The sequence below is a fragment of the Coffea arabica genome, chromosome 1c (genome assembly GCF_036785885.1).
Source record: "Coffea arabica cultivar ET-39 chromosome 1c, Coffea Arabica ET-39 HiFi, whole genome shotgun sequence".
In the NCBI taxonomy this organism is placed as follows: Eukaryota; Viridiplantae; Streptophyta; class Magnoliopsida; order Gentianales; family Rubiaceae; genus Coffea; species Coffea arabica.
Genome location: NC_092310.1, coordinates 2,092,138 through 2,157,110, shown reverse-complemented (window position 1 = coordinate 2,157,110; position 64,973 = coordinate 2,092,138). Strand labels below are relative to the sequence as shown.

At 34.5% G+C, this 64,973-nt stretch overlaps 3 protein-coding genes across 22 annotated transcripts; 1 reads left to right on the top strand and 2 right to left on the bottom strand.

Annotated features, from left to right (window-relative positions):
• Positions 1 to 10,185: 10,185 nt before the first annotated feature.
• LOC113692880 (WEB family protein At3g02930, chloroplastic-like) lies at positions 10,186 to 13,999 on the bottom strand. 2 transcript variants are annotated; one of them, XM_027211513.2, is made up of 3 exons: positions 13,571 to 13,999; positions 12,743 to 12,959; positions 10,186 to 12,667 (listed from the first exon to the last, which is right to left on the bottom strand). In XM_027211513.2, the coding sequence occupies exons 1-3, from the start codon at positions 13,585 to 13,587 to the stop codon at positions 10,334 to 10,336; spliced, it is 2,568 nt and encodes an 855-aa protein (XP_027067314.2). In that variant the 5' UTR covers positions 13,588 to 13,999; the 3' UTR covers positions 10,186 to 10,333. The 2 variants fall into 2 exon arrangements, with proteins under 2 accessions (XP_027067314.2, XP_071937068.1); XM_072080967.1 differs by having other exon boundaries at positions 10,186 to 12,664; positions 13,571 to 13,983.
• A 1,997-nt stretch (positions 14,000 to 15,996) lies between these two features.
• On the bottom strand, positions 15,997 to 20,776 carry LOC113692807 (GTP-binding protein BRASSINAZOLE INSENSITIVE PALE GREEN 2, chloroplastic-like). The gene is made up of 3 exons (XM_027211408.2): positions 19,311 to 20,776; positions 18,042 to 18,209; positions 15,997 to 17,028 (listed from the first exon to the last, which is right to left on the bottom strand). The coding sequence occupies exons 1-3, from the start codon at positions 20,532 to 20,534 to the stop codon at positions 16,642 to 16,644; spliced, it is 1,779 nt and encodes a 592-aa protein (XP_027067209.2). The 5' UTR covers positions 20,535 to 20,776; the 3' UTR covers positions 15,997 to 16,641.
• Positions 20,777 to 33,929: 13,153 nt separating this feature from the next.
• Positions 33,930 to 43,085, top strand: LOC113691753 (putative disease resistance protein RGA4). Of its 19 annotated transcripts, none has more exons than XM_072079298.1 (12): positions 33,931 to 37,150; positions 37,496 to 37,526; positions 37,853 to 37,928; positions 38,141 to 38,258; positions 38,379 to 38,568; positions 39,239 to 39,423; positions 39,866 to 39,961; positions 40,088 to 40,164; positions 41,005 to 41,137; positions 42,080 to 42,147; positions 42,271 to 42,487; positions 42,606 to 43,085. In XM_072079298.1, exon 1 carries the CDS (start codon positions 34,035 to 34,037, stop codon positions 37,116 to 37,118), a length of 3,084 nt encoding a protein of 1,027 aa, XP_071935399.1. In that variant the 5' UTR covers positions 33,931 to 34,034; the 3' UTR covers positions 37,119 to 37,150; positions 37,496 to 37,526; positions 37,853 to 37,928; positions 38,141 to 38,258; positions 38,379 to 38,568; positions 39,239 to 39,423; positions 39,866 to 39,961; positions 40,088 to 40,164; positions 41,005 to 41,137; positions 42,080 to 42,147; positions 42,271 to 42,487; positions 42,606 to 43,085. The 19 variants fall into 19 exon arrangements, with proteins under 19 accessions (XP_071935536.1, XP_071935399.1, XP_071935348.1 ...); XM_072079247.1 differs by having other exon boundaries at positions 38,017 to 38,258; XM_072079333.1 differs by lacking the exon at positions 37,853 to 37,928.
• Positions 43,086 to 64,973: the final 21,888 nt, after the last annotated feature.

The window sequence follows — 64,973 nt, the reverse complement described above, 5'->3', positions numbered from 1 at the left end:
TTTGAATAATTTATCAACTTCGACATAAATGCTAGCAACAAGATTAGGACAACTTCTTTGAACGAAAATATATAATTTCCAATTCCGTGTACTAAAAATTTACCCCACAAGAACATTAAAATCTTGTTTAAATACTTTTTTTTTTTTGGGTATTGGTAGGTATGTTTTCTCTTGTAAACAAGCCATTTTAGAAGGTCACTAAAATTGTAAGTTGGCAACCAATTTTATTTTCAAATACCACATCAAACGGCCACATAGAATTGAAAAATAGACATGAAAAATAAAAAAAATGAAAAAAACAATCCCACATCCTCCCATGTAAGATTGTAGACCTGATCTACAAATAAATTATTTCACAATTAAGTGAAGTTAATAAATTTAGAATTCATCTACTTGTACGATAGTCTACTATTAGACCTGATCCTGATCAAATCTTCGACGTAGGTCTTTTTTTTTTTAATAAGTGAGAAGGTTTGAATTTGGAATCTCTGATTTACCGTTTCTCTGCTGAACCATTCAACCGATCCTTCGCTCCCTGCTTATATATAGTTGTAAAGCATTAAGTTGTAATTTGTAATATAATAATGTAATTTATTTCGACAACATTGACCAACAACTCTTTTTCAATCTATACATTGAATCTCAGTTCCATGTGCTCTTCCAGGATTCTGCCCACCTTTACACAATTATTTTACTTCCATGTCTATCAAGAAATAGTCTATGAGGATAATCCACCAGTCCCTTAAACTAGTATTATTTATATATGGTTGACCCATATCTAAGACAAAGATTTCTTTGATTTTTCCCCCTATTTTATTGTATATATATATATTTTTCTATTTGGATCCCAAAGAGACATGAACAGAGTAACTTGAGAAGTGAACATTGATTAAAAAATATCCTGTTTCTTGATGCATGGATGACAAAACCTTTCTAACAAACACTGAGGTGTTTTACTAAACCAGACAAAGTGATCACCTAAAGTTGGTTGAACTGTACGTGACATGTAATTTTAATTCGAGCCTATGATCCCGGAGCATATCTTGACCCGTTGTTTTGGCGAGCGGTGAATGGTAACTGGAGTCGAATTCATTGGAACTTTTTTATACCCAAAATTAAATGAATAAATGAAGTTAGATATAGTCACAGATTCCATGATTAATGATGTAACCCATGTTGCTTAGTAGTGTTTGGGGCGACGGCCTCTACAAATTATGAACAAGTCAAAATTGAGAGGAAAAATAAAAAAGAAATTCAATTTATGAACAGCTACTATATCAGCTCACAACCTCAGAAATTTACGAGGAGCTGATTGTACAGGAAAAATCCAAATATATATTTCCACCAGAGATCAATACAGAAACGAGAAAATCAAATTATGGTTTTATTGTTTGACAATCGATTTTGCAAAATAGAAAGATAATGAAGAACTATGAATAGGAATATCTAATCAGAGTTTATATAAAGTTAGAGTTATTTTTTTTGGCAGGAATATAATTTTTTTTTTCACTTTATGTCATATCAAAAGATTCCGTTTACAATTTTTTGTTCAAAGTATTCAACCCTTTTTTTCTGTCCATTATTTTGAATGCAATAACCTCCTTTAAAAAAAATTAATTCTTTTTTAACAACACTCACATTTTTTTCGTCGTAGTATATATTAATTTAATTTGACTGTTGTGAATAATTATGAGTCTGACCATCAGTTCTACATAATACAAAATAAACTCACCAAGATTTAATTCATTATCTTGTGTTACTACTTGATTACTGAAAAAAAAATAAAAACGAAATCATATAGTAAGTATATGAATATTAATGTTGTTCATATTTTCCCTTTACATTTTTATCTTTTATCTAGTATGAAGTGGGCGCAAAAACCATGGACTTGGTTTCCATTTCAGCTAATTCAAAATTTTTTTTCTGTTGTTTTAAAAAGCCAATTCACGTTATCAATATATAACCAAAATGAAATTCTTCCTAATTTTATGACAAAACTCAAAGTTATTTCAAAATCTCTACCATTTGCATTTATATAAGTGCGTGATTATATTTCTTTTTTCCTTATTTCATATGGGTAAAAGTTATGCACTTACTCAACGCTTGTCAATGCAACTCTTTACGTTATCATGTCTTTGTACATCTATGCACATACACAAGTTTTTTGATTACAAGATAATTAGTCAAATGGTATTTGGCATTAGGGAAAAAAAAAATCCTCTTAGAAGCTTTTTTTTTTTTTTTTTTTTTTGGTACAAATTTGTAGAACTATAAATTGAAATCAATACTTTGAGAACAATGTTAAGATTTCATATAGAGGCATTGTTTCACAGTTTTTCTTCCAAAAGTTGACAAAATTATTCTTCATCTAAACTATGATTTATTATTCAGGATTGACTGCTTAGGATATGAGGAGGGATGGGAGGGTAAAAAAAGAAAAAAAGCCTCAAGGTTGTAACAAAACAAGTACAAATAAAATGTGTCCTTGCTGGTTGGGAAATTATCAATATATGTTGGATATGTCCATTCGATTTTAGATTTAAGAGGAGCTGTAGGTGTTAATTCTTTTTTTCCAAAACAAAGTTTAATGGCAAAACTGTCTAACTGGCAATAAATGTGATGTATACATTTTAAATGACAAAATATGTGTACATTAGGTGTACTAAGAAAAAAATTCATGTATGATTTCAATCCAACGTTGGATATAACGTATGTGCTTTCAATATATCCTTAATCAATTTTCGTAAACCAGTTTTTGACACACAAGCTAAACGTAGATTTTGCAGTTTCTGTTAAAATGTTAAACTCTTTGCTCTTTATGCTTTGTTCAATTATAGGCTCTGCATCAATATCAAAGGTGGATGGAGCTAAAGAATGTGTGTTTATTAATCTAATTGCAAAACCTTGCCAAAATGATGCATGCAAACGCAAGAGGTTTGAGAGGGAAATATCAACTTTCTACTCATGGACTATGCTCCAAAGCCAATACGTGCCTTTTTTCGATTTTTTATAAGGAAAAGTTTGGGTGAATTCGACTCCGGTCACCATCAGGAGTTAGCGCATGCTTTTAGGATCACAAGTTGTTTATAGGAATTCTTACAAATCTTCTATCAATACAATTTTCACATCGACAGTAGGATTCGAATACACAACTTTTTATAAGAAACCACTTCATCATTACCAATTAAGTCAACTTGTGTTAACGTGCCTTTGCTTTTATTGTTGCACCATCGATTGCTCGTAGTAAGAGTACAATTACAGTATAAAAAATGTTGAGTTGATAAAAAATGTTCAGCAATCCCTTTAATCATCTTCAATTTTGTGTTCTATCTAACACGGTTGAGTTGATGAGGCAAATGGACAAAATGTTGTTTTTGGGCTTCTACTTTAGTTGATGCATTTCATAGGATCTATTATGGCAATTGGGAAAGCAACATATGAGCATTTTAAGATGATGGTATTTGATCCTTTGGGTGACTTTCTTTTGGCCAATTTCACTTTCAATAGTTCTGTTCACTGCTTGATTATTAGAGCTTACTTTCTTTATGCACTATTGGTAATTGAAAATTCTGTAACAGATCTGTGCTATCTACCATGGGAGTGACAATTATGTGTCCTAACTATGGGATCAATATGATGCCAAGTTCACTACCCAGAAGGGCCTAAGTCATATTGTTTCAAATAACACCTCAAACATCCACAAAAAAATTGGAGAAAATAGGCATGAAAAGACACCAAAAATAAAAAAAGAGGCCTTCCTCTCGTGTAAGGTTTTCTTCTGATATGGACATGATTTACAAGTAGAACATACTACAATCAAGTGAAATTAATTATGTATAGGATTAATTTATATGTAAGATAATCTATCAGTGGACCATATTAGTAAATACTATATATATTTTCAGCCTATATATATATATATTTCCAGTAAGTGAGAAGATTTGAGTTCAAGATTTCTTAATTATAACCCCTCCCATCTTACCACCCATCCCTCCCCCCACCCCACCCTACAAAAAATTGTAATATTTTCTTTTTACTATCTTTTTTTTTTAATTTAAGTGCAAGTAGGAATGTTCGAATTCGGAATTTTTTCCCTTCCTCCCTCCAATCTATGGCTCCCCACTATACATTGTATTCGTAGTTTTATGTCCTCTTCCAAGAGTTCACTCACCTTTACAGCCAATTATTAATTTCACTTTCATTTCCATCAATAAATAGTTCGGAAGAAAATTCAGCTCGTCCATCACGCAAACACTGAAAAAGTTGACCTCAAAATAATTTCAAAATTAATAGTTTCAAGAACAATTCAAAGTCTTCTCTAAATTTTTCTATTTTAATGTTCATGGATACAGGTACTACTTGAATCCCAAAGAGGCATGGACAGACTAAGAGCAACCATTCCAGAACTCTCAGAAGTGTATGCTTTATGCATTTCTGATTGTTTATAATTGATCAAATTTTATTGTCTATTATTCATGATTCTTCAGAGCTAAGAGCCTCCCCAAATGAACTGTTCAAATACAGATATGAAATTGTGATCTCCACTAGTCTACTAATTAGAAAAGTAGGACCAGGGTTTTGGTGGTGACACCAAAGATGCCTCTAGAGCAAATAATTGCTTTAGATTAAGTAAGACTTCTTTTGAACCAATAATAGTAATAATTATAACAAAATTGAGTAATAATAGTAATAATTAAGTAGAACATTCCTATCAAATACAGCTAATCCAGCTAATATTTTATCAAGAAAAAAGGAACATAGCTTCTAGGTACACTAACTGGTAGAAATATGCAAATCCACATCAAAATATGATACTGAGATTGATATTTGAGCCCAAAAATTAATCAATTTTAAAGACAATTCTCAAATTAGCTTGAGAATTGAACATGTGATATAACATTAACATGTCCAGTGTGTTGATTCCTGGATATCTCGCTAACAAACACCGAAGTATTCTAAATTAAGACAAAGTTGCATAATTAAGTGTTTACTAGCAAATGATACTCCCTCCGTCCCACTTTGATAGTCCTGTTTTCATTTTTCGTCTGTCCCAAATTGTAGTCCACTTTCCAATTGAAGAATATAGTTGTATTTTAATTTTCCTAAAATACCCTTATTCAATGTAAGTTGTTGTTACTATAAACCTACCCCATTTAATGAGAGTTGATTCTTTTTTTACCATCAATTCAAGTTCCCATAAAGTTGTACTCTAATTAATGTGAGGGTATTTTAGGAAAATAGCTACCTAAATTGATTGTTCCAACAAAGTTAACTACTTTTTCTTAAACTGTGTGAAAAAAAAAAACAGGACTATCAAAATGGGACGGAGAGGGAGTATATATTACTAAATCTGAATATAGGCCTAGATTCCACAACTAATGACAAAGCAATGCTCCCGGTAGCATGTGGTGCGACAGCCTTTACAAAATTTCAGAAGCCAAAATTGAGAACATAAAGAAATAGAAATTAAATAAATTACAAAAATTAAACCTCTTAATCTTTGGTGGGGTGGAAAAAATTCTCACTCAACGGAGAAAATATTGAAGCATTTTTGGGAAGCAATGTTCGTCACACAACAAAGTGATTTAAAAAAAAATAAAATTAAAAGACGTGTTTATGATCTAACAAACAAAATCTTTGTAGCCATACGCACAGATATCAGCTTACAGCCATTAAGATTTACGAGGAGAAAATTGTATAGGAGAAATTCAATATTTCGACCAGCGGTCAATATTGAAAAGGAAAAATCAAACGATGGTTTTATTATATGACAATTAAATTTACAAAATAGAAAGATAATAAACAGTATGATTAGGAATAACTAATCATACTATTCATAAAGTTAGAGTATCTTTTTTGTGGCATACAAGATCTTTTTCAGTTTATGTCATGGCAAAGGTAGTTGTTAATGGCACTTCCACCATCTCTTTTCCTGTATAATTTTTACATAAAAGATGGTAAGTACATGAGTTTGATTGTTGTTCATATTATCCCTTTAAATTGTTAGCTAGTATGAACTATGAGCTAAACATGACCTGGCTGTCATTTTAGCTAATTTTTCTTTTTCAAAACAAGCCAATTCAAATTGGTAATAACTACAAGGATATTCTTCCTTTTATGACAGAACTCAGAGTTATCTCAAAACCTTTAGATTTGCACCTATTTACATGCAAGATTTAACATATGTTAACCATAACCTTGCTACTTAAAAATTTCAGAAACTAGGGAAAAGAAAAGATGAGGAATTACACCATTGCTGCTACCACAGTTCTTCTACTCCTTGTCTCACTTGGTAAAATTTCAATTCTCTGAGCATCCTGTCTTGCATTTTTTACCCCCCCCCCCCCATTGTGGGTCATTCTTTGTGATTAGACAAGGGTAAATTTATTCCCTTATTGTACTTGCCATTCCAAACAAAGGGTCTTGAGTTTTGTCCTTGTCAATAAATTCTTTATCATTTCTATGTACATCAATGCACATACATAGCTTTTCTATTAGGATGTTAATTAGGCCTTGTTTGGTAGACAAGTTTTTTGCCAAATTTGTCTGTTACAAGTTTTTTTAAAAACTTTAGTTACAGTAACTTCAAAAAACTTTTCAAAGTTTTTAAACTATACACTTCAAAATATTCAAAAAAAAAAAAAACACACTTCAAAAATTTTTTAAAAAACTTCTACAGTAAGTTACAGTAAAGTTTTAGACAAACAACCAAAAAATTCATTTGCCCAAAGGGGCCATAATTATGTTTGGCATTAAATGGGAAAAAAATATTTTAGAAGGTTTTTGATTTTCTTGTACATCCTTGCATGGCAAATATACATTTATTTATTTTCTATATATATGTATATATATGTATATTGAGATGTTAACTCTTTACTCTTTTTGCTGAATCCAAATATAGGCTTTGGATCAATATCAAAGGTGGATGGAACTGAAGAATGTGCGGTTGCCATTCCCCTTGGAAAAACTTGCCAAAATGATACTTGCAATGGAGAATGTGTGAGACAACATGGAGGGAAATTTCACAACATTGCTCGTGGATTTTGCTCAAATGCAAATGCGTGCCTTTGCTTCTATTGTTGCAAACAAGATTGCTCTTAACGATGAAGGACTAAGGAGTAAGGATACAACTAAAGCATAAAAAGAATAAGGTCCAAATAAATTTATCATAGAGCCCTTTCTTTATCTTCAATTTTCTTTTCTGTGTAAGATGGTTGAGTTGATCGAGCAAATGGAGCAGATGTTGTTTTTGGACATTTTTACGTTGGGTAAATCCATATAGGAGGGAGCTATTATAACAATTGTGAAAGCAATAAATAATAATGGTACTCATCCGTTTGACAACTTTCTTTTGGGTAATTTTACTTTCAATTCTCCTGTTCACTGCTTATTTGCAGAAAATTTGCTTACTTTTTGGATGGACATTGATAATTGAATATTTTGTTCTACGTTTTTTTTTCTTTAGTGCAAGTGAAAGATCTCGAATTCGAAACCTCTCTCTTACGCTCCCTTTTTTCCTACCATCCAATCCATCCCCCAGGATTATACGCTCTCTTTTCTCGTACCACTTAATCCATACCTCGAGGTTATATGGTATCTATACCTAATGAAAATAAAAATGGAATGAAATTATTTATACACTATGAAATGATGAAAATTATGTTATAAACCCATTGTCAGTCGGTTAAACTTTCGGTCTGATCAGACATCCTAACAGCATAAATAAACTACCCAAAAGAGCTCAAGTCATCTTTTAATTGAACTTGATTTCTTTGATTCTTAGCAACCATCTTTGCCATTTTTGGCTTGATACTGCAATTTTGTGATAAAAAAAAAAAAAAGATTTCCACATGAAAATAGAATGGAACCATACACACACACTAAGGAGTGAGGTGTTTGTTTCCATCTAAAAGGAAGCATCTCCATTTGTTTCCATCTAAAAAGAAGCATCTCCATTTTCCTTCAGAATTCAAGACTCCATATGTATGAAGAACTTGTCCCGCTGACTGCTATCCTGACAAGCCTCAACTTGACAAGCCTATGCAAGCGTAAACTGAATAGATAAGAGCATGAATGCAAGATGGGACTCTACCTTTTCTCAGAGAGGTGATTAATTTCTCTGCACATATTTTAGTAAAAGGCAAATGTAAAAGAGACTGCACATCTCTATGTAGCTCTCCCATTGTGGTCAGATATTTTCCAAAAAGAGTCCAAAGTGTCGGAATATACACTATCAGATACTAAGAGTATGCGCATATGCTTGTGCATGTTACGGAAGGTCTATTTATAACTTCATCGCTCAAAAATGTTATAATTACAACAGTTTCAGACTGGTTCATAAATGAGCTTGGCCTTGACTTTTTTAAGCCTTCACTTTTCCAGGTTTTGCATAACAGCATATGAAGGATAGCAGTCCAACAACGACAACTAGATTACCAGAGGACAGAAGACTAGCATACATAATTTTAGGTGCAAAATCCAACTGGTTAAACTAAAACTTGTATTTTAGAAGAAATTAACATAATGATCCATTTGAGAAAAATTCTGGTTTCGACTTAGTCATTCATGTGAACTAAATACCTGCTCCTCTTGTCAGTCTAAGCAAAATCTCATCACTTGTTAAATCCATGCTTGCAAATTCTCATCATTTGTCTTCAAAACTAATCAGCCCTTCTCCTACAAAATAAAAATGAAAATCTGAAGCATCAAACCACCATTTTAACTACAATGATATAGTCCAACCATCTGATACAAATATGAGTCAGGAAAACTTGTCTGCAGTCATGTCCTTCAACTTCACATTATGCCTCAATTGTAACATCTACAAAAAAATAGATTGCATTGGCAAATTCTGATAACAATTTCCAGATTTTTGAACATATGAGGCACAGCCGCACAAGAAGCTTGATTGAAAAAACACCTTCCTAAATACTGGAATCTTATGCTCATCAATCATGCGAGTTTTTATCAACAGGAGACTTGTCATTGGGGATTTAGGCGTGTGCATTATTTAAAACTCCAGCTTTTTAGGGTCAGAATCTCTCACGCGATAGGTACAGCCAGGCAAATGAGGAAGCATAGTTAAGTAGCATCATCTTAATTTCCACGTCCGATTTTGAAGATCATCAGAAAAGTGAAACTCAAACAAGTCCAAAATTGACTTGCGTGAGAAGAAAAAGGTAAAGATAACTACACTTTGAATACCTATTCCTATGCATGAACAATCTCTTTTCCTGAGCTTCTACAGTACATCTGAAGCAATTTTCACTATAGCAGCATTTATCATGATACAGAACTCCTATGGACAGCAAAATTCAGGTCATCATGTTAGCAGATTTATTGTTAACTAGTTTCTGCAGATAGGACCAAATCTGAGAACCCAAAACTAGAGTTCAACATGATTTCAAAAGTAAGGCTTCAGTGTGGAAATACCATCCAAATGCAAGATAGAAAAGGTTTTAGATACTACCTTCTCTATAAACAGAGAAATATTTCTCAAATAAATCTATCAGATTAGGGGACATAAAATACATATGATGAAGCACGGAATACGTACTCGAGAAATTTAGTTTCTTCCATCATTCTCAAAATACGAAACTCTTGTTTGTTTTGCTTAATATTTATTCAACTTAACTGGTAGTTTCATGATGAAAGACAACATGAACACTTGTAAACCAGCAAATGCACCACAAATTCATTACAAATCAATAAAAGGACTAATTTACAACAGACCATGTAAAGTGAAAACAAGGTTATCATAAAGTAGCAATATATTACCTGCAGTTTGAGCAGCAAAAAGTTTGCATAGGCAGAGATTCCCATTGTTTGCTCTTGTTTGACTTGTCCTTCAAGACCTTCCTCATCGAGGCAGTCACAAGCCAGTGTAGTGTAAAACTCCTTGAAGGTGGCCAATGCCTTTCATAGCATTCTGTTTCTCATACTGCTATGGATCTTCAAATTCTGAGAACAAAAATAAGAAAGGTGGCAGAATAAAGCCCTAGTAGCAAGGAACACCATGTATACCCATCTTCAATTTTTGTTAGTATGCTAGTTTCCCTTTGTTCCAGCATGTATCATGTTATGTTTGAGCATTGTAGAAGAAATAGAAGCTTCTATAATACAGCATTCCCAAAATTGCTTACAGTTTCATCTAAGAATCAATTAAAGACGAAAAAAAAAGAATAATTGGTTGGAAATGAAATGTAATTAACAAAATCTCGACAGTAAAAACTTGTTACAAAACCAATCAGTATGCATACATGAGAATAATCACACGCACAAAGTGACATAACCATGTTCATGTTTACAAAGATGTTACATGGGCATAGGTATACTATTTCTGGTTGCTAGTGCCCTTCTTCTTGAGTAGGCTGCCAAACTTGCGGAGCAGAGCTTTCTTCTTCTTCTGACCTTGCTGCTTAGTTGGTGAACTTCCACTGTCATCAAAGTTTTCTTTTGAAGGAAGCCCATTAGCCTGGTCATTGCCCTCACTACCATCAGCCTTAGATTCCAAGTCCTCCTCAATAGATTCCTGCTCAGCATCCCCCTCTGGAGAGAAGTCTTTTTCCCCAACCTTGTAGCTTTCCCACATTTTTGAATCAGCTTCTACAGAGTCATCGTCTTCCTTATCTTTATTCTCATTTTCTTTTGGTCTTCCATTTAATACATCTTTCTCAGCACCAGTCTGTAGAGCATCATCATGTGAGAGTTTTTCTAGTTCTGGAAGGTGTTCCTCAAGATGATGCTCAGATTGCTGAGTGGAGAGCTCCATCTTTGGCTTCTCTTGGCTTCCACCTCCATTTTGTTCAGAAAATTCCACCACCTTTGGGAGCATATCATAATCTTTTTCACTGTCTGTAAGCTCACCATTTTCTTCAGCTTGCTTTTTGGCCAAAGCTTCTTCAAGCAATTTAGACAACTCTGCGACCTTCATTTGACAGGCAGCTTCACTATTTCGGAGCTCCTCATTCTCCTGAAGAATATTCTGAAATTCGTTCTCTTTGTCCAATAAACTTTCTTTCAAGCTCATGCTTTCTGCCTTAGCTTCTCCAAGAACTTCCTTTAAATAAGAGACCTCAGACTCTGCTTCCCTAAGCAGAGTCTTCAAACGAATTTCTTCTTCCTTGTTTGCACCAGCTTCATCCTCTGCCGCTTTATGCAAAGTAACCAATCTGCTTATCTCTTTTTCCCTTGAAGAGTTAACTTCTTCAATTTTCTTGAGAGAGGTCATCAGTTGAAGTTCCTTCTGCGCCCACTCACTCTTCAAGTTTTGCTGCTTCTGCTTAGATTGTTCATTCAAATTGGTTAGAACGTCGATTTCTTGTTTTGCATCATCAAGCAAGGTCTTATACTTCTCATTTGTTTCTTTCAGAGCAAGCTTCAGATCTTCTATTTGCGTTTCATAATTTTCATGCTCACCTTGGACAGAGAGCAACTTTTCTTTGGCTTCTCTTGCTTCTGAAGAAACTTCATGCAAGGCTGATGCCAAGCTTTCCATTGCCTTTTTACTTTTCTCTTCTTCATCCCTAGAATTTTCCAACTCATTTATGAGCTTGTTTTTCTCTTCCAATAGGGTTTGCACGCTGGAAGCAGCAAGTTTCTCATTGTTTAAGGCCTGAGTTTTCTCCTCCTTCACGGCTTCAAGCTCAGCTGTAAGAGATTCAACCTTGTTTTCCAGATTAGAAGCTTCTTCCTTGGCCATCTGAAGATGACGTTCTGATTCCTCATAATCTGCTTTCTGCCTTCTATTTGAGATTTCTATCAATCCGACCTTTTCTTTAAGAGATGCAATCTCAGATTCTGCATCATGCAACAAATCATTACTCCCTTCAAGTTGTTTCATTACTGATTCGAGAGATTCTGATGCTGATCTTTCCAACCGCTTTGTTTCCTCTGTTTGAAGCTCTAATTCTTCAACCTTTTTTTTCCATTCATCCATTAAACAGTGCGCATAAGACTCTGCCATTTTTGCAGCCTCCAGCTCAACATTAAGTTGCTCAAGACTAGCCTCCTTTTCCGCCAATATCTCCTCGTAGCTTTTTGCATTCTTGAGTTCTTGCCTCAAAGTCTCTATCTCTAGTTTCAACTCTGCCACTAATTTGGCATTCTCATCAGCCTCTATTTCCATCCTTGAATCAAGCAAAGATTTCAATCGGACAACTTCACCGGACAGAATTTCAACCTTTCCAGCATGAATCTCAGCAATCTTAGTTGCATCATCAGCATGGCTGAGTGCCTGGTTTTTTGCATCAGAAGTCATGGCAAGCTCTTGCTTTACCCTCTGAAGCTCCTGAGTAGCGGAAAGTAGGGCGGACACATCCAATGCATGTTGATTCCTCACAGCTTCAAGCTCTTTCTGCCATTCCTCTTCCTTCTTCTGAGCTGCCTCAATGCCAGCCTGTTCCATCTCAACTGCTCGAAATTTCTCAATCTCAGAATCTTCTTCAGCTCGCCTTTGAGCCACCAAAGCCTCACTGAGCTTCTCATTTGCTTCGTCAGCCAAACTCTTGGCTTCCTTTAATTCTTCAAGAGCCTGCGATTTCTCTTTCTCTAATGAGACTAGCTTTTCCTTGGCCTTCTTGAGATCTTCCTGGACAATATTTAGTTCAGCCTGTAGTTCTGACGGCTTCAATATACGAGTTGGAGTTGGAGATGCAGTCGGTTTCTTCTGCAGAATGATAACCGTATCACTTATAGAACAGGAGCTTGGCTACGCAACAGGAAGGAGTTCATGAAAACTTACATCAGGAGGGGTACCAAGCTTCGTGGGCTTGCGCTCGACTGTAGGCTTGGAAGCAACAGATCTTGGTGAAAGATCAACTGAAATGCGTGTACTTTGCAGGCGGGAAGGTGAATCAGTAGCAGATTTAGTCACTCCCCCCCTGCTGCTGAGTTTACTAACCTTTGGGGTTGCAGGTGATACTTTGCTATTCGGAGTTGTTTCAGAAAAACCACTAGATCTGTTTGGAGTTCACAAAATGGCACCATTACATGACTGGTTGAATATCATATTCAGCAGATTATGATCCAATTCATGACTTATCATTCAATACAAAGAGATAAACAAAATGTAATCTTTACAACTTTAAAGCAAAGAATGAAGATCTATTGACACATTCCATCCCGATGGACCAAGAAAAGGAAACAGAGAAAACAAACAAGCAAAGATGACAATAATCCCCAGCGAAATTTATTTAGTTTAAGCAAGAAGTTCAGATCCCAGATCCATATCAGCAAATTAGGACTCTAGCAAGCAACCTAAATTCAAAAATACACAAGTGCACAAACCAAGGGATTAACCGAACAGACCACAATTCCGTAATAACGTGCTTCGCAGCAGGGACAAGCAGCAAAAGCAAACAACCAAGACAGAGAAAATGGAAAGAATTACAGAACCCCAACAGAAATAAAGACAGCAAGGGGGAAAAAAAATCCCATATCAGAGACTAATGCGGCACTGCAGAGCAGCTGATGCAAAACAGCCCAAAAACAAGAAAAAATGAGGGTAAAAACAGAGCTAAAGAAACAAAGAAAGAATGTCCCACATCAGATCTGCAAGAAAGAAACTTACTTGGATTTAGTAGACATGATGCTGGTTTCCCTACTAGAAGGAAGAAAGATCAGAGTCCTTCAGATTCTAGGCTTGTCTGAAGCAGAAATAGCAGTTGTGTTACCGTATTTCTTTGTCTGGAGAGAGAGAGAAAGAGAGCATAAACTGGCGACGGTGTTCTGCGAGTGCAGAAGTGTTGGGGTGGCTCGGTTGATAATTGAAGATGGGGAATTTACAGACAAGAGGAAGAAGGAATCATTGATCTATCTGTATCCTGAAACAAAAGGGATTTTGGTGTTTATTTGGTTCCTCAGAGATTCAGTCCAGACTCCAGAGTGGCCACACCACCAACAAGAAGTACACCACTACTCCTGCTATACTGTCTACTGTCTATTGTCACTTTTTCAGCCGAATTTTCCATGTTCTTCTCCTTTTTGACCAGTGTAAATTTGAATGTTCTGTCAAATGGTCTTAAATATGATTTATAGCATTAGTATGTTTGTGCCTAAAAGTTACTAAATGAATCTGAGATGGTGCTGAATTATGGATAAAGTGCAATTTTGACCCTTAATCATAATCACATCTATTATGTTATCTTAGTAACTTTTTTTCTAAGGATTATCTTTGTTTTTTTTTTTTTTCTTGCAAGGAATATTCTGACTTACGTCAGACTAATTCTCTACAGTGGTGTAGAAGCTTTTTAAACAATGTATTGCACAATAGTCAATATGGTTCGAATTGGTGACCTTACGTAAAGACCAAGGAAGATACCATTCGAGCTGCCCGTTGGGACATTATCTGAGTAATTTTATTATATTATTCAATTAAATAGTTTTGTTGTGTCAAAATTATAATACAACATGATGAATATATTAGTAGGCGATAAGTACAAATATTTTTTTTGCCCCTTACATTAAGTGATTGCAGATTCTAGTCAAAATCACAATACATTTCTTCTCATCAATCCATTGTTAAGACGTTATGTTCTGTTCAATATGGTAATCTATCCAAATGCTTAATGTAATAAATGGTCCAAATACAAAAAAACATTTGGGAGATTTGGGAAAATTCTATATATCGGCAACTGGACATGTTAAGATATGTATAGATATTGTGACTCATCTGATGAGAAACATTCTCCATCAAGTAAGGTACATGGATGGGTACATGCTAAAATCTCACAAAACTGAATAGCCCTGAGGTGGTAAGTTGATCATATATAAGAGGGGAAGCATCTATAATTGAGGGAGTAAAGTGCACTTAACCTTCAAATAAAATGATTAGCAGTGAAAATGGAAGGTAGATCTGGGTGTTTTAAAGCTTGAAGAAATGCATCCTCTAACTACCTATCCCCAGCCCACATGGAATATCAACCAAATGACATATATATAATAAATATGGGTTGGTAGCTCACCATCATAATTTAAAAGAAAAATACAGTTTTGATATCCAAAATTTGAAAGATGAGCAGTTTTTGTTTCCAAACTTTGAACGAAAACAAATTTGGTATCTAGACTTTCAACTTTTGAACACATTTAGTAATGGTGATAGTTTTTTTTCCAAATTAGTACTAGAAAGAGTATTGTGATAGTTATATATCCGTAATTATTATATAAAAAATGTCAAAAAAAATGTAAAATATCCTTTTAATAAAATTATTAGTCCTTAAACTTAGTGTTAGAAAGATATTTTAATTTGATAAAATTATTAGTTCTTAAACTTAGTACTTAGTGCCAAAAGAATATTTTACATGACACTTAGTGTCAAAAGGATATTTTATTTTATTTTTTACATTTTTTATACAATAGTTGTTAGACATGCGACTATCTCGTGACTTTTTTGGTAGTAATTTGGAAAAAATCCATCAGGGTACTAAATGCGCTCAATAGTTGAAAAATTAGGTACTAGATTTATCATTGTCCAGAATTTGAGGATTAAAACCGTTCATATGTTAAAGTTTAGGTACCAAAACTACATTTTTCTCTTTTTTGTTAATAAATTGGTAATAATAGGTCAGGTGAATGGAAATTATTATCATGGGCCATCTGTAATACACATAGCGGCTATTCATACATGCGTCTCTCTAGTCCTTGTTTTGCTAGTTTTGAACATTTTACTTGGTCGCTGGCAAAGTCAGATTTTAGATAAACTGTGCTTGGCAAGATGGCGTATCATCAAGAAGAAGCTTCCTTTTAGTAACAAGAAAACTATTAAACGTAGACTTATGCTTGAAAAATAGAAGAAAAGTATACCTAATGTTTAGATTTGCAGGGTTGAAGATGTCTCAGTTCTCTATAGAAGTGGTAAATATTCACACGCACACAAATGCAGGTGCAACCATAGGATTGTATATGATCGACAGCCTGTAAAACAATCATGCACAATAAATAACCACCACCAGAAAGTAAAGGAAATCCCTTGAATGAGCAAATTGGATTCACTATCCATCTCAGAAATAGTTTCTATATTAAAAAGGATATATGAAAATAAAGCCATTACTCATCAACGAAAACGATGTAAAAAATTCACTTCCAAGAACCTGTTTGAAAAGGCATGTATAACTAAAGCAGGCCATGATGGACATGATAGACTGTCTTTTTCAGCTAAATATACAACTTCTTGGAGAGAGGCCTATAAATCAGCTAACCAATTTTACCACAAACAATGACAACAGATGCCTTTGATTACCATCAACAACTGAAAAGAGCAACATGATCAAACCATGATGCACAAGCAGAACTTCAATGTGTCTCTGCTCAGTTTCCACACTGGCAAACATGTTGATCTTGCATGAGGTTCAATTGGAGACCTGGCCGATGCAGTAACATCTCTTGAACTGCATGCAGCTAACTTAATAGAATGTATGAAGATTGATGCTATCTTTGGCAGGGTGGGTAGTAGAGAAGCTTTGACTTCTACTCCCATTGAAACTTGATAATCTTCAGAAACTCCCGCAGGGCTTTGGATTAAGCCTCGTTTTCAGTCCTGCTCTACAGCATTCTTTCTTGGTGGTATCGACCAATTGTTCTACTCGTTCATTGTTTAAGTAACCAAAAATTTTCATATTTCTGCAGTAGCTTATGTTGGCAGTCTCAGCAAGAACTGGCAGCTGCGTCAACAGTTAATGCTGGAGAAGCATCAGCAGCTACAGCTATGGAGTCACTTGCTTTTCTTTTCTTTTCATCCTTGCGCTTTTTATTGGATGCTCGGTCTGCTGTGGAGACAATTTTTGAGACTGTGAAGCCCGCAACTTCAAAATTGTGTGATCTCTGAGGAAGCAAAGCATTGCGGGAAACAATGTCAACTCCATCATATGTCCAAATAGCCAACAAAGCCTCTCCTCTAAGTCCAATGGCAAACCAACCAAGACCTGCAGCAGCAATATCAACACAACTTGTATCCCAACAGTTTCCACTCACTTGAAATTCCTTTCTCACCCATTTCCCAAGCTTCTCAACTTGTTCTTCTCCAATAGGAGGCTGAGATAAGGACATTAACATATACAACAGGACACTCAGTAGTGGACAAATACATAAAAAAAAACAACTCCAACAATTCCTACCCCAACAATGCAAGAATCATTAGTAAACTTAAGGCAGCATTCTAAAATTCAGATCATCAGGCTGTGGAATGAACATTTTCTAAACTCAAGAAAAAATTTTTAAAAAAATTTAACCGCGCTTTCATTGAGGATTTTTTACATTGTCTGTTATGAATATTTTTACCATAACCTTCAAATCTGTATGAAAGAAGGAAACATCAAGCAAAATCAGAAGCTTATCAGAGCACAAAGTAAACAAACTAATGAGGTACAAACTGCAAAATATTACAAATCACATCACATGATGTCTTTTTATTAGGTATAAGGAGACTAATCAGGTTGACAAGTTGTTTTGCTACCAGCAAAGTACATCTATGTCTAAATCATTTTCAAGTATTCAGCAACCATAATGTGATGATTTCCTCCATCAATACACAGAAATGACGAATTTCACTTCATAATTTAGTGGTTACGTAAAGCTGATGTCCAATGAACCACGCTTAGAATTATTGCAACATCTCTTTCTAGCTTAAAGACATTCTCCTCCAGACGGGAAGCTCCGCTTAATAACACAAAAGCAGAAGAGTCTCAAATTCTAAAACTTTAAAAGTTAACTAATTAGGTAAATGCAGCAATGGTTACTTCATCCTAAGCACATACAAAACCTTGAATTTTGCATAATGTGAACAATCTTCAGATGCATTAGCTAAAACTTTCCAGGAACTATGAAGATTCCAATACAAACTTCATTTTCAATTCCACAAGCAGGATGCATCACAAATTTGGTTGATGAGATCACGCATTGTGTATCAATAGGCACCATGGTTATGAGTGCCGAAACAGAACAATGGAAAGCATTGAATGAAATTCTCCTAAAAGACAAACATTGGCTAATTTATGATCTATCAGCATTCTCCACCCTACCCTCCCCAAAAAAAAAGTACATTGTACCTGTAATTGGCGACCAAAATGTTCTTCCAACATGGTACAAGCACTCTCTGTCCTCCCCATGTGAAGTGGGAGAAGAGGAGATGCCCAGACTGTAACATAAAGAGAATCTGTCGACAATTCTTCTATATCTAACCTCACCAATCCACCAATATGAATGGAATGTCCAACCTGTGACACAAAATGTAACACATGTAGGCCCCAAAATACAGGAAGAAAGTTGGATATCCAATGAAGAACATATCTCATTGATGAACGTATATGATCAGTAAAGATTACTCAATACAGAAAGCACAAAAGGGGTCACCATGCACCTCCTCCCACACCCAAACCCTCCCCATCCCTCTTCTGCCATCACAAAAGAAAAGAAAAAAAGAAGGAGACAAAAAACGAACACCGCTTTTACCATATGCAAATCCATTATTAACAAGGACACATGCCAACTCGTAAATTGGTAAACCAATCTTCAGTATCATGTACATATGTTCTGGAAGACTTGAACATTTGAACATTTGATTGGGAATAAGGACATGTTTTGTTTCTTACAGTTTTCCTAATTGAACAATTTCATCGCATGGAAATTTAACACTTCAGAATCGAAAGTCATTCAAAGACACCTTCAAGCACCACCTAGAAGTGCTTCATTTCCTCTCCAAATTTTTGACTCTCACACATACTTAATAGCAGCTCAAGTCCCTAGATGAGCTTTTCAACATGTATCATGTGAAAAAAAATAGATAAAGAGGAAGTGCACCAGCAGAGAGCCCAGTTATAGGCTTCCCGCCTTAGAAAAGCCTCCTTTTTTTTTGGGCTGCATCTCGTGTTAGTGCTCTCCTTCTGTATGCAACCTCTAGCTTATGCATGTAACAGTTCTTGTAAGAAACTAGCTCAAACATGTAATATGATATGCAGCCAAGAGTTCCTAAATTAAATATTCCACTAACTTTTGGTGATGAAACTTTTTCAACAAAATACCAAATTTCAGTAAAAGGGAGAAAAACAAGAACTCATGTTTATACACAGACTTTCCTATTTGTGTTGACTTTTAGTTCAAGGAGTCCTGGTGTTGAATAAAACACTATCAGCAACTGCACATAGATGTGACGAAAGTATGTGCATATACAAATCAATATGCATAATAGCCTATAAATGAATTTGTTACTACAAAATTTCGAAATTACGGGCTCATAGGCTATACGACGATTTGATTTCTTTTTCTCGTCCCTTCATATGTTATTTAGCATACAAATGCTAAAACAAAGGCAGACTGACCTTGATCCTATACGTCCTTGGCTTCAACTCCTTACTTATGCACACCAGTTTCTGCTCCTCTCTAGTCAATCTAGTTGTAATCTGATGAGGATGCAAAAGCCCCGGGGTATCAAACAATTTGGCATTACCAGGAAGCATTCCTTCCACCCTTACAATCCCCAAAGTCGTCCCAGGAACAGGTGCCTCAGTCAAATGACTCACCTTCCCTCCAATACATTTCCCTATTGCATTAATCAAAGTACTCTTTCCAGCATTCTGCGCCCCAATCGCCCACACGTGCCCTCTTGATCCTACCAACTCCACCACATCATCAACCAAATTCTTCACACCCCAGTTCCTCACTGCACTGACCAAATGCACACTCGTCAACTTACTTGCTCCACTCTCCCTGGCCCTTGTCCTGACAAAATGCTCAAGCCTAGTAGGTGACAATGAGCTCGGTAAAAGATCAATCTTTGTCACAACCAACACCATCCTAGGCACATTCCCAGATTTCCCTTCCTTCCATGACCGCGAATTCTCATCAATCGTCTTAGAAACTAACTTAGCCACTTTCCTAGGAAACGAGCCATCAAAATCGGATGCATCAACCACCATTAAAACCACAGTCCTAGCCCCACTAATGGACATCAACCTCCTCCCAACAGTATGATCAAAATCAAAATCAGGCAGCAGATTTTCAACACTTGGGTCCTTCACCTTCCCATAATGCCTCAAGTTATGACATCTAGCACACACTAGAGGCTTTTCAGCCAATTTCTGGTCTGGGTTTTCGAGATTTTCCACATCTTGAGGTTCCAGCGTCTCATTCAAAAGCCCCTTCTTCAGGGAATCAGAGATTTCAGGCTCATCAAAGACTGGATTTTTATGAATACGGAGCTTGTAATTGGGGGTTTTAGGGGTGGGTACAACGAAGAATCCAGGTTGTTTAGGGTCAGAATCTTGCATTTGAACACCACAGCCAGGACAAACGGGAAGGCCCTGTGAGGAGGAATCATCGTAGTTTCCATCTCTGGATATGGGTTTTACTTGAATCTTTACAGACTCTGAGGAAAAGGGTCTGAAGAAGAACAATGGGTATAGGGTTTTAGGAGGGTTTTGGGTTGGGGAAGCTGAAGAGAGGGAATTAGATACAGGCTTTGTATATGTATGGGTGGAGAAAGAAACCGGTTGTAAGAGTTTCCTGAGCTTTAATGGTGAGAAGGTTCTTCTAACAACTATCATTTCCTGTCACTAAAACGACACCGTGTGCTCTGTTGCTTTTTCTGGTATTTGCTTCAGGTTTCAACTTCCAACCTTGGAATCATTCTTCTTCTTCTTCTTCTTCCGGATGTTCAAGGATCCGGCCCCTTTTTCGTCGGGTGAAAATTCGATCCTTTCTTGGATAAATCAAATCACAAAGGGCTACGAGGACTTAGGCCATATCCACATTAAGTTTGGGTGCCAAGTTAGCCCGTATCTATTACTGCTCAGTTGGGCTTCTTTAGGCCTTTGATTGGATTGTGTTCTTTTGTAGAAATTTTTTTTCGAATTTTTTGATATTATACTTTAATGCATTTTTTAGTCATATTTTTATCTCATATATATTATATTAAAATATTTTCTAGTCACATTTTTATCTTGTATATATTATATTAAAACAAGTGCTACAGAATATCTTCTTACAAAGAACTTCTAAGAAGTTATGTTTGTGCTTGCACTGATTTTTTTTTTTTTTTGTCAATTATCATCCCTACTCCTACTCATACTCTTAACTACGGGAGAGGCTCAAATGAGCTTACGGGGGACTGATGAGGACTGAACCACCACCAGACCAGCGCACCCATCTGGATTTGAAGCGGAGCCACAAGAGTGGCATTTTTGGTAAGAGGCAAGGGTTCACCAAAACCTTAAGAGCTTGGTGGTAGCTAGGGGTGGCAATCGGGTCGGGTTCGGGTTGGCGGATCGGGTTGAGGCTTAAGTATAACAAGGAACATGCTGACCCGAACCCGACCCGCCAACCCGAAACGGGTCAGGATATCTGACACGAACCCGAAAATTTCGGGTTGGCGGGTTGACCCGAAACTTAATTTTAATTTATTAATTTATCACTGTAATTTCTAATAAAATCAAATTTTCACAAAATTAATTACATCATCAAGTAATAAAAATTTAAATAAATAATTTCAAACCAAATCTAAAATAAATTAAACACCATAAAAGTGTTTTATCCCAAACCAAATATAAAATAAATTAAAACAGCATAAAAGTAAAAAATAACATAATATATTATTTGTCCAAATATAATAATTTTAACTTCACACAAGTTAAATAAATTCATTTAGGATTAAGTAATTAATGTCTTTGGAAAAAAAGAATGATTTAGTTTAGTTAGATAAAATAATTTTAATGTTTATTAAATTAGTTTTAATTCGTAAACGGGTCACATCGGGTCATATCAGGTCACCACGGGTTGATCCGAAATTGACATGTTTTTTTTTCGGGTTCATCGGGTTCGACCCGATTCTGACCCGAACTCCCGAAATCTCAACCCAAACCCATTAATTTCGTGTTAGGTTCGTGTCGTGTTTTCGGGTCGTGTCAGGAATTGCCACCCCTAGTGGTAGCCACCACCTCAAGAGCTCCCAAGAGCTGGTGGTTTTGTGCTTGCACCGATTGAGCACCCTCGTGCCAAACTAAAGCATATATTTTACTCTAATTCTTGGATAATGGAATGATAAAGATATTTGACACATGCATCAATAGATGAGGGAGGACAAGGTAATGATTTGCTGTCATTGTTTGCTTGAGTAGCTAGGACAAATCATATTGCCATAGCTCAAATTTTATTTTCATAGCAAAATTTGTTGAAATGATGCATTAAGCCCCAACTAAATTTGGACTCGATAAGGGCAAATTTAGTATTTTATGCAAAAAATTGTGTTGTGGCATTAACAGCAAAAAATTTAGAGTCATTATTTTTTTTTCACCATAGCTGTCAAAAATTGCAAAATTTCTAATATGATGGGTGCTGCAAATGGAGATAGTAATGAAAGAAAGGAATAAAAGATTGGCATACGTTGAAGTTGCCTTTACCTAATTCATCCTTCGATTTTAGACTTTGCATACTGGAAGCTTATGTCAGATAATTGTACATCGTGTGGAGACCAATGCTTTGTTTGGGGACCTTAGATTTGACCGGAAATGAGAAGAAAGGGAGAGAATACCAAAAAAAGATAACGTTGAAGCAAGCTTTATAAAATTTTTTTAAAATACCAATTTTATCCCTAAATGTTTATTAAACAAAATTTTATTGACATAGCTATCCAATATCATTTTATTTCTTCAGCAAACTCCCAAACAACATTAAAACTAAGTCTCTTCTTCTCTCTTCTTTTCTTTTCTTTCATAACTTAAGCTTTCTCTTCTTTTTAGCTGCAAATATTGAAAATATTAGTACCTATCAGAATGTGTGAAAAGATGCCAAGTTAATGACTACCTAACCAAAATCTATTGGTACCTGCATGTATTTAGATGCAAAAGAGGTGATTGAATATGCTTTTGATACTAATCAAACTCCAAGTTCTAGCTTCCATCTACCACGGTGTTTTAGATTGAGAAGCTGATCTTCTTCTGAATCTCTTTACGTTACAAACGGGGGCCTTTAAGTCAAGCTGCATAAACAGAGGATTCTTCAATGTGTTCTCCAAATTTACTCTGCATACCGAACGTGGTGTGAGAATATGCTGAAGTTTATGGCCCTTCCCATTGATTGTATTATTGTTCTTGCAATTCTTAACTACTCATGTCAAAATGATCAATTTAAAGATCTAGTTTTGCTTCCCACCACCATTAGCATGCTATACAGTTTACTTTTCAAAATTATCCTTTACTTCTTTCCATGTAGCTTCCTTCATAGTTTTTGAAACACAAGAAAAAAAAGAAATGTGTTATTTGTTGGGCATTAGAGATATAATATGAGAAATTTTATCTTGATCTAGATCAACTATTTCACACGTCAGCTGTTAGTTTTTAACTAATGAAATATTCTAAATAAGATCATGGACCTCATTAATTTCCAATCACTATCAAATAAAATCAATGAGCCCTTTATTTCTCTAATTGGTATGCCATCAAATCATTCATAAACTAATTACTATACTTGCCAAATAGCTAGTATAGACTGTAATAAGATTTTATAACTTAATATAGAAGTAAATCATCTGGATATTACAAAAGCTCTCTTCCTGTAGGATTCATTCTCTCTTTCTTCTTTCTTTCTAAAACTCCTCCAATTAAATTTGGAAGTCAGATCTAAATTTTTCTTCAGACTTGAAGTAGTTTTTTATCAGATCTGACTATTCAACTATTAAAAGACATGGATATAGATTTGTTGAATTGTACTGACATTTATTTGATGGAAGATATTCTTGGAGTTTCAATGTTGTGGTCAAATTTATAGATTTTTAAATCTGTTATATTATTTGATTTTCAGATCTATATAAATTTGTGTAATGTTTGATGTATTTGCTGTCATTAGTACTAATATTGGAATGAAATTGTCTTGTTATATATATATAAAATCATGTTTGATGGAGCCTTTTCACATTCACCGATTATTAATTGAAAGCTTGAAGTTGCTCGCGTATTGGTATTACTTAATTGGCTTAACATAGTTTGGCTAATGGGTGCCAATTTGACACTCATTTAGAGTGGTTTTATGCATTAGTCTTTTAAAAAAATGTAGTTAATACAAAAAAGCATATAATACAAGGAGTACATTAATTGTGATTGTGTGTATTAACATAATAAGTTATGCTTAATTTAAATATGTCAACGAGTGCTCATAGTAAATACCGGATTAATATGTTTTGTTATATTTCTTTGAATTTCTTACTTCTAGTGATGATCTAGATCTGTATTAATGCTGAAGTTAGGCGTAAGAACAAGTAAAACTTCTTCTCTGATCTTCAATTGAAAGCTGTTGTAGCATATATGGTTGAGGATTTATGAGTTAGGGGAGAATGAATCGATTTTAGTTTGGGAAATCCATATTTGGCTGAGAGTTTATGGGAAAGGGAGAGTGTTTTCGCTTCTTTGGGGGATGCGAGATAGAAAAGTGAAGAGTCCACGTGGGGAGTTTGGGAAAAGGAACGGTGGCCCATTTCTCTCTGGAGAGTACTATGAGTTAAAAGTGTATCCTTCTCCCAATTTTCAAAAAAAGAGTCCCCGCCAACCTTTTTTAATATTTTGTCTAAACAAAACTTTGGTACTAGTTAATTCAATTAATTTTCTAACTTTAACTTTTATTTGAATTTACGAATATATTAATTTTTTTGAAAATAATTTACTTCTTAACATAGTTATTATAAAATTATAATGGGTAGAAATTTTTGTTACATCCAAATAACTGTTGAGTGACAATATTTGGTGTTGCTAAATACTCTACAGTTTTACTGACAACACAGGTCGTCAATAGAAAGAAATAGTGCAAATTGCCAAAGAAAGGAAGGAGCATTAGTGACAACCGCTATATAGTCGTTACTATTTTACAACGCACGCTTCTCAAATCTCATGGTGCAAACTGTTTTCTGACGACAATTTGAAGTCGTCACTGAAGAGTTAGCTACCATATGTCAGTTGTAACAACAGTTAAAGTCGCGACTCAATAACCACTTTTTGTGATGAATTTTTTTGGGAAAAGAGTCACAATGGCTCTCCAACTCTTTCCCAAATAAAGTTTTAGCCCTCCAACAATTAACGGTAAAGTTTTGGCTCTCGATCTAATAAAATAGCATATTCATGGTCCTTCTGTCAAACCCAGTAGTTAAATTTGACGGGAAGCATCATCTCGCGAGATGCACGGCCAAATATCAAGGGCATTATAGTCTTTGAGCAAAAAAAGAGTAAAAACACTTTCACCCTGATTTTCCCTTCAACGATTTCCACCCCTTTTGCTCCAAAACCCTAGTGCGAAGTTAGGGACACCAACGAATCACCATGGCTTGTCAAATCTTTCACATATGATACTGAAAAACGAGAAACAAGAATCTGCTTTGTGCACCTTTGTGCTAAATATGAATGCATCTAGGTGACAATTCATCAACTGTTGTTCGAGTGAAAATTGGTCCAACTACAAAAAGGAAGTCCGCTTTCTCTCTCTCTCTCTCGCTCTCGCAAACGGACCCAGATTCTCCCAAAGATTGCCTGATTAAATTCTGGGAAATTTCTCTGCATCAAAAATGTCTGTGCTGGACCCAACCACCTTCCAAACCATAGTCCCTTCTTGATACATCACCTTCACTTTTCCCAACCCACTCTTCCTTCCTGCTCTTCCCCTTTACAGCCATCTTCTCCACACATCTCTCCAACGTATCGCCGTCCTCGACTCCCCCTCCCCCAGAAGCACTACCCTCCTAGTTGAGGTCATGTTAGTCCTACCCAGACGCGAACAAGACTAGACGTTCTCTACCGAAACCGGCCATCTCTAGCTCCTCCTCTCATTTCCCTATCTTTCCCACCTCATTTTAATCTCCAACAATGATCTTAATAGTCCCTCCCACTCCACTCCTGCTGCCCGCTAGAAGCTGACGCCGAAGAAACAATCCCGAACCCTCTCAGGAGTGAAACATTAGTTGCTGCTGCTCCAATCTGAGCAGCTTTTTGTAGTAATGCTGTTGTAGACATGGCAAGTTGTAGTGCAGGTGCATACTGCCTGCGTTCTTGCCCTGCTATTCCAAAAATTGATGAACCGGGATTTGCCATCTGCCAACAATTTCTACCCTTTCTGCTATTTCAAGCCTCAAATTTATAATTCAGGTCTGCGATCTTGATGGGTCAGCCAAAGCTAGAAGATTCTCCTTTTCTATATTTGCAAGTTCCCTCCTTTAGAGACTATAATGCCCTCGATGTTTGGTCGTGCATCTCACGAGATAATGCTTTCCGTCAATTTTAACTGCTGGATTTGACAGAAAGGCTATGAATATGCTATTTTATTAGATCGAGGGCCAAAACTTTACCGTTAATTATTGGAGGACTAAAACTTTATTTGGAAAAGAGTTGGAGGGCCATTGGGACTCTTTTCCCAATTTTTTTTGTCACTGGAAAATGTTGTTACTAATGACCTAATCTCTTGTAGTTTGGCAATTTGTTTTAGTTTCAAACTTTTGAAAGATCGTTCGTGAGAGAATTTGTTGTAGCTCTTAACTCATGATGTTGAACTTATCGCTTTCTTTGGCAACGCGTTATTTTGCAATTTGTCCTTCTAGGCACAACCACACATGCCATATGAATTATGGATAATTTATGCATATTGGTAGTAACATGCACACGATGTACAATAAGATCTCTAAATTTAAAACTTAATTATTATGCAGCATATCAAAAGAGATCCCATATTTTATAACTTAACTTTGCAAGTTGTTTCTTTACCTTGTTAGTTGTATGGCAGAAACTTTTTTCCTTTACATGATTAGTTGAATAGTTGGATTCTTTGTTTAATTGTATACTGGGTTTTGTGTTTGTGTCTCTTTTTTATTAGAATTTAGTATTTAGCAATATAACCATGTAGCTAGTAGTCACATGAATGTTTACTATTAAAATCTCAAGAGACTGTTAATTTAGAGAATTTTGTCAACACTTACAAGAACTATAAGGCATAAAGGATAGCATCTTCATTCTACCAGTCCCTTTTGGTTTAATGATTTGGATAAACACACGTCCATACTATTTAATGCCAATTTATTTATAAAGACACGTCAAAGACTAAGGAACAAGATTAGAAATATTGAACCTTGAGGTTCCAAAAATTTAGAGATGGTTTGAATAGCAAATGTATCTAGATTGGAGTATGACTGCTTACCCCTGGTTATTTAACTATTTCAGACACATTTTAATAATAGTGGTAGCTAATAAACTATTCTCTATATGATGCATCTTTTTTACCCAATAAAAAATGTATGCCAATTTTGGTACCTTAATTTTCAGCTTTACTGGCCCACCTTAGTTTTAAAGTTCTAAATCAGCTTTTTAACACTCGAGAATATTAGATACCCAGTGGAGAATATAGGAAAAAACGTAACGGATCTTCTGTCCCACACTCTATGCCACTTTTTATTATATTGCTATTTTTCCTACATAAACATCATGTTTTAGTTCTTTTTTGTTTCTTTAAGATCTAATAACTATTAATTGAGTAATACACAAAATTTAACAAACTCAAAAAATCAAAATGCATAAAAAATGAGATTTTTTACGAATTTTCTGCTATAATTTTTAATTTTCTATTATATATTACTTTTTTGAAACTGCTGTATTTATTTTTTGCTCAATTAATAGTTATTGAATTTTAAGGAAACAAAAAAAGAACTAAAGCATGATGTTTATGTAAGAGAAATAGCAATATAATAAAAAGTGGAACAGAGAGTGGCACAGGGTGTGGGACAGAAGATCCGTTGCGGGAAAAATAGGTTCAATAGAAGGAGACAGCTTAATTTTTAAAGAACTGTTTTGCTTGAGACAGAAATATTGTGAAATTGCAAGGTTAGTTCGATTTTTGTGAAAACCAAAATTCATAAACCAGTGCCATTTCTAGTGTGATTTTAATGCTTTTATAAATGTTGAAGGCATATAAGAAATATCAAACTAAATGTTATTTAGTGGAAAGATATTAAATTTGTCTTAATTGAATTTTGCTTGTGGGATCAATTAGAACTAAATTTATACATTTTGAGACCTCATAATACTTTTAGAAGTTGAGGAACTAAATATATTCAATAGGACTCAAGGGACCATTAAACTCATTTACCAAGATTCGCATAAAATTGTACCCATTTACTATTTTAAACAGGAATCCACGATCTAATTAAGGCATATAAGCTATGCACGTTTGCTTTGCACTAAAGCTTATCATATTTTTTTGGGTTATTATCACTTAACCCCGTTAATGTTTGATGCCACTATCAATTTCTCCCTTAATGTTATTTTTTAGTTACTTTACGCCCAAGACTAACGGTCAAATTTAACGGAGTTTGTTAATTAAAGTAAAAAGAAAAGTTTAGCCCTGAAAGTTATTATCACTTTACCCCCATAAATTATAGCCTCATTATCAATTTACCCCATAGAGTTATTTTTTAGGCAATTTATCTCACCATTAAACCAACTTAGCAAGTTAAAAAACTTTAGAGAAAGTACTCTCCTCTTTGTATCATAAAAACAACAAAAAATTTAAAGTGGCTCTTTTCATCTTTAGTATCAAGAAAAAAAGTTAAAGTATTGATCTCTTTCTTCTTGCCAATCTTATTAATATTAAAACAAATAGAAAGATTGGGAGGGGGAGAGAGATAGCTCAATTCTTTTTTTTTTAAAAAAAATACAAATAAGAAAGAATTAAATACTTTTATTAGTTTAAAATTATTTTACTTTAATGTTTACCACTAGATTTCAATGCTAATTCCAACAACCTTAAATTAATACGATAATGTTAGACTTTTCTTTATTATTTTCTTTGCAAAATCTAATTTTCTATCTCCTTCTTTCCTATCTCTTTTTCTTTTCCTAATATTAATGCGTGTGAAAAAAGAAATTTGAGAAAATCTTTTTATTTTTATATTTTTGGATCTTTTAAAGTGAAAAAAGAAGAATAATGATTTCAATTTTTTATTTTTAATTATATATATAAAAGAGTCAATATATTTAAAAATTTTTGACCATACTAATTAGATTAACGATGAAGTAAAATGCCTAGAAAATAATGTTAGGAATTAAAGCGATTATATCACTATAATTTAAAGGAATAAAGTAATAATAATAATATAGTGATGCTATAGAATAAAAGGGTATTTATGTCCAAAATTTCTTAACATGTTGAATTGAATTACTTATGGGGGTGAAGTGACTAAAAGATATAGTTAGGGGGTAAACTGATAGTAGTGATATAGTTGAAGGGGATAAAGTGATAATAACCCTATTTTTTTTTTCCAAATATCACAATAAGCAACAAAACCAAGGAAAAGTAACTAAAAATATAGTCTATTTATGTTACATTTTTCATATTGGCATGCTAAAAAAAATTGTTATGTCAAATGAGACTATTTTATGGTAGACTAATTTCAAATGATCAGAGTAAATCTTCACTTTAACATGTCAATTGAGATGGTTTTTGTTTACATATCAATTCCTTATCTCGAATAATGTATTTTTAGTATATAATTTTCTCTATTCAAAGAATCAAAATTTTTCATCCCTTAGATAATTTTTCCCACAGAAAGGAAGAAAATAGGAATCATAATAAAATTTCATTGAAAATCGTGATGTATAATAAATAGGAATCACTATGCCATACCTACAAAAGTCTATAGCAAAATTTCAAATTTTCAAAAGCTATAACTAAGTTGTAAAATACATTAAATACATCTGTGAATATGATTTAATAATCTAGACGACAATGTTAGAGCTCTATATAGAAAAAGAAAAAGGAACCATGTTCATTTATGTATTAACGCAAACAAATCTGCAAGATTTAAAACTGACAAAACAAATTGCATCCATGAAAGATGAAAGCCTTTTACATTAGTTAATGTAGGATACAAATAAATTCATCAAACTTCTCAATTTGTTTATGTAAGCAACCTATATAGTAAACTTTAGCATAATGAAAATCATAACTATCTAAAACAAGCTATATGACTATTGGCAAGAAGAACCGGAGAATATGAGAATGAGAAAACTTTAAATAGTACTAGTATCTCAAAGAGTTAAAATAAGGATATACTGGATTATGAGTTATTTTGAAAGTATGGAACAAAACTTTTAGCAATGGGCATAAGTGCATGTGAAATCCAAAAAATATATATATATATATATATATATGTGAGTCAAAGAAGAAATAAGAAAGAAGGAACAATCCAAGATGAAGATGCAAACCTTCATCAATCTTACCATGACTAAAATTAAATGCTTTGTAGATAGTCTACTATTCTAATTGGTTATTATTCTAAAGGTTAAAAAATTTATATAAATATAAAATTTTCTAAACTTGTGAATAATCCTCTCTAATTATTCATTATGTTTTGTGAGCAATCTTGATTATGATGCATATTTAGGACAAATTTTACAATTAAGGATCTCTAACCGTGTAAAAGTAAAATTAGACCAATCATTCTGTTTCTTCTTACTTTCCAAACCTTGTCTGAAATTTTAGAGATTTGAAATTTAAGCACTTAATATTAGTTTACAAGTTATTTAAATTTTAAAGATTTTTCTTGAGCATCAACGGTTTCCAAGTTATCTTTCGTGTTAGGTAACTTTCAATTTTTTTTATCCCTTTTAAGCATTTTAGATAAAGAAGAAAGAAAAAAGTACAAGAAGCTGGTGCCAATGAAAATTTTAAGTTATATTTGGAGTCAAATGCTTATTCTTATCATAATAACAAAAAAAAAAAAAAACCCGCAAGCAATTCTAAAGACTATTAGTATAAGTTAGTGAAAGTTAGAAACATTAATGATTCCCTGGCAACCAACATTAAATAACATAACCTAAAAAAGTATTAAACAACATAGTCCTAAAAATAAGGATTAGCTAGATTATATTCTAACAACAAATATTTTAGGTCTCACTATTATACCTTAGACAATGTTTTATAGATATGCCAAATTCCACAAAAGGTGATTTGAAGTTACAGTACAATGTCTCATTATTTGAGTGTTGAGATCTACCCCTCACTATTTCAATCTTGGCAAACAGTCTTGGAGATTTGTATATGACTAGCATTTAAAGTTTTTTGTTAGGTTTATTAAATTTTATTTATGATAGTTTGTGCAAATTTATAAAAAATGAAAATTAGTGACACAAAAAATATTTTCATTTTAGTCAATGTGAGTAAATCTTTACTTTTTGAAGGCTGGAAATGACATTCTTGATTGAAATGGCAAAAGAATAAGCTTAACTTGCAATTTGGCATTTCTCTCTCTTCTATACTTGCACTTAAACAGAAAGGTCTTCTTGAATATTGTTCATCAATCTCTTGAATTATTAAGCATTACAATCTACCATTTTTTAATTTAGTTAGTTAGGACTTTGGTTGATGCACGATGTTCTTAATCATCGGTAAAATTTTTTCCTTTGAAGAAACAGAAAAATACTAAAAATGTATAAAAACTAGAAAGCACAAATTTCTACTGCTAGGAAAAGTCAAGAAAACATAAGGAAAAGAAACTAATACCCTAGTAGGAGCTACAAAGATAGTGCTTCATTTCTTTGAATTGAGTCACATGATTTATTAGTTTCAAGATAATAAGACAATAGATGATTAGTTGCAACAGTGAATAACTAATTAGTCTAAAAGAGTTTTCAAAAAATATACATTGATCAAATGGTTGAGGAAAATCTAGGAACTAGGTCAGTGAATCACAAATATTGATGAGAAACTATTCACAACAAAGAATAAACCTACATGTACAAATAACATAACTTTGTCAAGATACTTAAACATCAAGTAGAAAGAAATAAAATGATTTTTCATCAGAATTCTTTGTCCTGTGTGTTATAGGAATGGATATAAAAAAGAATTTGAGCTTTTTTCTTAGTATGGACTAAGATTGAAGCAAATCTGAAAATGTGTATACTTCAAAATTAGAGGGAAATGCATTTCTAAAAGTCAAAATAAAATATTTATGAACGCACACAACATTTACTAATGCAGCATCATCACATAGATTTATTACTTTAGTAATTTTTGACATAATATATGTAAGGAAAATTGTAGTTAAAAAGATAACAAAATGATTTGAAAACATTTTTTATGATGTAATTAAAATTTTATTTCCAAATAATCACATATCCAAACAAACCCATAATGTGCATGCTCGCTTCATCTTTATCAAGTTTATTATGTATTTGAATGTGCTTCATCAAGTAATTGTCAATATAAACTAAAAAAAGAAGGAAAAGTATGAAGTTGAAACAAATTAGATAAAAAGAAGTTTACGCTTCCCATGCAATATTTGGAATCATATTATACCAAAAAATGTTCTAGCTGATTCTCTTTCATATGGATAGTGAATCACTATTGTGTTATATTCTCATTAAAAGCAATTTTTTTCTTTGACTCATGTTATCCACTACTAAACTGCACGATAAACAAAAGATAAACATTACAAAAGATTATGAACAATTCCAAAAGAAACTAAGATAGGAAATAATGAAAGCAAAAGCTTTTAATCATCCATTAATTGAAAAAGTAGTTTGCCTAATTGAAAAAGCAATTTAAGAAGTTTGTAAGTTTCGAATTTTTTTAGCTTCCAGTCATATTACATAAATTTAAAAGTTAAACGAGTTTTCCTCAACAATATACACATGCAACGCAAGTGTTCTTTCCTAGTTTTCTCTTTATTTTTTGGTTGCTGAAGTTTGGTTTTTTTCTACTTGCTAGAATAGATGACTTTGAGCTGTTCATTCCTGGCCAAATATGTAATGCATTAAGCAACCACCCACAAAATGACGATTGGTGAATTTCCATCTTGACAGCCAAAAATTAACAAAGAATTTTAGTACATCAATGATGTTGTGTTCTGGGCCATTTCAATCTGGTGCTTGTTATCGGCAACCAGAAGCTGAGGTGGAACATGGAGTTTTCAACATCTATGCTTATGCCACTTGAAATTTCTCACCAATTAGGGTATTTTTTTTTTGTCCACACGGGTATCCGGGTCTTCGGACCGGTAATACCTAATGACCCGACTAATCTCCTGCGACCCGGGAGAGGCTGCCCCAACATCACTGAACGTTGCACACGGGACTCGAACCCTGGTTGGCCAGGACCTTTTGGTCGCCATTCCCTAACTAGGGGGAGCGGACCGCTCGAGTTAGTCCGCGGGGGCACCAATTAGGGTAATTGTACAACTTAAATTTTTTTCCCAAATAAAAGTTAAAATTTATTAAGTCACTTGAAAATAAGTATAAGATGGAGGAAGACATAAATGTTACCTCCCGATTCTAATGAAGTTCAAAAAATTTTTTTGTTTATCTTCAATTGAAATGTTTTGGTTAAATATAATTTATATGCCTTACAAGCATGAGTTTGTTTGTTTATGTGATAATCAATCTATAAATCACCATCGCACTGTGGTTGATTTTTTTAGATAAATTTTCTAAATCAGTTAGGCTGAATAATTGTTTAGGCCTCTATTTGCCGTTGCAAATCCACATTCCAAGTTATTCTTTGCCAAAGTTCATCCACCACAGGCATTAACACAAGCAAGGAATATAATGTGGGGTACTCATTGATGGCGCCACCACCAAATTAGACTCAGCATATTGATTATGCAAAGTTGAAAAGGCTCAATGCTCAACAATATCAGATTCTGAATTACAAAATAATTAGAAGCCCAATAGATTTTTGTATTCAGACCAAATTATGTTCTAATTAGTTCATCTTTCAAGGATTAACGAATGAAATATGGAATTGGAAATTGGAATAAAGATGAAGCCCTCAATGGAGTTGGAATAAAGATGAAGCCCCCAGCAAGAAAGTTAAAGTGAAGATGCCAAGCAAGGAATATATATTTCCGTTGCAAAGGAAGGCACCAAAGTTAAGAATAAGTCTGCACTTTTAAGCGACCAAATACCAATGCTCTCCTCTTTTTAACCACTTGTAACATTACCAATTTCTGGCCGCTAAAACCTCCCATTTTAAAAAAACCATCTTGATCTCAGGACTGAATCCAAGCTATTCCAAAAAAAAAAAAAATGGCTGACGCTCTTATCAGCTCCACAATTCAGGTCACCTTGGAAAGGGCACTGTCTCTTGCCTCTGATAGGATTGGTTTGCTGGTTGGCTTCAAGAAGGATGTGGCCGGCATGACACGTTCTCTCCGCCTGATCAATGCTGTCTTGGCTGATGCTGAAGCAAAGCAAAACCAGGACGGAGCAGTGCAAGAATGGTTGAATAGTCTCGAGGAGGTTGCTTATGATGCTGACAATGTGTTGGATGAGCTCCACTATGAATCTCTTCGTCACCAGGTGGAGTCCCGAAACCGACACAAGCTCAAGGTATGCTGCTTCTTCTCCTTCTCTAACATTAATCTTGCTCTTCGTTGGAGAATGGCTTCTAAGGTCAGGGACATCAAAGATAAGTTGAATGAGATCAATCAACGAGCCCATGGATTGCTACTGGTCAGTAGGGCAGTCGTGACAGCTGCCCTCCCTGCTGCTCCTCCTGCTGGAGACACGAGAAATCGGCAGACCGACTCTGTTGTTGCTCCAATGGTTGGAAGAGCCGATGATGAATCAAAGATAGTGAAGATGTTGTTGAGCCCGTCCGAGAAGGTTGTTTCTGTTCTTCCCATAAATGGTATGGGAGGTCTAGGCAAAACAACTTTGGCTAAATCGATATACAACAATCACCAAATTGATGGGCACTTTCAGAAAAAGATTTGGGTTTGCGTATCGGAAAAAGTTCCAAGGGTGGAGCTTTTCAAACTCATTTTAGGCCAATTGAATGACAAAAAGGATGAAGTGGGAGATAGGCAAAACATCGTTCAAGAAGTTGGGAAGGAACTAGGGAAATTAAGATATCTCCTGGTTCTAGATGATGTGTGGGATGATAGTCAGACATTGTGGGATGACTTCTTCAACACCTTGACGGGACTCAATCCAATCAATCCACCCAAAGGAAGCTGGTGTCTAATCACTACTCGTTTGCATCTAGTAGCACATAAAGGCTATCCCTTAGGAAGACTACCGGGCGATCATTGTTGGTCTATCCTAAAAGGAAAAGTAGTTGACGGGGAAGAAGTGCCTAATGAATTGGATGCAATTAAAGACAGAGCTATACAAATATGTAATGGATTACCACTGGTTGCAAGTGTACTTGGTGGTTTGTTGCGCTTGAGGAAAGACAAATGGCGATCAATTTTGGAGGATAGACTTTTGAATTTGAATGAAGCCATGCAAATACTTCAGTTGAGTTTTGATAATCTACCATCACCAGCCATCAAGAAATGTTTTGCTTATTGTTCTATTTTTCCCAAGGATGCTGAGATGGAAGGGGATATGCTGATCGAACTTTGGATGGCAGAAGGCTTCCTTCAAGTAGATCTCAAGAACAAAACAATGGAGGAAATTGGAGAATATTACTTGGAAATTTTATTGCAGAGTTCTTTGCTGGAAGAAATAAGATATGATGAGAGAAGGTGTTATAAAATGCATGATATGGTGCACGACGTCTCAAAATCAATAATGTCAAAGTCTACTAAAGTCATTAATTCGGAGATTGGTTCAGAAGACAATAGTAATCAGGTTCGTTGTCTTGTAATAGAATCATTTGGAGATGGCGCAAAAAATCTTTTTGAGAGTCGATCAAATTTGCTTCATACATTGTTTCTAAGTCAGGGTAGCTTATCTGATGATATGCTAACGAAGTTGAAGAATTTGCACGTTCTGAAATTGTCTGGTGTACAAAATCAGAATCTGCCAATCTCAATTGGCAAACTGACACACTTGAGGTACATCAACTTTGAGGGTTGTACAATTGAAACTTTGCCGGAATCTGTTTGCAAACTTTATAATTTGCAGACACTGAGGCTAAAGAGATTCGTTCTTAAAGTTCTTCCGAAGGGGACGTGCGATTTGATTAGCTTGAGGCATCTCCACTTTTACACCACTAAAGAATTTCAAATGCCACTGAATATGGGACGGCTGACTTGCCTTCAGACACTCGAGTTCTTTAATGTGGGTCGAGAGAAGGGTCGACGAATTGGAGAGCTTGGAAGCTTGAAGAACCTCAAAGGCAAATTAATTATACACAATCTTGAATTAGTAAAGGATAAGGAAGGAGCTGAGGAAGCAAAATTATCTGAAAAGACAAATCTATTTAGGCTGCAACTTGAGTGGGCCCATGATCTAGAAGGTGACGACTACAACGACAAAGATGTGTTAGATGGCCTTCGACCCCACCCAAATTTGGAGGTGTTGTTAATCTTTTTTTTTATGGGCGATCAATTTCCTCGATGGTTAATGGATTTGCCAACAACAACAACACTCCTCGAGTCAGCAACAACACTCCCCAAGTTAGCGCGTTTGGAATTTAATCACTGCAACAGATGCAGAGAACTCCTTCCCCTGCAAAACTTTATGTCTCTTACAGAGCTGCAGATTGATGGTTGCGATGGGTTGACGAATCTGCCAGGTGACATGCTACACTTATGTATCTCTCTCCAGGAGCTTCGGGTGACTAATTGCAACAATCTTATCTCCTTTCCACTTGATTTGCAACAAACGCCTTCTCTCCTGTTGCTGGTATTAACCTGTTGTCCCAAACTGAAAACAAGCATGACGCCCAAAGGATTTGGTTTCCTGACCAGCTTAAGGGAGCTTGAAATTGGTCCCTTCTCAGATGATGGTGATGATCATGAAAATTCTTCAATTTACAATGAGTTTGATTGGTCTGGATTGATATCCTCCTCCTCCTCCTCTTCGTCATCCGCACTCCGTAAATTAGGATTAATTGGGTTGCCACACATGGAGGCCCTGCCACATCAGATCCAATACTTGACCACTCTCACGTCATTAACTCTGCGTGACTTTGGAGGTATAAAAGCTCTGCCAGATTGGTTCGGAAACTTCGCTGCTCTTGAAAAGCTGTGGTTAATTGGTTTCAAAGAGCTTCGACATCTACCCTCTGAGGATGCCATGAGAAGTCTCACCAAACTAAAACTTCTGTGGGTTTATCGTTCTCCTCTGTTAAAAGAAAGATGCACTCCTGAGAGCAGCGGCCCCGACTCCCAGTGGTCCAAAGTTTCTCACATTCAACACCTACGCATAATCGGTTAATAACCACTCATCTTCAGATCAAATTCAATCATGTAAGATTGCCTCCTACCTACCTTCTTAATTTGCTTTACAATCAATCTCCCCTTCTCTTCACCTCCCCCTCTGATTAACCTTCTCGTGAGAAAACCTAAAAAGGTCCCATGGTTTTTCTTCACAATTCTCTCTTCTCCCTTTTTATCATCCTATTTATTATCTTTCAAAGCTACAGCACTAGCATTTCTTATCAAGTTCAAAGTATTGGTGCTCTTCATTTACTCCTTACAACATAATACTCTTGTAACCATCAATTAGAATGACCCCAAGCACCTATCCTGTTTGGTGCTTTGATGTTTTACCGTATCTCTGTTCATATTCTGTTCTATGCTTTGTTTTTGTAGGATTGATAGAAGAATAGCTTCACGAACAGAGGTCAGAATTTTGAAACTTCTTCAGCACCGTCTATATGGCTAGACCTCAATAACTTTTGGCCTGAATTTCCTACAAATAGCCTATCAACGTTTAGAACAACTAGCAGTCTATTTTTGTTTATTTTACGTGCTCTGCTTCTGTGGATTTTAAGTTATTATTGCTAAAGTCATCTCACTCTGTTTAAAATTGTGATTCTAAGGGGACTGAACTTTTACCTCTTGATAATGAACTTGCATATTTATCTGAACTATTTGACTAGTAATTGCTCCATCAGAGTCATATATGATGGTTTTCTGGCTCACTTCTCCTTGATTTTGGCTTTTTAGCCATGAAGACAATGGTCAATTGAGGAGTTTTTGCAGCTGTTGGTCATCACTTTCATGTTTTGGTTAAAAAATTCTGGTAATTTTAGATATGCTTCTCTTCTTTCACTACTCAATTTTGACTTTTAACCCCTTCAATATCTAATCTATTACGTATGAAACAAAAGAAATCTTGTCATCACGAAGATATTTTTGAGGTAGCCAAGGAAGGTGTACTCTTTGAGCAACGAAGTTGCACAAAACTTGGTGGAGTATCTTCCAACATTTAACTCTAAGCGCAATGTTTTGAAGCATTCCGGTGGTTGGTCAAGTCTGCTTGTTCCGACTTGCTACTGTTAATGAATCCACCTTGATAAAGGCTTTTAAGCTCTCTCTGCTTTTATGATTGTTGGTTGCTTCTTTTTTTATGGTAAGTTTCTCCTTTTGGGGCTTCAGTTACAATGATAGAAAACTGCAATTATTTGAAAATTTCCATTACTTTTATTCTATGCTATTCACCGTCTTCAGTTTGAGTTTTCGTGCTTTGCAGTTTGCAGTGATTTTGGGCACAAAGCTCAACAGGGAACCTCATCGATGGCTCTTACGTACTATCTTTACTTTTTGAAAGTCCTACAATTCGTTGCTGAACAAGATCCTGCTTCGGCTGAATAGCAACATCTAGGATGGCATTCTCTCTTTCTCTGTGCCTCAGATGGTCAAAGTCTGAGATATCCATTGGGGTATGGTTCTTTTAAACTATCGAAACAATTCAGTGATGTGTAGTCATGATAATGAGGCGCTGATTTACATGCTTTAGAACTCAAATTGTCATCTCCGACATACTGCTCAGAGTTAGAAGTTAGAACTAATTGGTGTTGTGGTAGCAATTAAATGTGGATCTCTATTGTGCCTCAGTGGCCCACAGCTCTATTGTTTCTCAATGCCTCAATGTGAAATGCTTTGCCTGCACTACAAATTGTCCATTATTATTTTCTTTTTATGAGTTGTAAGTACTTGCTTTGTGGTTGTAACCAAAATACTGTAATTGTAAACACGACTAAGTTCTTGCTTATCTATTTAGTTTCATAACAAACAAGACATATTTTAGCCTTTTGTGGGAATGACAGAACAAAATTATTGTTGAATTTCTGAACTTTCTGATTAGCTTTCTTGTTCTCATATTGTCTCAACTCGAGTTTTCTGTTCTGCAATGATCTCAGGCTCAAATGTGAACTAGAATCTACAATTGCACTTACTTACTGATTGAATTACACAGCTTGTAACTTTTGAAAACTTTGTTGAATCAAATCCTGTTTCAATTGGACAGAAATGATTAGGATGGCACCCTACAGGCACACTTTTCTTTCTTCCTGGTGTCTAAAACCTGATAAAATGGTCTATCTTTGTCAGTTGGCCTCTACAAACTGCCCACTAGAATTTCTTTCCCCAGCTTATGTAATGTCTTTCAAGATCAAGAGCCATCATTACCATGAATTTCTGCTGATGATCATGGGGGGTTTGGTTGGCGATAGAGCTTGTATTAGAGAAATAGATTGACAATGAGGAGCTTGCAAATTTTCAAGAAATACTGTAAGGTTAGCGAATTTGTTTTAAATGGATTAGTAGGTGTGTTTAGTATCTAGTCTTATTTCCTGCTCATTAGTTTTAGAACAAAGGTAACAAAAAGAAACCCTTTCTTTCTGTAAGATTCCTAGCTCAAAAATGACATGGAATTTGCTCTTCTATCTTTATTGTAATGCAGGCAAACATGCCTTCCTGAGATTTTCAATCTAAAAGCTTCTCATCCAACTAACTACTCTAAAATTTCATTTGGTTATCAATTTGCTAGAAAAGAAAGATAATGCGTTTACATTCATGAAATAGATTGTTAAATCAAAGTTTGATGGAACACAGAAAATTATAGATAGGCAATGATGGACAAAGATTTTAGGAGTCAATTTCCAGTTTTTTGTTTCTTCAGGACAATATACTCCAGTAAAATCATTACTAAATCCTTTTAAATCTATCCAATATCAGGTGATAGAAATTGTACAATAAGATGATTTTGTTGCAAAACATCTGAAGGTTTAAAACGTCTGCTTCCAAGATGTTGTCTAGTAATGTAACAGTAAGGTCAGTTGTCTACTTTGTTGAACTTTTCCTGGCCTTTTCAGCCTGATTCAAAAAAACTCAACAAGCGTTGTTCCGGGAAGAAAACAATATCTCTAACCATATATTAAATTCAATTATGGAATACAGGTGTTCAAGAGGAGATTATTTGATGTGGACAGTTAAACATGATGTCAAAGCTGAAAACTTTTGTATTTTCATCTACGGTACAAAATTCTTTGTTTTAAATAAAAAATAGCAGTTTACTTTTGCTCATCTCATATGTCTGCTACTTCCAGTTGTATATCATGATTGCTGAAAAGAGCTAATTCTCTTTAAACTTGAGATTCTACCTGGATGGAAATGCTTGCTCTGAACTTCCATTTCTTCGAAATGTATTTATCATCTTGCTCCAAATTACCTGATTATTGGTATTCTTATTATGTCTCTTAAATGATGGGATTCTACTTTCTTCAGCTATGATCTCTTGACCTAAATCCAATAGTCAATCGAGTTACTCCCACTGCCCTTGGTTGTGGGATTGGTCCTTTGATAATTTATAATACCAACAATCTTCGTCCATTACTTATTGTTGGGTTTTAAGCAGTTTAATAACCAATGCATTAACTAAAACCTTCAAAAATTGTCATGTTAAGGTGTTTTCCAAGCAGCAAAGACGTGGTAGACTATCCTTTACTGAAGTTTAAGATCAAATGCAATAATATAAGATTTTAAGAGTAAAATAGTTGTAATTACCTCAACCTGTTGCATCTTGCAGTCTCAAAGAGTCTGCCTTCACGGCAGTTGCATCACTATTGTCATAGAACTTTTCTTTTTTCAGTGTTTTGAACAAAAACTAATATAGTTTCTATGATACTTCTGGTACTTGTAGACTGACCAGAAAGATTGATATCTTCTTCCTGATTTAGGTTAGGAAAGAACAACAAAAACAAACGGATACTGATTTAGCTTTCCGAATAATTGACTAAACAAAAATGTCATGCAATTTCCTGTTTGCCTCATGATTTGCTATGTGAAGTCCTGAGTCTGAGTTTTCTGTTTTGCAGTGACTTTACTTTTGAAAGTCTTTCTTGCCTTGAAAGTATATCATCTGATAATTGGAACAACAACAGAGTAGGTCTGCCAAGTTGGACGCAGAGTCGGCCCTTTCTTCCTCTTCATCATGATTGAAAGTTATAGGTAAATCTTATCACGAATAAGCAAAATATTTCATAACCTTTACCACTAATAAGCCATGCATGGTTCCATATCAATCTCAACTAACAAAACTATACAATCTTTTTGGCTAATTTCTAATGTCAAATTGGTATTTCTCCTGTTGTATCACATCTTATTTGCTGTTGCAAAGATCAAAATGGCAAATGGTGTTCCAATTCAATACCATCCATGTTTCAGTACTACATTCAAAGCTTTTGTTGCATATTTGTTTCAGTGACCAAAATGAACGAGATTTTCTTGGGTTAACTGAATCATGTTTTGGATGAACCAGCACTGAAACAAATGCACTAATGTGGGTGGAATTTAAGAATTTAGTTTTGTTTATCATGCATGTCAGTTACTGTCCTTTATACGTCATGATTGCTAACACCGGTGCACTCTCTTCAAACTTGTGATTTCACCAGGATGAAAAGATTGCTCTCTCTGAAGTTTCACCTGTTGAAAATGCATTGGAGATTTTAGATTTGATACCACATGCAGCAATTCTAGAAACCTTTTCTATAAGACTTTAAACCAGCAATTCTCTACTGCACTCCTTCCTCCTGCACTTAGCAGGCAGATTTTTGTCTCTCTCCCCGAGATGAACATAGATTAGAATTTTATAGCTGGTATTCATTAATTTTTGTTTTGCATTTCCTACAAGTTACCCATCAATATGAAATACGCACTAGAAGTTTAGTTTGTTGATTTTATATATCTGCTTTTGTGGATGTAAGATGTGATTGCTAAAGTGATCAGCTCCCTAGCTTATGATTCTAGAGGGATAAATAGTTGCTCCAAAGTTTAATCGCCTCTTGAAGGCGCATTTATCAAGCTTCTTGAACCATTTGATTTGTGATTTGTTCGATAAGTCTTGTAAATGATGGGTTTCTGTCTCACTTTTCCTTGGTTGTGATTTTCTAGTCGTAAACATTTCAGGAGTTTCCCAGAGCTGTTGGTCATCAAATTGGTTTTTTGATTCTAAGAGTCCGGTAAGATCAGATATATTGCTCATCTTTTACTAGTCAAATTTGACTTTTAACTACTTTGATTCTGAACATATTACAACCAAAACTTGAGAAATCTTCTCATAATGGAAATGTTTTTGGGAGCAGCCATGGAAGATGTACTGTTCATGCAGTGAAGCTGCACAGACTTGTTATAGTATCTTCTAACACAATCAAGTCTAAGCTGCAAGTTTTGAAGCATATCGCTGTGGTTAGTCAAGACTGCCAAGCATGCTTGTTGGCTGCAATTAATTCATCCGCTGTGATGATGGCTATTAAGCTCATTCTACCACCTATACTTGTTGATATTGCTCATCTCTTCATGGTAAGTTCTTATTTTAGTGTTTCAAATACAACAAAAATGTCATGCAACTATGTGCTGGCTTTATTCTTGACTACATGCTGTCTTGAGTTTCTTAAGTTTGAGTTTTTGTGTTTTGCAGTGATTTTACACTCGAAGATCAACATTAACCTTGATAGCTCGCTCTTACTATCATTTGTAATGAAGTCCTGTGATCCCTTGTTGAACCAGATCCTGATTCAGTAAGATCAGATGAAAACATCCCGGATGGAACTCCCTTTTGCTCTCTGCCTCGGATGGCCAAAGCCTCAGATCTTCCTTGCCGGCTGGTGATTTTAAACTGTCCAACCGATTCAGCAATTTGTAGACATGTTAATGAGGTGCTCTTTTACTTCTTTTGGAACACAATTTGCCATATCTTCCGTGCTGCTTGTACTTCAAAGTAGCCAGTCTTTTGCAGCAGAAAGATGTGGATTAGCTGAACCCTGCTAGATAACTTGCATCCTTCTTGAAAGTTGTATATTTGGCTATTCGTGTTGAATTCCGTTATACTGAGCTAAATGTTATTTTCATGCTCACTCTCTGTTAATTTAATGAAACTGACATCAACTTCCTGATTGAATTCGTATCAGTAAACTCTAGTTGATATGGCATTTTTAATCACAGCTTATCAAGCCTTGTTTGTTGGATTCGCGTTTTCATTTGATGTTTATTAGTGTCCTGTTTCAAGTAACCAAATGTACAAGATTTTGCAAGAAATCAACAATTATCACGCATCTGATTCTCTTACCAACCCACGTCGCAGTCCAGTTTCCTCCATCATTTTTTGATTCAGGACATCACTTATAGCCATATATATATAGATGGAATTGAACGTCTTATTGCTTTGCATGACTATTTTGAAAGGTGGTATTATTCAAAACTACAGGGGGATTGTGTGTAATTTACCCCCTGATATTTGATTGCCAATGCTCTCTCTTTACTGGCATGACTCTGTGTATGCATTTTAATCCGCGGCTTCAGAACAATGCCTACTAGTTGCTGTAAATCTTCCTTCTTCTTTGGCTCTGCCTAACCAAACCTGATTGCTGATAATACACAAAGTAGAAGTCGGCCCTCAATTTGGTATTTTCTCTATTCCGGGAGGTACTTGTGTTTAAGAAACTTGGAAGTTTGAACAATTCACAAAACCAAGTGCGGGATGACAACACAAACAAGCCACTTCAAAAAAAAAAAAAAAAATGGAATCCCAGCATTGACCTGGGAAATTTTTTGCAGTAAAAAGCCAAGCAGCTTCCCTGGGAAAAGCATATTGTACTTTGGTTAAACAAACTCCTCAAATTTTCACCACTTAAATCTTGCACATGAAACATAACCAAGACATATTGAGTGTGAAAACTAATTATAAATGGGATAGGAGGCTAATAGAAGAGTACGGTCTAAGATATGAGTTGTTAAATTCCTTCTTTCAAGTATCATTGATGCTGTAGAAGACTTCCTAAAGACCGAGAGAATATTTGAACAACTTTCACAAGTTAAAATGCAAAGAAAAGAATCCAATTCGTGGCCAATTACATGATGTATGACCGAGTCTGAGTATTGAGGTGGACATCCAGTACACATATTCCTCCATACTGAACCAACCAGCCAGACAAGTTGTATGGAAATGATCACTTTGTGGCCTCTGGACTTTGACCAAATTCTCAAAGATTTTAAGCAAACAAAATAATAATTAGGATAAATTACCTTTTGCCCTCATGGTTTGACTTAATATACCTATATATAACCGCCTCATGGTGTGACTTAATGGGTCACCGATAGTTTCTCCATCAAAACTAACTATCAATAGTTAAAAAAAAAATCAAAATCAAACTAATACATTGACAAATTTACTCTTTCACTATTTTCCTTTTTTCATCCAAATACAAAAAAAAAGTAATTTAAATAAAGAATAGATAAATAATAAATAGAAAATACCATAAAAGATTTGGTCTAAAAGCCTATCATGATATTTGCAGTCAATAAAGATTTGGTATCTTTTGTTTCTTATTTATTTGTTTTATATTTCCCTTCCATCTTTTTGGTTTCTTATTAATTTATTTTTTTCACTTTCCTTCCATCTTTTCTATTTCTTAATTATTTATTTTTCATTTTTCTTCCTTTTTTTGTATCCAGAGAAAATTAATATTTTATAAGCCAAAGTACAGCTTTTAAATCATCTCTTCTCTTCCAAAAAAAAAAAAGAGAGAGAAAGAAAGAAAAGAGAAGAAAAAAAGAAAGAAAGGAAAAAAATGTAGTGAAAAGGTGAATTTGTCTATTTATTAGTTTGACTTTGATTTTTGCTATTGACTGTTAGTTTTAACGGAAAAAAATGATGGTAACACTTTAATCCAAACTATGAAGGGGTTATATATAAATTTTTAAACTATAGAAGGGTTATGTAATAAAATACCAAATCACAGATGTGATCATCTTTTCTCACGTCATCTTCTCCAGATAACCGCTCATGTGCACCGCAAGCAGCCACCGCACGGAATTACTTGACATAAATAGGCTGGCGCCATGGACAGAAATATCATATATGCACAAATGAAGAAGTAGATCAAGCACTCCATCCATTTCTGAAATTTTGAAGACGCCATCATTTTGGGATTTTGGGTTTGAAGACGCAAACTCCAATTTATCCCTTGTGATTTGGTGCTTTTTACATAACTCCCTTATAGTTTCAAAAACTATACATAACCCTTTTATGGTTTGGATTAAAGTGTTAAAATGATGGAAATAATCATTCATAATGGAGTCATCTAAAATGTCAAAAATACCCTTATGTAAAGTTGAAAATTAATTATTAACCAAGTAGAATTATGTATATATTTTGAAAACTATAAGGGGGTTATATGGTAAAATATAAAAATCATACGGGGTTAGTGTGTCATGTATTTATAAGGGTAATTTTGACATTTTCAAAAGTTTTGTTACGAATGACTATTTCCGTTACTTTGATACTTTAATTTAAATTATGGGAGGTTATGTATAGCTTTTGAAACCACAGGGGAGTTATGTAGAAAAAGTACTAAACCACAGGGGGATAAAATATAATTTACCAAAAAAAGAAAGAAAAGGTAAGGTCAAGTGGTGAAAAGGGGATACAATGTTTTAACCAAAAAATATAAAAAAGAGATACATTGTAAGGCTTATGGATGGAATGAAGAGAAAAAGATTTTCTATTTTCCCATTTTATATAATATAAATTGCCTTATAATCAAATAACCAACTTACCCTTTATTATTGTTAACTATAACAAAAAAATTAATATTTTAATTTAGGACAAATTATACTTTACTCTCTTTGTGATTTAGTGTTTTCTTATATAATCTCACTATGGTGTCAAAATCTATACATAACTCTCTCATGATTTGAATTAAAATATCAAAGTGACAGAATTTACAATCCATAACGGAAACAACTAAAATATCAAAAATACCTCTATCTAAAGTTAAAAATTATTTATTAACCACAGGGGATTATGTATATATATATTGAAAACCATAATGGGGTAATATGATAAAACATTAAATCATAAGAGGGTTATATGGTAAAATATAAAACCATATGGGGTTAGAGTGCCATGCATATTATATTTCTATATTTTTGTAATTTTGACATTTTCATAGATTCCGTTATAAATGATTATTTCCGTCACTTTGACAATGTAGTCCAAACTATAAAGAAGTTATATATACCTTTTAAAAATACAAGGGGTTATGTGAAAATTAGTTATACCACAGGAGGGTAAAGTGTAATTTGCCCTTTATTTTAATCAAAAGCATAAGGGGATTTTATGTATGTTTCCAAAGTATAGGGAGTTAACTTGAACATTCGATTAATCATAAGGAGGTTTTTTGTATTTAACTCAAAAAGAAAATAGTTGCCGGAGTTGCAATTATGATTGCTATTTTCCCTTTCTTTTTTCTTGTTTTGTCGTATTTTAAATCCTTGATTGTCATATTTCACACAACCCAAGGCTCCAGCATGTGGATCAAAAGTAGATGAAGGCCCGGGCAACGACAAGTAGAGAAAAATGTTAATTTTGGTACTCAAATTTTAACACATGAGCAGTTTTAATCCCCAAATTTTGAACAATAATAAATCTTATACTCAAATTTTTAATATTCGAGCATATTTAGTACCCTTGACAATTTTTTTCCAAAATGCTATCAGAAAAAATCACGCGATAATCGCATGTCCGACAACTATTGCATAAAAATAATACCAATGAAATGTAAAATATCCTTCTAGCACTAAGTACCAAGATATTTTAAAAACGTTAATCACTTACCCAACTCTACTCATCTTATTTCTTTTCTCCTTCTTTTGCTGTATTTCATCTTCATCTTAGTGTCAGAAAGATATTTTACATTTTTGTGACATTTTTTTATATAATTTTTGTCGAACATATGACTATCACGTGACTTTTTCAAGTAACAATTTGGAAAAAATTCACTAAGGCTACTAAATGTGCTCAAATATTGAAAGTTTGGATACTAGATTTGTTTTCGTCCAAAGTTTGGGAATTAAAACTGTTCACGTGTCAAATTTTGGATACCAAAATTACAGGCCTCACAAGTCCTATGCAGGAAATAGGCCTCACAAGTTCCATTATGTATAATTTGATGTAAATTAACCATTTACTCTCCGTTTACATCAAATTGACCTTAACTTATACTAAATGATAATAATCAACTTATATCCAAGTGTCTCTGATTTATACAAAATAATAACAAATTAATATACACTGAACTGCACCTGATTTATATTAAAATAGATCTAATTCACACTGAAATCCGACTAATTTACACCAAAGATCAACTTGTACGAAATTGTATAAAACATAAATTGTGAGGCCCCGGATCAAGTAGCAACCTCTTCCTTGTTGCAAAAGCATACAAGTTTGTCAAAGTCTTGTTGCTTCTGCTTAGGGCTGTAAACGAGCCGAGTCGAGCCGAGTTTTTGCTTAATCGAGCCGAGTCTTGATTTAATTTCATTGAACTTGAAATCGAGCTCGAGCTCAACGAGCTGACAATTTCAAGCTCGAGCTCTAACTCGACTTGATTCGAGCCAAGTTCGAGCTCAAGCTCGAAAAAAATAAAAAATAATTATTTTATTTTTTAAAAAATAAATAAAATAATATTTTTATTAATAAATAATAAAATAATAAGGATATATATGTAATTTTACTATTAAAATTAAAAAAATATAATATATATACTTAAAATAAAAAAATAAATAAATATAACATACATATACTCGAGCTCGCGAGCCTAACGAACTTAATATTTTGAGCTCGAGTTCGAGCTAGATTTTGACTCGAGCCAACTCGAACTCGACTCGAGCCGTTCTCGAGCAGCTCGATTCGTTTGCGGCCGTACTTCTACTAAAGCAAAAAATAGTTCCTTTTTGCCTCCACCCAGGGCAAAAACCTTCCACTGCAAAAAGTATCCAAGGAACAAAAAAGGAACAAAAAGAATTGCTGATGTACTTATTTCTTCCACAGTAAAGGTAGCATGTATTCAGCCTCGCTTGTATATATACTATTTGTGTATTCAAAATTTATCCTAAAAGGAATATTAGGTAGATTTTTAATATTTCTATGTTTAATAATTCTTGCCTCTTAATTTTCTAATGCTTATGATTTATTTAACAAAAAGTGTTTGCCTCAAGTACCATCAAACCATATTTTTGATGTCTTCAAAGTACCTCTTAAATTTCTGGCTTTAATAATTCTTGCCTCTATACTTTCTAATGCCTAATGATTTTATTTAAAAACAGGTTAGCGTCAAGTACCTTCAATGTGTGTTTTCAATGACCTTGCAAAAGGTATGAAGATAAATTTTTAACAGGGTTGCAAATAGATATTTCAAATCATTCTTTGCTAGAGTTCATTCGACCTAAGATTTTTTTAAAATTAATCAAGCAACCCCAAGCTCAAAGACGGATTGACAGCCATAGGTGTATTCTATACAAATCGTGTATAAACTCACCATTAGAATGCATGCACACTAAATATGAAATGGAGGTAAGAAATTGAATCGGTCAAGACAACTACAAATATCAGGGATCTCCAATTTTTTGAAATGGAAAGATACTTAAAAAGATAAAACTTTGAGGTTGCAAATTAACAAGAAGAAATTATAGGCATAAGTTTTAAGAGTATACAAAGGTCATTTGTAGTTTTAGGTGATGTCTTGTTTTTTTTTTTTTTTTTGAAACATTAGGTTAGCTCATTTTTATGTTCATACTTTATTTTCATACAAGAGAAGTAAAAATTCGGAGAATTGAATCTAGGACCTTTTATTCTTGAAGTACTTTAATCATTAAACCAAAAGAATTACTCTATTTTGATGTTTAAAGTCAAAATTTAACAAAGAATTTAGTATCTCATTAAGAAAGGTGAATTGAAGATGCGAAGCGACTTCCGTCGCTAAAGCATCCGATTCAGTTTGTCAAAGGAGCACTGCACGAAATTAGATCTAATTTTTTTACTAATAACTTTTAAAAATCAATTAAACAATTAAACAAGAATACATATTAGGAATGAAAAATTTCTTGTGTTCCAGGAATCAAAGAATCGATAAGACATATCTCATATAGTTGGGCAAGATCCGCAACAAGGAAATATAAGTTAGGAGAAATTGGAAATAGAAGAGAAAAGAAAACTAAAGTTGCAAGGGAAACTATTTAATTGGTGGTGAAATTTTGAATTCTTAGATGCAAAGTGACGCACAAACCAAAAAAGTTTGCAACAATTCTGGCACTCAAATTGGAAAATGTTGCTTTAGGAGAGATTCAGAACATTCCACGAGAAATGGAAACTATATTAGTAATAATTACTTCAAAAGAATTCTTAAATATTGACAGTTTCTGTTGGAGTATTTTAATAAAATAGTTAAATTCTCAATTCAATGTGTAAGTTACAAGGAGAATAAATTGGTAAATGTTTTTGAAATTTATTGGTGTTTGAATGATGTTTTACTAAATATTTATTATATGAAATTATGGCTTTTCAATTACAATAAATTTTATAACCTACAATACAAATTAGAATGTGTCTTGAATAGCCAATCATTTTCAACAGTTACTTAGCATATTATTAGTGTAGGTTATGTTTGACTAATTTTTCTTCACCTATAAATATGTGTAGTTGAGATAGGAAAAGGCGCTACAACAACTTATGTTTTATAAACTACAATTCATAAGAGAAAAATATCTACTCCTTTGTTATTTTCTATCTCATAGATCGACAAGAAAGACCAGTGTTAGTGGAGTTATACTCTCTTAGTTGTATGGACTAATGAAAGTGACAACAAGTGTAGGTGGGCTGTTGTGTCCTTGGGATAACAAGCCGGAGATTCTGCTGCACCGGAGTTGATTCTTCCGCAAAGGTTTGAATAACCTTTGCGTTTTCATTTGATGTTTATCAATGTCCTATTTCAAGTAACCAAATGTACAAGATTTTGCAAGAAATCAACAATTATCACGCATCTGATTCTCTTACCAACCCACGTCACAGTCCAGTTTCCTCCATCATTTTTTGATTCAGGACATCACTTATAGCCATATATATAGATGGAATTGCATGACTATTTTGAAATGTGGTATTATTCAAAATTTCATGGGGATTGTATGTAATTTACCCTCTGATATTTGATTGCCAATGCTCTCAGATATTCTCTCTTTACTGGCATGACTCTGTGTATGCGTTTTAATCCGCGGCTTCAGAACAATGCCTACTAGTTGCTGTAAATCTTCCTTCTTCTTTGGCTCTGCCTAACCAAACCTGATTGCTGATAATACACAGAGTAGAAGTCGGCCCTCAATTTGGTATTTTCTCTATTCCGGGAGTTTGAACAAGCTAGCCAAGAGTCAAAATCCAATTCACAAAACCAAGTGCAGGATGACAACACAAACAAGCCACTTCAAAAAAAAAAAAAAAAAAATGGAATCCCTGCATTGACCTGGGAAATTTTTTCCAGTAAAAGGCCAAGCAGCTTCCCTGGGAAAATCATATTGTACTTTGGTTAAACAAACTCTTCAAATTTTTTTCAACACTTAATCTTGCACATGAAACCTAACCAAGACATATTGAGTGTGAAAACTAATTATAAATGGGATAGGAGGCTAATAGAAGAATACGGTCTAAGATATGAGTTGTTAAATTCTTCTTTCAAGTATCATTGATGCTTTAGAAGACTTCCTAAAGTACGAGAGAATATTTGAACAACTTTCACAAGTTAAAATGCAAAGAAAAGAATCCAATTCGTGGCCAATTACATGATGTATGACCGAGTCTGATTATTGAGGTGGACATCATCCAGTACACATATTCCTCCATACTGAACCAACCAGCCTGATAAGTAGTATGGAAATTATCACTTTGTGGTCTCTGGACTTTGACCAAATTCTCAAAGATTTTAAGCAAACAAAATAATAATTAGGACAAATTACCTTTTGCCCTCATGATTTGACTTAATATACCTATATATAACCTTCTCATGGTGTGACTTAATGGGTCACCGTTAGTTTCTCCATCAAAGTTATCAATAGTTAAAAAAGAATCAAAATCAAAATAATACATTGACAAATTTACTCTTTCACTACTTTCCTTTTTTTCCTCCAAATACAAAAAAGAAGAAATTTAAGTAAAAATAGATAAATAATAAATAGAAAATACCATAAAAGATTTGGTCTAAAAGCCTATAATGATATTTGCAGCCAATAAAGATTTGGTATCTTTTGTTTCTTATTTATTTGTTTTATATTTCCCTTCCATTTTTGGTTTCTTATTAATTTATTTTTTTCACTTTCCTTCCATCTTTTCTATTTCTTAATTGTTTATTTTTCATTTCCCTTCCTTTTTTTGTATCCGAAGAAAATTAAAATTTTATAAGCTAAAGTACAAATTTTAAATCATCTATTCTCTTCCAAAAAAAAAAGAAAAAGAAAGAAAGAAAAGAAAAGAAAAAAAGAAAGAAAGGAAAAAAATGTAGCGAAAAGGTGAATTTGTCTATTTATTAGTTTGACTTTGATTTTTGCTATTGACTGTTAGTTTTAATGGGAAAAAATGATGGTAACATTTTAATCCAAACTACGAAGGGGTTGTATATAAATTTTTAAACTATAGAAGGGTTATGTAGTAAAACACCAAATCACAGGGTATAAATTTTTAAACTACGATCAAGTTTGTTTGGACAAAGAGAATTTGGAAAAAATTTTTTTGCCTCTGATAGGGTGTCAATTGTTAGCAATTTTATTGTAAATTTTCCTCTTTGTCCTTGCCAAATATTATTTTAATTATTAATATTTACTTATATTTGGTATTTGGATTTAATTTCAGGGAATGGAGTAGAAAACTACTAAAAAGGGGGACTTTCTTGAGAAGATTAATTCACACGTGAAAGCTTCTGAAAGCTTTACACAACTAGCCCACATTGTGCAAAACCAACGGATTTCCTTCCCTTTTTGCTAATGAAGAACTGACTTGGTCTGATGAAATCCACTACCAATAAGAAATCAAAAGAAGAAAGGTCAGGGGACCACGTAGAAAGTGGATGGATTGATTATTTGATTTAGAAAGTCTGTCCTTCTTTTGGGAGATGTATTCATTAGCCACTTTGATGATGAAAGTAGCTTTTCTATTTGCTTCCTACGTAACTAGTTCTCTTGTGGAACTTAGTGTTCCAATAAAATAAGGAAGAACTAGACTAGTGGGCTCACGGAGGAGAGCTATTTTTAGCTAGTGCTTCTGGCAGCATTGGAGAGTTTAGTTTTGCTCTCCAAAGAAGCTCCGGAGGAGAATAGGTAGTCTTTTGTGTAAGAAGGAACTTGTTCCTTCTTTTGTTGTGTGGTATGTAATTTTTCTTCAAAGAGTCTACGGAGATTCAAAGTTTTATTCTAAATTATTAGCGAGTGTTTATGTCTATGAATTCAATTAAATTGTGTGGGAATTTTCTTATGAGGCGTGGCTAATTTTCTCCTCTAGTCAAGGATCAACGCGAAGACGCAGTCCCAAATATATGTGAGATCTAATTAGTTTTTACGTGTTCCTTAATTTGTTAATATTTGCATGTTTTCTATTTGAATTTCCATGGGATTATTTTGTTAATTGGATATCAAGGGCCCGATGTGCAATTTGACTTTTTAATCTCTTGTCAAATTAATCAATTAAATCTGCAATTGTTTAATTGGTTAATATTAGTGGCAACTAGTGTTTTCTTACCCTATGGGAACATGCAATCTAATTTAAATAACCCTCGTAGCGTGTTATTAATTTGGGTTAGGCTTTTCTAGTTTTTAAGGCAATTAGGAAATTAATTCCTACGGTCGTACCTAGGAGTATTTCCTGGTTAGGGGTAATCAACGGTTGTACCTTGGTTATCAATAAATTAAGGAAAAACTGGTCGTTAGAGATTATCGGCGACTATAACTAGCCTATTAATTAAATTAAGTGAACCCCTGTGCATCAATGATCTGATGAATAGACAGTGTCTGCGTAGTTGTATCCTTGACTAGAATTTATTTATTATTTATTAAATTTCTATTTACATTTATATTAATTGTTTAATTATTTTTAGTTAAATTGTTTAATTATTTATTTTTAATTTCATTTTGATAAAAATCCCCCGTGTTTCGAATTTAAAAAGAATCAAATTTTTCCCAGTTCCTGTGGATTCGACCCTACTTACTATTATACACAGAAAATTTATTTTTCTTAAGCAGGTATTTATTATTGCACAGACACGACACCTGTCAGCCTCACAAATCCCAATCACCTTTTTATCTTCCCAACCACATTTTTATCTCACATACATCACATCACAAAAAGTGCTACAGTAAATATCTCAAATAAATCATCCAAATAAACTCTTATCCAAACAAACTTGTCTTTTCTCATATCATCTTCTCCATATAACCGCTCCTGTGCACCGCAAGCAGCCACCGCACGGAATTACTTGGCATAAATAATGCTGGCGCCATGGACAGAAATATCATATATGCACAAATGAAGAAGTTGATCAAGCACTCCATCCATTTCTGAAATTTTGAAGATGCTGTCATTTTGGGTCATAAGATTTTGGGTTTGAGTAGTACTAATTTATGGGTGATTCAGAGGTGAATAGGAACAAAGTTAAAAAAAAAAAGAAAAAAGAAAAGGGAAGGTCAAGTAGTGAGAAGGAGATACAATATTTTAACCAAAAAATACAAAAAAGAGATACATTGTAAGGCATATGGATGGAAAGAAGTGAAAAAGATTTTCTATTTTCCCATTTTATATAATATAAATTGCCTTATAATCAAATAACCAACTTACACTTTACGACCGGTTAACTATAACAAAAAACTTAATATTTTAATTTAGGATAAATTATACTGTACCTTCTTGTAGTTTAGCGTTTTCTTACGTAATCTCACATGGTGTCAAAAACTATACATAACTCCCTCATGATTTGGATTAAAGTATCAAGGTGACGGAATTTGCAATCCATAATGGAGACAACTAAAATATAAAAAATACTCCTATGTAAAGTTGAAAATTATTTATTAACCATAGGGGAGTTATGTACATATATTGAAAATCATAAGGGCGTTACATGGTAAAGCACTAAATCATAAGAGGGTTATATGGTAAAGTACTAAATTATAAAGGAGTTATATGATAAAATATAAAACCATACAAGGTTAGAGTGTCATGCATATTATATTTCTATATTTTGGTAATTTTGATATTTTCATAAATTCCGTTACAGATGATTATTTCCGTCACTTTAACACTTTAGTCCAAACTATAAAAATGTTATATATAACTTTTAAAACTATAGGGGGGTAATGTGAAAATTAACTATATCACAGGAGGGTAAAGTATAATTTGCACTTTATTTTAATCAAAACTATTTTAACCCTCTTATTGAAAACCTCTTATGACTTAGTGCTTTACCAAAAAAGTTTTGATTTCTACTCCAAGAATCACCAAAAGATTCGAGGTCTTTGATATTGAAAACCAAGTGCTGGAATTTTCTCAGTATATATGGTCCCTTCCTAAACGACTAAATTATGTTTCCAGTTTATTGGATAAACCTTGTTGGCCCCTAATTAGTATTACTGCCTTTACTTTTGAAATTCATTTGATTCTTAACTGGATCACATTTGGGCACAGTCTTTTTATTCTTCATGTCTTAGCTGGCAAAGCTTGTGATTTGTTGTTGTGAATATGCTGCCTCCAAAGTTGAAACTGTCAATCAGCAGTAGCATTTTCTTTTTCGCGATTTATTTAAAAGAGAGTTGCCTCAATTACCTTCAAAGTGTAATTTCGATGTCATTACAAAAGGTTTTATTAAATGATAGTAACAAACTTTACTTGGAAAAAATGCCTATTTATCTTAAATTTCCATCTTTAATAATTCTTGCTTCTATATTTTCTAATTTTTAATGATTTATTTAAAAATAGGTTTACCTCAAGTACCTTCAAAGTGTGTCTTCAATGACCTTACAGAATGTATTGGTTGCTGCTCTGGGAATTCGCCTCATGAAGATTCTTTAGCTTTCACTGACCTTGCATCTCTTTTTCTAAATTACTCAACTGGTCATCTTTCAGAGTTTCGGACACAAACTAGGAGATAGTTCTTGTGACACTACTTATATCTGTAGACTAAGCAGAAAGATTCACATCTGCGTACCAGTTTATGTTAGAAAACAATGCCAAAGCCTGAGATCTACATTGTGAATGTGGTGATTAAAACTGTAAATCAGCTGTAGCTTTTGTGGTCATGACATGAGGTAGTAATTCACTGGTTATGGACCTCAATTTGTTTTTCTATCTCAGACTGCTTGTCTCTCAAGTTAGCTGCAACTTAGTTGCAGAAAAAGTATTGGTCCGTCTTGTGACTGCTTATTCTCCATTAGTCAGCCTCCACAAGTTGCTCGCCACCTTTCTTGAAGCTGTATCTTTTCGCCATTACATGCAACATGATTTTCTGAGTTTTCATGTTCTCTTTTTGCAGTTAAAAATGGCATGTCTAGAATGATTCTGTTACTTTAAGATTTGTTATTATTCCAATATTACTTGGTCTATATGATGTTGAGTACTACATCTTATGTTGGTAGTCGTTTAACCAAAAATGAAGAATTGCATGTAGTGGTTCTTTTCAATATTGTCTAATGTCTTTCTTAGGTTTCAGAATCATGATTCAAAGTTATAGGTAGTTCATAAAAATTACCATCAATATGCGATGGTTACATGTCTTCATATTTCTTGGATGACCAAAGCAAGTTTTGCATAAAAGAAAAATGAAACAAATCAACTAATCAAGTAACAATATAAAAGAAGTTAAGATTTGACTTTACTTTGTTTATCGTGTATGTCAGCCAATCAGTTGTACATTGTGATTTCTAAGATTAGTTCTCTCTTTAAACTCACGATGTGCATCAGGATGAAATGAGTTCTCTTTAAAATGCAAATGCGTTTTATATTCCATAGGGTATGTAGAAAATTTGAGGAACTTTTTCTATGTCCTTAATTACAATTCTGACCACACTCCTGTCTTCAATACTTTCCAAACTGATTTTGGTGGTCTCTTGCTTAGACAAACAGATGTTAGAATTTTGAAGCTTCTTCAGCACGATCTATATGGCTGGAACTCAATAACTTTTGGCTTGCATTTCCTATAAATAGCCCATCAACGTTTAAAACAACCAGCAGTTTTTTCTATTGATTTTACATGTCTGCTTCCGTGGATTGTAAGTTATTGTTGCTAAAGTCAGCTCACTCTGTTTAAACTTGTGATTCTACGGGAATGAAATGGTTTCTCTGAACTTTTTTCTCTTGATAATGAGCTTACATACTTATCTGAACCATTTGATTAGTAACTGCTCTATCAGAGTCATATATGATGGTTTTCTGAGTCTCTTTTCCTTGGTTTTGACTTTCTAGCCATGAAGACTATGGTCAACCAAGGATTATTCGCAGCTGTTGGTCATCGCTTTCATGTTTTGGTTCAAAAATTCTGGTAATTTTAGATATGCTTTTCTTTCATTGCTCAATTGTGACTTTTAACCACTTTGATATCCACAAAACAAAAGAAATCTTGTCGTCCTGAAGATATTTTTGAGTTAGCCAAGGAAGATGTACCGTTCAAGCAATGAAGTTGCACAAAACTTGGTGGAGTATCTTCCAACATTCAAGTCTAAGCGGAATGTTTTGGAGCATTCTGGTAGTTAGTCAAGCCTGTTTGTTGCTACTTGCTGCTCTTAGTGAACCCACCTTGATAAAGGCTCTCAAGCTCTCTCTGTTTTTATGATTGTTGGTTGCTAGTATTTGTATGGTAAATTTCTTCTTTTGGGGCTTTGATTATAATGACAGAAAACCTGCAATTATTGAAAATTTCCTTTAGTTGTATGCTACGCTATATGCCGTCCTGAGTTTGAGTTTTTGTGCTTTGGAGTGATTTTAGGCAGGGAACCTCATTGATGCTTTTAAACTAGCAAATGATTCAGACATTTGTTGTCATGATAATAAGGTGCTGATTTACATGTTTTAGAACTCAATTTGTCATCTCTGGCATGCTGCTTGTAGTTAGGAGTTAGATCTACCCAGTGTTATGGTAGTAGTTGAATGTGGATCTCTATTGTGCCTCATTGTCCCATAGCTCTATTGTGCATCAATGCCTCAATATGGGATGCTTTGCATGTGCTACGAAAAGTGCCTATCATTATTTTCAAGTTTTTAAGTTGTAATTACTTGCGTTGCATTGCGGTCGGAACCAAACTAATGTAATGGTCATAGGAATAACTGTAAACACAACTCTGTAAACAAACATTTTACCCTTTTGTGAGATTGACAGAACCAAAGTATTGTTGAATTATCTGAACTTTCTCATTAGCTTTCTTGTTGACCACATATTGTCCCAGTTCGAGTTTTCTGTTGTGCAATGATATCAGGCTCAAACGTCAACTGGAATCTACAATTGCTCTTAACCTTTGAAAACTTTGTTGAATCAGATCCTGTTTCAATTGGAGAGATGATTAGGATGGCACACTACAGGTACACTCTTCTTTCTTCTTAGTGTCTAAAACTTGATAAGATGCTCTATTTTTTTCAGCTGGCCTCTATGAACTGCTCGCTAAAATTTCTTTCCCCAACATATGTAAAGTCTCTCAAGATCAAGGACATCATTAACGTGAATTTCTGGTGATCATCCTGAGAGGTTTGGTTGGTGATAGAGAAACACATTGATCGTGAGAAGCTTGCAAATTTTCTAGAAATAGCATCAGGTTATTGATTTTGTTGTAAATGGATAAGTAGCTGTACTTAGTATCAAGTCTTCTATCCTGCTTATTACTTTTAGAACAAAGGCAACAAAAAAGAAGCTCTTTCTTTGTGTAAGATTCCCAGCTCAAAAATGACATGGAAATTGCTCTTCTATCTTTATTGCAATGCTGGCAAACATGCCTGCCTTAGATTTTGAATCTAGAAGCTCCTCATCCAACTAAGCACGCTAAAAGTTCATTTGCTTATCAATTTGCTTATCATTTACTTATTGACTGAGCAGAAAGATTTGATATGTGCTTACAACGAAAACAAATATTGATTGAGCTTTTCCGAATAATTGACTAAACAAAAATGTCATGCAATTCCCATTTAGCCTTATGATTTGCTAGGTGAAGTCCTGAGTCCGAGTTTTCTGTTTTGCAGGGACTGTAGGCTTAAAGCTCAGTCGGGAACCCTTGAAAGTATATATCAACTGGTTATAGTAGTCAATTTGGTAAGCTGTCTCAGACTCTTCGCTTCTCAAATTAGCTGCCATTCAGTTGCAGAAAAATGTTGTAGAATTTTTCACCGGACAAATCTACAATTGGAGCATCAGAGTCGGTCTTTTCTTTCTCTTCATCATGATTGCCCCAACTATTGATTCACGAGTGATCTAAGATTTCTTATATTCGGCATTTGGCGTAAATTTTGTCATAATCTCCGTGTCTCTTTGGCATTCTGGAGTGGCTCTGCTCTTCACCCTTCACTACCCTCTCAGTTAATTTGATGAAACTTGGGTTTCCATCAAATCATACTTGCAGGTCACACAACGAGTTACCAGTATGATTCAGTTAATGGAGTCTAATGATTTGGATTGCGGTGTTCTAATAGATGACTTTTGATTTTTGTACAATAATTTAGACCTCATTTTTGTTCTAATAGGTTGGGCCCAACCTTCTCAAAATATTTTAGCAAAGAAAAATCTCGTGTGTTCTTGGTTCTGATTCTTGGCCCTGCTTCTTTATGCTTTGAGAAGCTGACCAAGAAGATCCTAAGAGAATGATGACTGAATTTAAGGGCTAACTACATTTTACACTCTTGAACTTGGGATTGAGATGCAACACTTTATGCTTTGTTCCCTAAGGATGACTGTATAAATTGTTTAACACAAAGATTAAGTCCAAAAACTGAAAGAAATCACATTAATGCCCAGAAATGATAGCTATGTGGGTGGCATCTACCTTTAGGCAGGAATTTTGGGTGTCTACTGGCACGCTCGGTGCACATGATTGAAAAGAAGGTACAAAATTATTAAGGGACTTGGGTAATTATTTGCACGGCAAAAAAACCTCAAAAGTGTCCAAAAATAAACAACTACACCAGTCTTGCACGGCTCCTCTTTCTTCCGTAAATTTGTATTGGCATTTAATAATTTGCCTTCTTCTTCATGAGATGAGCCCTTATGCGCAGAATAGGCCTTGGACAATTAGTTAAGGTTGAGATTACGGGAATTGGATGTTCTAGGTTCCAAACTTTAGCTTCTTAAATCCCACCTCTTCTTGAATGCCAATATTCATTTCCTAGTTTTCTGAATTTTCTTTTAATTTTTGGAAAAAAATGAAGGTTTTCTCCTTAGCTAGTGTTTTGCACTTGTACAGTTTTAGTTCTAAAGTTTCAGCAAAAAAAAGTATGGACCTCAATTTTTGGCAAAAATTTTGGTCAAAAATAATTTTGGTTCCAAATTGTTTCTTATTTTAAGCAAATTTAGGACAATTCACTAACATTTTTTAATTACTAATGGAACCTAATAACGTTTAGTTATGTGTAAGTTAAATTAATTTTGTAAGAAAGAAGCAAATGAATGGATTGTTAGTGAAATAATAAAGTAGGCTGATACAAAAGAGAAGAATAAATACAACCTAGAAAGAAAGTAAAGATAGAAAAATAACAATAGTAACAATCCGAGGCTTGTGAGCTCAATTTCCTTAAAACAGATTCGCCCCCTCCAGGTAGAGTGCTCGAGGTTGAGTAGGCGTCTGTCTCCCAGGATACAACGGATTAAAGGTGAATATGTCAGCACCAAACTTTATTCACCACAACGAACTCGAAATAGAGCAATATGGAACACTATAAAATATGAAGATGCAAGAAGGAAAAAGAGAGAGAGAGAGCGCGCCTGCTTTTGAAACAAAAGGAGATATTTATAGATGCTAGCTTAGGGTGACTGTTCGAAATTGGCAACAAGAGTTAAAATCCAGATAATTATCTTTACGTTGATCAAAGTACCATATTCATGTACATACACGTATCTCAATAAGATAACGATAAAATCATGTATCAAGTACATGTATCCTATCATGAATAATATACATGAATCCTATGTACATGAATAGATAATTATCCTTTGATTCTTTCAAGAGTGCCATTATGAGAACAATTTTCTCATTCACTCTACAATGAATATAGCCAATTTTCCAACAATCCCCCACATGAATGAAAAATTGTTTTGATTTGACTCGACAGTAGTGTTCCACGACTGAAACCTGCATAAGATAGGTTGGTGTTACCCATTGAACCTTCTCTTGTGAAATACACTTACTTTACTAGCAATCCAGTAGACATGATGTCTTTGAACTGTTCCGCTTTTTAGTGTAAATGAACCATATATTTCACACAGGAATCATGCTCCATTTGTTCAGTTCTCATAGTTATGTTCGTTTTGGCCATGAACATCAACCTGGTTCAGCAAGAGTTTTTTTTTTAAGAATTGAGCCCTAAACAATTCTCTTTCGAAGCGGCCCCACTTCACTCTCACATAGGTGATTTACTTAAGTCTTCAGTAATTAATTACTTCACTTAAGAATCATTAAAGCACACCATTGTGCTATCCTTAATTCTCCTTTGCGTCATTGTTTCATTATGGAATGGGTCTAGGGGTATCCCCCCACAATGACTATGCTAAGTCCTTATAATTAGGTTGTCCCTTTGAACCTAGATCTTGGGATCTCTAGTCAACTAGGTTGGGTTTCCTTTATAACACTTAGCCTTCCATGGGCTTTAGTCCCATTCCCTTTGCCATTTTTGCAACCAACTCTCGATTCAATCCTTTGGTTAGCGGATCCGCTATGTTATCCTTTGATTTCACATAATCAATAGAGATAACTCCTGTTGAGAGTAGTTGTCTAATGGTATTATGCCTATGACGTATATGTCTAGACTTACCATTATATATGTTATTCTGTGCTCTTCCAATTGCTGATTGACTATCACAGTGAATACATATTGGTGGCACAGGTTTTTCCCATTTTGGAATGTCTTCAAGGAAATGGTGGAGCCATTCAGCTTCTTCTCCACATTTGTCCAAGGCAATGAACTCAGATTCCATTGTAGATCTAGCTACAATAGTTTGTTTAGAAGACTTCCAAGATACTGCCCCACTGGCAAGTGTGAACACATATCCACTTGTGGATTTTGAATCTTTTATATCAGATATCCAATTTGCATCAGCATACCCTTCTAAAACAGCAGGGTATCTAGTGTAATGCAGTCTATAGTTCCGAGTGTACCGTAGGTATTTAAGCACCCTTAAAATTGCTTTCCAATGATCAGCACTCAGGTTGCTTGTAAACCTGCTCAATTTGCTCACAGCATATGCAATGTCAGGTCTAGTACAACTCATTAAATACATTAGACTTCCAATGATTCTTGAGTATTCTACTTGAGAAATACTCTCTCCTCTATTCTTAGATAGATGGAAACTATTGTCTAATGGAGTTCTTGCAATTCCAGAATCATTCTTATTGAATTTTTCCAGAATCTTGTCCACATAATGAGTTTGGCTCAAGACCACCCCGTCTGATATTCTTGTAATTTTAACTCCTAAAATTACATCAGCAAGCCCCATATCTTTCATGTCAAATTTTGAATTCAACATGTCCTTGGTAGATTTGACCATTTTGTCATTACTACCAACAATAAGTATGTCATCTACATAAAGACATAAGATGACATAGCCATTGTCTGTTTCTTTAGTGTAGACACATTTGTCACACTCATTTATTCTGTATCCATTAGTTATCATTGCATTGTCGAACTTTTCATGCCATTTCTTTGGCGCTTGTTTTAGTCCATACAATGATTTCACTAATTTACAAACTTTATTTCCTTTTCCCGGAGTTATGAAGCCCTCAGGTTGCTCCATGTAGATTTCTTCATCTAAATCACCATTTAAGAAAGCTGTCTTTACATCCATTTGATGTATCTCCAGATTTCTCAATGCAGCGATAGCAAGAATCATTCTGATAGAATTTATTCTCGTAACAGGAGAATAAGTATCAAAATAATCCAAACCTTCTTGTTGCTTGTATCCTTTGATTACAAGTCTGGCTTTGTACTTATCGACAGAGCCATCAGGTTTCATTTTCCTTTTAAAGATCCATTTGGACCCTAAAGGTCTACAACCAGGAGGAAGATCCACTAACTCCCATGTATGATTCTGTAAAATAGAATCAACCTCACTTTTTATTGCTTCTTTCCACAAAAATCCTTCAGAAGAACTTACAGCTTCTGTATAGGTTTGTGGTTCCTTTTCTAATAGAAAAGTTGTAAAATCATCTCCAAATGATTTTTCCACTCTAGCCCTTTTGCTACGTCTCGGTTCATCTTGTTGAATCAAGTCATGATCATGTTTTTCTTGATTCACAACTTCATGTGTTCGTTTTGAAGAACTTGATGCACCATTCGATTTACAAGGAAACACATCTTCAAAGAATGAAGCATTCCTTGATTCCATTATCGTATTTTTGTGTATATCCGAAATTTCTGAATTATACACAAGAAACCGATAAGCAACACTATTATGTGCATAGCCTATAAAGATACAGTCCACAGTTCTAGGACCTATCTTTGTTCTTTTTGGTGCTGGAATAGCCACTTTTGCAAGACACCCCCACACTTTCAAGTATTTGTAGGATGGTCTCCTACCTTTCCATAACTCATAAGGAGTTTTATCTTGTTTTTTCCGGGGTACCCTATTTAAAAGGTAATTGCTTGACAAAATAGCTTCGCCCCACATATTTTGAGGCAATCCTGAACTTAGTAACATCGCATTCATCATTTCCTTTAGTGTGCGATTTTTCCGTTCAGCAACACCATTCGATTGTGGTGAGTAAGGTGCAGTTACTTCATGAACAATTCCATATTTTGCACAGTAACCACCAATAGGTGTTTCATATTCACCACCTCTATCACTTCTTAACCTTTTAATTCTCCGGTTAAGTTGATTTTCAACTTCATTCTTGTAGAGAATGAATTTTTCCAAGGCTTCATCTTTACTTTTGAGCAAATACACATAACAGTATTTTGTGCAATCATCAATGAAAGTGATAAAATATTTATTACCACCTCTTGTTTGAACAAATTTCAAATCACAGACATCTGTGTGAATCAATTCAAGGGGTTCGGTGTTTCTTTCAATTGATTGAAAAGATGACCTTGTTAATTTTGCTTCTACGCAAATCTCGCATTTATGGTTTGAATTGATGTGAAAGGAAGGAATATGATCCAAGTTAATTAGTCTACGCAAAGTATCATAATTAACATGACCTAGTCTACCATGCCATAAATTGGAAGACTCAAGCAAATAAGCAGAAGACTTATTCTTATTATTCACAATAGTCATTACATTCAATTTGAACAACCCATCGGTTGTATATCCTTTCCCTACATACATCCCAGATTTGGATAATATAACTTTATCCGATTCAAAAACCATGCGAAAGCCATGCTTGTTCAGCAACGATCCAGAAACAAGGTTCTTGCGGATTTCTGGCACATACAGAACATCGTTCAAAGTCAATGTTTTGCCAGAAGTCATCTTTAGTAACACCTTCCCTTGACCTTCAATAGCAGATGAGGCAGAGTTCCCCATGAACATTTTTTCACCTTCAACCTTTTCGAAGGTAGTGAACAAGTCTTTGTTTGTGCAAACATGTTTTGTAGCTCCAGTGTCAATCCACCATTCTTTCGGATTTGACCCTATCAAATTTACTTCAGAAACCATAGCAGTCAGGTTCATGTTTTCCATGTCTCCCTCGATTCTATCAAGCAAATTTGCTTCATGCTTCTTCTTCTTTGGAAGCTTACATTCAGTGGACTTGTGACCTTTTTTGTCACAGTTGAAGCACTTCCCTTGGAATTTCTGCTTAGAGATTTTCCCTTTTTCCCCAAGATTTCGAGTTGGCTTTTTGCCTTTGGAGTTTTGCCCTTGCTTATACTCCACAAAATTTGCTTTAGCATCAACATAAGTTGTTGCCTTGCAATCAGAACCCCTGTTGTCTTCTTCAATTCGAAGTCTAACGATAAGGTCCTCCATACTCATCTCTTTGCGCTTGTGCTTGAGATAGTTCTTGAAATCCTTCCACCCAGGAGGTAGCTTCTCAATAACAGCAGCCACTTGAAAGGTTTCACTCAAAAGCATGCCTTCAGCAAGAATCTCATGCAAGATAATCTGAATTTCTTGCACTTGACTGATAACAGTTTTGGAATCCACCATTTTATAGTCTAGAAATTTTCCAACGACAAATTTCTTTGCTCCGGCATCTTCGATTTTATATTTCCGATCTAAGGATTCCCACAGTGCCTTCGCCGTCTTGTGTATTTGATACACGTTATACAGCGAGTCATGCAAGCAGTTCATGACATAATTTCGACAAAGGAAATCGGAGTGCTTCCAAGCATCAATAGCACTGACAGCTTGTGCATCAGTTAAGCCTTCAGACAGCTTTGGAGCATCCTCACTTAAGAATCTCGAGAGATTCAATGTTGTCAAATAGAACAACATCTTTTGTTGCCATGTCTTGAAGTTTAGGCCATGGAACTTCTCAGGTTTCTCACTATGGTTGGTAGAAACCATAGGAGTAATCTTCCCTTCAGGTTGTTTCACAATTGTGCCAGAGGCAGAGGCATCAACAGTAGATGTGTTGGTTTCTCTTCCTGTATTGTCAGCCATTGAGAACGGATCTGTTTTAAGATTGTTAGTGAAATAATAAAGTAGGCTGATACAAAAGAGAAGAATAAATACAACCTAGAAAGAAAGTAAAGATAGAAAAATAACAATAGTAACAATCCGAGGCTTGTGAGCTCAATTTCCTTAAAACAGATTCGCCCCCTCCAGGTAGAGTGCTCGAGGTTGAGTAGGCGTCTGTCTCC

What these genes read in the sequence shown, in the direction of transcription:
- LOC113692880 (XM_027211513.2), bottom strand. An exon ending in AGCTTGGTACCCCTCCTGAT is followed by an intron (nt 12,668 to 12,742) that starts GTAAGTTTTCAT and finishes ATCATTCTGCAG; the next exon opens with AAGAAACCGACTGCATCTCC.
- LOC113692807 (XM_027211408.2), bottom strand. Translation starts at nt 20,534, where the DNA reads ATGATAGTTGTTAGAAGAACCTTCTCACCATTAAAGCTCAGGAAACTC. An exon ending in CAAGGACGTATAGGATCAAG is followed by an intron (nt 18,210 to 19,310) that starts GTCAGTCTGCCT and finishes TTTGTGTCACAG; the next exon opens with GTTGGACATTCCATTCATAT. An exon ending in ATTTTGGTCGCCAATTACAG is followed by an intron (nt 17,029 to 18,041) that starts GTACAATGTACT and finishes TCCTTATCTCAG; the next exon opens with CCTCCTATTGGAGAAGAACA.
- LOC113691753 (XM_072079435.1), top strand. Translation starts at nt 34,035, where the DNA reads ATGGCTGACGCTCTTATCAGCTCCACAATTCAGGTCACCTTGGAAAGG.